This window comes from Alosa pseudoharengus, unplaced genomic scaffold (genome assembly GCF_046254945.1).
Source record: "Alosa pseudoharengus isolate Yale_2024_CS ecotype anadromous, Long Island Sound unplaced genomic scaffold, YU_APseudo_1.1 YU_APseudo_1.1_scf_8, whole genome shotgun sequence".
NCBI lineage: Eukaryota > Metazoa > Chordata > Actinopteri > Clupeiformes > Clupeidae > Alosa > Alosa pseudoharengus.
Window position 1 is genome coordinate 15,604,996 of NW_027468870.1, and position 71,081 is coordinate 15,676,076.

Here is a 71,081-nt window from a genome sequence, read left to right on the forward strand (position 1 = left end):
GTCCTCCACTTAATCAGCCATTTGTTTGTGTGCCCGGCTCTCAAGTCTTTCCTTCCATTTATGGTTCTTCAGATGCACCGAAGCATGTAGTGAATGCAGCCTGAGCCACACACACACACACACACACACACACACACACACTCCTCCTGGAAGACTGTTGGCTCGCTCAAGAGGCTATTACTGCCTTTCATAAGCCACTCAGGCAGTAGGTTTGCACTTTCGTAGCTTAGCATTGGGTTTATAAAAGGGGGAAGGAGGGCGTATGTAAGTGGAGAGGAAGGTCCTTATTTGTAAACCAGAGAGAGCAAACTTGTGTGTGTGTGTGTGTGTGTGGGGGGGGGGGTTAAAAATGAAGAGATAGGGAGGTGTTGTGACCCTCCTTCTTTCCCTCCTCTTAGTCATTCTCTGTGCCTGGGTGTTCACACACACACACACACACTCACGGTCACACACAGCAGGTTGCGGTCACTCGGGACAGCGTTTGGCGCCAGTGCCCCGATCACCTCCAGTCACCATGTGGGACTCGCTCCTCTGCCTCCTGCCCTCTCTGCTGCTGCTCCTCGTCGCTGCTCTCCTGCGCTGGTCACCGGCGTCCAGCTTGCTTGAGCGCGGCTCGAGAAGGGCCACCTGGATCCTGTGGAGGGGGGTCTGCTGGGTTCTAGAACTGCCAATACCGGCACGTGGCGAGCGGACCGATGGACGCTCGGACACAGCCGACGCAGAGCCCAGTCTGGTGTGCAAGCCCACGGCGCTGGCCCACCACCTCCTCCTCCACTGCCGCACTCTCCTGCGCCCCTCGCTGGCTGCCTGGCCTCAGGGCGACCCTCACCTGCAAACCCTCTCTAGCCTACTGTGGCCACTAGATGGCGCTGCTGGTGGTAAGGTGCGCTTCACCCGTGACCACCTGCTCCTGAACGACGGGGGAACCGTGGCCCTGGACTGGGCTGTGGGGCTGAGGGGGGAGCCGATGCTGGCCGCTAAATGCGAGCAGCAGCCTGGGGCGTGCAGGAGTCCAGGCTGCCGTAGTGGCAGCAGCGGTAGCCCCCCGATCCTCCTCCTCCTCATCCCCAACTCCCTGGGCGCGGTGACCCCCCATCTCCTGCGCCTCTGCTCCCTGGCGCTGTGCCGGGGCTACTACCCGGTTGTCTTCCACCGGCGTGGCCAGGGCGGTTGCCCGCTGACGACGCCCCGCTACCAGGAGTTCGGGGACCCCCGGGACCTGGTTCAGGCCGTGGCTTACCTGCGCGCCCGGCACCGCTCCGCCATGCTCCTGGCCGTCAGCGAGGGCTCTGGCTCAGGATTGCTGCTCTCGTACCTGGGCGAGTGCGGATCATCGTCCTACCTGACGGCAGCAGCTTGCATCTCACCCGTGCTGCACGGGCGGCTTTGGTTCGAAACGCCAGTTCCATCCCTCTACCACTGGGGTGCACTGTTTTACCGCAAGCTGCAGATCAGCAGGTAACTGGGTCAAACACCAGGCTATCACTACAGAGGTGAACCCCAGAGGTTTTATCACACACTGCTCATAATAGCTTTCAGTACTTACTCATTATAATTACGTATACCTTGTTAAAACATTAAAAGGTGGACGACCATTTTTCAAGTACAGTTGAACAATCTCTGGCTGTTCTTGGGTTTTCAGCAATATCAACCAAATTTCCCTCATAGCTGAAGCAGATTTCATATCAAATACTTAGTACTATGTATCTTTTATATCTGATGCTGTCTGCAGGTATGCCAGTGCTCTGAGCTCTCTAATGGACGTAGGGCAGCTCCTGAGGTGCAGGTCTCTTAAAGACATGGAGGAGCTGATGTTCTGCGGCACCCCCAAGCCCACAGCGGTCAGTGCAGAGGGACAGAGCCCAGCGGCCGGCGCTAAGGGCTGGGAGGCCTACTGGGAGCGCAACGAGCCCCTGCGGGATGCAGACGAGGTGGCGGTGCCCGTGCTCTGCCTGTGCAGCGCCGACGACCCCCTCCTGCCCCCGGCCTCCACCCTCCCCACCTCCCTCTTCCACAACAGCCCCTACTTCCTGCTGGCGCTCACCGCCTGTGGCGGGCACTGCGGCTTCTTCGCCCAGGCGGGCACCGGGGACGGAGGCGGTGGTGGCAGCGGCAGTGGCGGCACGGGCACTGTGGCGTCCTGGAGCCATGAGGCCGTGCTGGAGTACTTCCGGGTGGCGAGCGACTTCCTGAAGGGGGAGGAGAAGAGGAGGAGCAGGTTGGCCCAGGAGCAGGACGTGGGGGGTCAGGTCCAAGGATGGAGGCGCAGGAGCAGCACCGTGCTGGCCCGGCGGAGGAAGCCAGTGCTGCCGGTGCGCAGGGAGAGGCACCTGACCCATCAGCCTGCCCAGACCGCGCTCGCAGAGGACCTGTTCACCTGGAACAGGTCGTACACACGCTGACCCTGAGCACACAGCTGTAGTAGTATTTAGAGACAGAAGAGACTGTCTGTTGAACTAACTGGAAGGGAATAGTTCCTGGGACCTTGTACCAGAGCCAGGTAAAGACACAACTCCAGAAGTCCAAAATTGGTAAGGTTCAAGAGAAAACGTTTTATGACTGGTCATATCGTAGAGTTGTATTACACAGACAACTTCCTGCCTATTGATAAAGTTATCCTGCTCAGCTGGAGGCCAGTACACACAGGACAAAACAACCGTTTAATGCGAATGGTCAGCCCACCTGCATGGCAACTACCAAACTTCCTTAACATTCCATAGAATCAACTTCAGATTTACCACACTGACTGTTTTGTTCCTAGACTCTCAAACACGAGAAGTATTGCTGTAATTATAAGCTAGACACTGTAGTTCACATTTATAAGTCGCTGAGATCAAATGTGACCAAAACACAAACTGACCTTTAACCGTGTTTAAATATTGTGAGCAAGAAACAACATTCCAAATAGGTCACTGCAACCCTTATTTGGAAGATGTGCCATTAACTTCCACCTCCTCTCTCTGTAATACATGGACTCAAATATATTACTATACCACCAGCCCATGTAAAAGATTTGTTACAGCTGTTTCAACACACCTGTGACTGTACTAGCCCAGGCTGTCTTTTTAATAACTGGCTAAGGACAACACATGAGCACACACAGTCAATGCTGGCTTTATTACAGCATTCAGTCTGTCAATTAATGAGCATTTGCCCTATCAAATAAACAAATAAATAAAATAAAATAAAGCACAAAATGACAAACATAGCGATAACATTACCTTATGAAACAGCCATGTGAAAGAATAATGAGACGGGAGATGTACTAAAATTACTTTATTACATTTGATTCTTTGTCCAGTAGCCCTCTGCCCACAAATGGAGTAATTACAAACAAAACATTACATTTGACCCCTAAAGTTTTTTTTCTGAATCTTTACTTTTTTACATTTATTCTCTGTTGTTTGTTATGAATATTTGTACATTGTTTTGTAATCTCACAAACATTCAGCTTTTCACAATCTATACATTTAATACAGGTTATATGTGGATTGTTATGGTAATGTTGCATCATTGAGACAAAAAAAAAAAGAAAGATCACCATAAGTTTCAGGAATACTGGCGAAACACTCTCTGCAGATGTGACTGCCTCTTTTGAGACGGTGTTTAAGCAATTTGCATGCTTTGGAAAACTGTCCTCAGAACAGAGATGGACACCACACAGCACAAATGCCCCGCAGTACCGCATTCATCCACTAGATGGCGAGCATACACAAATCATTCACAGTTTTCCACTCCCTCTCTACTGATCATGTAAAAAGTGATTTCAGACAGGGTTTGTTATTTCCTTTCACAGATCTGTGTGCCGACTCTTTAACACTGCAATTGGTGTGGTCTAAACTGTATACTATGACTGCAATACATTTATGATGGGACTAAGTTAGCCAATTGGTATTATATTGTCTACAAGACGGCATCATTGGTTATAATGAAGACGTACTGCGTAGACTTGAACAGGTTTGGAGGCATTGATTTCTGAGAAGACCTTGTGCCTTGACCCCCCCCCCCTCTCCTCTAGCACCGGTCCCGCAAGACGCGCTGAACGTTGGTCTAAAAACGGGTTCAGCTTGTTTGTCTTGTCGTGTCGCAACATGTCAGAAGGTGCCACCCATATTTATTAGGCCAGCGAGATAGACATGTTGTGCTCAGGACACTCACAAGTCCTGGAGGACGAGGGGTTTCCTCACTGAACTGCTCGAGGTCGACCCCACAATGGGCCAAAGGTAACAGAGCAGGAACTGGGTACTGTGGTGTAGTGTGGTGGCAGTCACGGGAATAAAAATGGAAGTCACTGTTAATGCTCCAAAATGTGGTTTCTGGCAAACAGAAAAAACTATTTTAATTGTGGTGGAGGTCAATACACCTTTAGGCACTAATAAGACAGGGATGTGCAACGGTTTGCCCCAGATACAGCCTATTTGAACAGAGATTTTAAAACCAAACTAAAGTATACTTGAACAGAGATTTTAAAACCAAACTAAATTATACTTGAACATGCACAAGAATGTGATGTGTAACAGAAAGAAACCACCGTCCACCCTTAGCAACATTCCCGTCCACCCTTAGCAACATTCCCCTTGCCTGGCCCAAATATGTATGGAAGGAAGAACTAACATGGCGAAGGGGGTTCCTAAAGAAATGCTCATAGAGTTCACTGTGACGTTTGAAATAAACCACTGAAATGAAAGGATAGAGAGATGTAACAGAAGATAGCAGACATCACAGGGTGAATACATGGCGTGTTCCACTTCCTACAATTTGGCTTTTTGTTTGTTTTTGTTATTCCCTCACACCTCTTGGACCTCTCCTTTGTACGTTGTTAATTCTTTTTTGAATATTCTTGTTAGAAACCAAGTTGATTCTTTTTTGTCTTTACATACAAGCAATTCAATTTAGTCTTTTTTTATACTTAGATTTGTTTTAGGTATTCCATAAATTCTAAATATACAGTATAAACAAACTTTTCCTATACATCCCATTTTTTATACTGTCTCATGAAGACTATATCTGAGCCATGTCACCCTTGATATTAGTAACAATTTCCAAGCTTTTTCATTTAGACATTGATTTATTTTTGTACAAACTCTCTTAACTGATCTGTAAAACACTCCTGTGACCCATGGGGAGGATGGTCAGTTGGAGGAGTAGGGGGGCAATTGGGCAGTCTGACTCCTGGCTGGGAGAGGCAGGAGGGCAGTCGAGAGGGATGCCTGGAACGATGGGAGTTTCGCAAGGGCAACAGCAGCGGCACCCGAGCCGCCTGTGACGAGACATTCATTAGTCGCAAAGCCAACCCATCCCCCCCCTCCCTCCCTCCCCAACCTACATCTCATCAACAACACCATTCACAGCCTCCTGACACCAACATTGGGGAGTGTGGAGGCACAGGGCTAATGGGGGGGGGGGAGGGAGAGAGAGAGAGAGAGAGAGAGAGAGATAGAGAGAGATAGATAGAGAGAGAAGGAGAAGGGATAAAGGGATAAAGGGGAAGGCAGAGGACACGGGGTCGAGTCATTTAGGAAAAGCAGCATGATCTGGTAGTAGTGGTGGCACAATTGGTTTGGGTGTTAAATGCATGTTTATGTTGAGAGGCTCATGGGACTGTATAAAGACGGGGGGGGGGGGGGGCAAAGCAAATCACCACAGCGAATGGCCAGAATAATACAAATACACCGTCACCACTTTTGGCAAATGTGCGTATGGGGTAACAGACTGAATTGACTGTTCGGTTGTTAATTGCTCTTGTGTTAGTTTTGGATGCGGTGCTCTTTTGCATAGACACAGCGATGACAGCAGTTGGCTTTGGCATCGAGAGGTCTGAATGATAAAGAGGCCAAAGGTTCTGGTTTTAGTGTGTCCACCCTCCACGCCACTCATCTGTGTTAAATCTCTTGACCTCGCCCTGCTCTGAACCAACATTCCACGTCTACAACCCCACTCGACACATACCCTCAGTATCCTCAGAAGACTTTGCCTGGGCCGACCGACGCGCCCTGACATACCAGATCATCTCACAGTAGGATACTAGTCTCAGTGGCCCAGGCTGTGGACACGGAGAGGATGCTACTGCTCTCTGCACCAGCAGTCACCCAAGACCAGTGCTAAGGTGCATTCAAAACCCTCTGCAATCAGTCAACCAAAGACCATCTCAATTCCTGAGTCCCGACTGCATATACACAAACACATTCCAAAATAAGCCATGAAAGACTTCACTAGATAGTCCACCCTGACCCACCACAACTTATTACGTCCAAGTCTGACCAAACACCTTTCTTTTGTCTTCCTTTGAGCCACCCTTCGGATTTAGAATTCCCCAATCAGATAATGGTATATTGATCTTGTAGCTTCAGTTCAATCATAATTCCTTGATATTTCCTGTTTTGGCACCATTGCCCGAGTCAAATGGCAAACTGGACGGGTCTTTCAAAGACTTCATCATGAACACATGGGGATGGGAGTGGGATTATACCAGATTCCTGCTGAGGTAAAAATACAGTCTCACCATGACTGGGAATAAAGGGAGGCGGACTACAGCACTACGATCAGATAAAACTTTAATTTAAAAACGATTAAAATCATATTAAAATATACTTTACATATAAAATGTGTACTCCACTGAACAGATTTGCCCAGTGAAGTGATGCAATTTCTTTGACACTAATTGCCCTCAATATTTAACTGCAATAAATCAGTCCACAGAGTGATCTCCCATTCTAGCTGGTAGTTGGCACTAATCATTTGTTTCTGTTCACTACAAACCCTACATACGCTGGAAATAAATGTACCTCTCCTTTATTCAGAGTGTATCCATGGCAAAGAAGTGTATGGCAAAGGGGGTAAAGCATAGATCTAGAAAGGTTTCTATATGTATAAGGGGAAACCATCAATATGCCAAAACAGTGACACAAACTACACTCCTACAGAGTATGGCTTTCATAGTATTTGGGCCTAAAACTATTTGAGGAAATAACCATTTTGTAAACAGTGTCAGATAAAAGTAATGGTTACACGTGCCACCTATTAGTAAACATTCACCCTGTCTGAATCATAACCTGAAAGTCCCTTAGCACCATAGCATAGCTTATTCTGAGCGCTTCAGTGCACCACTGACATTCAATATGTACATTTCCACAGTAATGTCCACATCACAACAACCTGAATTGAGGATGCGGGGGAGGATTAGCAACCAGAACGTGACCCCTTAACCCTTCAGAACAGACCATGTGTAGTAGGACTTGCTTCCATATGGAAGAAAGAACCGAAGCAAGAAACATGTGATGAGGGAGGGAACGGCCAAAACATAAAAACAAGTGCGTGGGATAGAAGAGACAGAAAAAGAGAAAGGGGGAAAAGTAGAAAGGAGGGAGGAGGGAGGGAGGGAGGAGGGGGGGAGGGAGGGGGGAGGGGAGGAGGGAGGGAGGGAGGGGGTTGGTGTTAGTCCATTCTTGTGCCATTTCTCCATCCCCAGTAACCTCCCCACACTCCTCCTTTCTCATCACCACACCGAGCCTCCCACTGACACGAGGGCGAGTGGCTGAGCGTGCCTCTGGTAAGAGGTGGAGGGGAGAGAGAGGGTGGCATGGTGGGTTTGTTGTTGGTGTGAGGGAGGCCTTACGTGAAGGACAAATGCGACCCGTTGGAGATCTGCGAGGCGATGCTGGCGCTCCTGCTCATCCCCTGCTCGCTCCGGCTCCCGGAGGAGGTCCTACGCACCGCCTGCGGGCTGTTCCGCACCCCTCCGATGCCCCCGCTGCCCCCACCGCTCGACCGCTGGCTCCCTCCCGAGCTGTGGTGGTGGTGGTGGCCCCAGGGAGGCGGCCCGCCCGCCGGAAGCCCGTGCGCCCAGGCCTGCTGCTGTGGCGGGAGACCTCCGGTGCTCCCCTGGTGGTGGTGGTGCTGGCTCCCGCCATGGTGCCCGCTGCCACCTCCGCCACCGCCGCTGCCTCCCCAGGGCGGCCCCTGGGAGCTGGAGCTTCCGCCGCCGCTGCTGCTACCGCTGCCGTGGTGGGCGTTCCAGACCCCGGGGGCCCCTGGGAAGCTATGGCTGTGGACGTCGGAGGTCAGGTTGGACAGGACCATGTTGCTGAAGCCCAGGCGCATGCTCTCCGAGTCGAAGGCCTCGATCTCGCGCGCCTGCCGCTCCAAAAGTGAGCGGATGCGTTCGGAGCGCTCGTTCTGCAGGGCCAGCATCTCCTCCTCAATCTGAAGGACAAACACACATCATCAGAGGGATTCTCCAAAAGCTGTCCACACACACCTCCCATAGCTATAGGGATATCTATAATGTTGATTCACGTTTATTTGAATACATACGCAGTTTTAACATGCTTCTGGAATATACACTAACACACACTAATACGGGTGGGTCTCAAAAAATTTGAATATCGTGAAAAAGTTCATTCTCCCCCCTAATTTAGTTCAAAAACTGGATCTTTCATATATATTCTAGATTCATTAGATATAAAGTGAAATATTTCAAATATCTTGATTACGGCTTACAGGTCATGAAAACCAAAAATGAGTATCTCAAAATATTACCATAAGGAGGTTATAATACAGAAATGTCGACCATATTTCACTTTATATCTAATGAATATGGATTATATGAAAGATCCACTTTTTGAACTAAATTAGGGGGTAAAAATGAACTTTTCCACGATATTCTAATTTTTTGAGACCCACCTGAATACACAAAGTCTTCTTCATCCCTCCCAACAGGTGTCATCCTTTGACACATCTGTCAAATAAAGCTTTACAGAATGACATTTCTTTTCACTTCCCCTGTTGACTTGATAGTTTTGACATCTGAAAGTTATGAGATTTAATCTCTCTGCAAATACAGACATACTGTATTACAGCTACACCAAATCTCTTTGGTGTCCAGCAGCCAACACACTAGGGTTGTGGTGGTAGTGGGATCTCTCTCGCTCACACACACACACATACACACACCTTCTGTTCGAGCAGGGCCCTCCGGAGCGACACTCTCTGCTCGAGCTCCTTCCTCTCGCGGTCGTGCTGCGCGTCCGTCTGCATCTTGATCTTGCTCTGGTAGGCGTTGAGCAGCTCCAGCTCCTGCTGCAGCTGCATCTTCAGCACCTGGCACTCGGCCTCCTGCGCCTCGTCCAGACGCAGCTGCGGGGCGCACACACACACACACACACACACACACACACACACACACACACACACAGAGAGAGTGAGAAAGCTGTGACCCCGTGGGGGTTGCTAATGAGGGCGAGAGGAATGAATGGGCACACTCACTCCACTCAGGGCCCATTCATAAGAGAATGGTGACAGAGGGAGTATTGATGCTCCTCTCCATCTACCTTTCCCCGTGTAAAGGAGGACTCCATGACATGGTGCACACATGAGTCAGAACTTAATGTAGAACCACCACCAAAGAACTTGCACAACCTTAACATATTTCTCTCCAGGGTTCTAAATGAACACCCGCCAAATGTGGGTTAAAATTCATTTTGGCGGGTGTTTATAAAAACTTACTAGCCAGTTTGGCCGGTGATGCATGTGACATTACATGCATGATACATAAGGCTCTGTTCTCGGTCATATATCCCCACTGGCAGTACTTCCTACATTTCCCATGACCACTGGGCCGTAATGCTACGTGATGATTCAGTGACACTCATCTCATAAACTCATAATTCTCTTTATTTTCACCGGAAAAAATTCGGCTAGTAGAAATTCTGATTGGCTAGTAACTTTAGAAAGTTACCAGCCACATTGGCTGGTGATCAAAAAAGTTAAATTTAAACCCTGTTTCTCTCCCCTGCCTGTTTCTACATCTTCTTTCACTTTTCATTGACTCTCTCCCTCTCTTCTGTCTTTTCCATTTATTCAGTCGCAGACGCTTTTATCCAAACAACTTACTGCATTTTCTCTCTCTCTCTCTCTCTCTCTCTCTGCGACTCACCGCTTGCGTGGAGAGCATGTCGTTGATGGAGTGGTCGTACTGCTCGGCCAGGATGGCCAGCTTGCGCGTCTGCTCCTCCTTGAGCCGCTTCAGCACGGCCTTGTGTTCAGACTTGGGCGTGGTCTCCAGCAGGTGGTTCCGCAGGGCCTTGTACTGGCGCGTCTGGATCTTACACGTGTCCTGGAACTGCTTCTTGATCTGGAGCTCCTTGGACTAACGGAACGGACAGAGAGACGGACAACGACAAGAGAGGGGGAGAGAGAGGGGAAACACAAGGGAAACATGGGGAGCAAGAGAGAGGGAGGGAGAGGGAGAGGGAGAGAGAGAGAGGAGGAAAAGACCAGACAGACACAAAGTAGCACAGAAGAAGAGATCTTTCTTTTAAAATGGGCGTGCCATAGATTGCTCTCAGACTTTCATTTAATACCTGCAAGATGTGAAGCCCAATTTCTCCTCAAGAAGATTGGAGAAAAACAAACAAGCAAGCATACACACAAACTCACATATATCAAGCATGAATGTTCATTGAACATGCACATATAAACCCCTCCCCTTGTCTCTACTTATAATATATATAAGTAAGTTTTGATTACTTAGCATTACTTTGCTACTTAATGAGCTTAACTCACTCATGGGTCATTCCACGCCAACTCAGCCACCCATGTACATGACACCTCTCCGATTTTGCTGAAAAGCGGTGAAAATATGCCTTATGTTACCAAACAAAGGAATCTAAAGTTTCAGGTCAATATCTCAAACGGTTTGCCTGTGGCGTCCATTTGAATTTCGGGTGCCACTGCTCTAATTAACACATTGGAATTTCACATTTCATCTTTTGCCATTTTTGGAAGCCCATAACGTCTTTAGCACCACAATTAATGATCATATTTATTCTAAACAGGATTATTTGTTATATGTGGGAATCTTGCTCTTGCCAAAATTTATTTGAAGGCATGGGCGGACTGGCCATCTGGCATACCGGGCATTTTCCCGGTGGGCCGACGCACCTTTTGGGCCGATAGAATTGGCTATATATTAGGGATCGACCGATATATCGGCCGGCCGATATATCGGGCCGATATTTACGTTTTTTACGTGTATCGGCATCGGCCGATAAGCGGCTGCGTTCGCCAATAGTTTTCCCCCCCGCATTATTTACATACAGGCGTCCACAGGCAGCTCTGTGTTGCTGGAGAAGCTGCAATTCATGTGCAGACTGCCCCTCCCCCACAAGTGCTGAAAGCCTGCTCTTCAAGACAACAGTAAAATTTAAACTTTCAAGGCATCTTTTAACTGTTTGACTTAGCTAAATATTGCCATACACTTTGAAGGTGGAAGCAAGTTTGTGGGTCCAAATGGAAAACACGAATGATAGATAGATAGGTACTTTATTTAATGCTTAATGCCTCGTTTATAGAACTGCTTGCCATTGTATTTAGGGAGCTGCAAATAGCTAAGTTGTAGGCTAGGCTAGCGGTAGCTGTTACAAACACTGGTCATTAAGTAATGCCAACGTTGTTCCGTGGTATTTGTGGGAGTTTTATTCAGCGACCACCTGGCTGAGTTTTGGACACGTGTGGTGTGTGTGTGTGTGTGTGTGTGTCTCCCTCCCTGAATGCCTCTTCTATAAAACTGCTTGCCATTGTATTTAGGGAGCTGTAAATAGCTAAGTTGTAGGCTATCCGTATGGTAGCGGTAGCTGTTACGAACACTGGTCAATCATATGATTAAGTAATGCCGACGTTGTTCCGTGATATTTGTGGTAGTTTTATTCAGCGACCACCTGGCTGAGTTTTGGACGCGTGTGGTGTGTGCGTCTCCCTCCCCTTCTCCCTTCGAGCTGGGCGGAGTTGCCATCACAGTGATAAAAGCTTTAATAATGAGAGACGTGTTATATGTAGTTAACCATTAATTCGTGTTAACGTTTACCATGTACCAGACATACCGTGTATGCCTTACTTGTTTAGAGCCGTTTGCTAACGTTATCATTATCAATCCAGTTCAATAGTTGTTCGTCAGCTACCAAACAGACGTTTGTGTGTGCATCTTTGAGACACACGCATCACAGCAATATGAGAGTGCTGCGCTACCGGAAAAAGAGATTTTAAAACTTTGAGAGATATGTTTTATACCTTTTGACGTTGATGCCGTTTAGAACAGAAACATCTGACACCACGTTATTTTCTTCGGCTGATTTATGTTCTGTGATTGACAAATCTTGCCGCTTTTTTTAGAAAAATATAGACATAGAAAAAATGAAACCATGCAGTCTTAAATTACAAATCAAGCACTTTATTTCAATAGCTTTTCAGGCTTATTGTTTTCTTAAAGTATTTAAATGTGTTGACAAAGGACATTTTGTGATGACCTGAATTATGTCTTATAGTCAGCAAGCAATGCATCATCAAGGCTGTAAGATGTTGATGAAAGCATTTTGCACAGTTAACCATATCCAGTGCACCCATCCATAAGTTCAATAAATGTTCCTTTTTTAAATTGAGACTTATAACATTTGTTATCATAATTTGTGTAATTATGTGTCATTTTTATGATGTAAATTGAGGGAGCAAAATAAAAGCAGTATCGGCTCCAAATATCGGCTCAAGAAAATCGGCAGCCTGTATCGGTCATCGGCTAAGGCTGAGGGAAAAAAATCGGTATCGGTATCGGCACTAAAAAATCCATATCGGTCGAACCCTACTATATATATATAATTTAATTATTTTGGCCAACGATCTACCCAAACGAAGGACAATCAGCGGCCCATTGGTTACATTTCAATATTGACACTGGACTGATCCAATAACAGCTCACGTCAGGCCCCACCCCTCCCATTTTGGCTCAGAGCCAGGATTCTGTGAGCGCATCAAAAGTTAATCGAAGTTGCCTACACGATATTGCGGCGGGTGCCGGTAGTGACAGTTGTGCAAAATGAACACCAATGTAGAAGCTTCAATACAATATGGCAAGTAGGCTAGCATATGTCAGCAACATGTTGAAGTTCGTTGAGTTTGAACGAGGATATACAGAGCAAGGGACAGTGAGCAGGTGGTGGAGAGTGCGAGCCTAGTTGAGGCTACATGATAAGAACTCAGTGGTGGAGCAGGTAGGCTGTGACATGCCATGCTGACTATGATGATTATGATGACTTATTAATGTAACTTATGTTATGATATGGTTGCCTAATGATAACATAGTAAAGCCGTGCTGTGATTATGATAACAAATAGCGCAACTTAAATTTTCTAAATGAATGATTTGCAAACCCGGACAGCAAAATAGTGTCAAATCGACGTTAATTGTTGGTCAGATTGATCAGTTTCCGTCAGACGCCCAAAATTCAACATCGATGGCATGAGTGGTGGTTCTATCTTGGGAGGGTTATCATGGTAAAGAAGGGATAAAAGACTGTAGACTGACGGAAACGTAGGTTACAAAACGTCACGTCATGCACAAGCCAACTAAGCTACAGTATAACCTATAGGCCTAGGCTACTGTCAGACACTAAAGACAATTAGTTCATGTAGCTGTACTGTTCCAAAATGTACCAGCAATGTAGGTAGGAAGTATATACTGGTATAAATCACATTAATGTCTAAGACAATCTGGGTAATTTAACTCTTTACACATAGGCTTCAGTAATTTTTGGTGCTGCTGTCAATTGTAGCCCATTGAATAATTTAAAATGATACTTTGAATTCAAGCAGAAACTCTTCTTTAATAATTGCTTGTTAGTCTACTTGAATATAGAGATCATATGCTCCATGCCTACCTCTGATCAGTCAGAGAGATAACCAATGAGGCCTATATCACTTTCAGTGCTCCATGACAGTTGAAAAGATATGCATATTTAAGGGTAATGCAAAGATTTTGTATTTAATTAGGTGTGCCCGACCGATTTGAGGGCCGCTTGGGCCAAATATGCCAGGGCCGATTTTTGGTGCCAGTCCGCCCCTGTTTGAAGGGTATGGTACCACTGGTGGGGGTTTCATGGGGGTCCATAAACCCTCTCCGGCAGAAGTGACTCTTGGAACCCCATATTTGGTTTTTCAGCAAAATCTGAGAGGTGCCATGTACATGATACCCCGATATTGGCTGTTTTCACATGGAATGACCCTCCTACCCTTCTAACTTCAGTTCCTATCGGTTTCTTTCTTTGTTATTTAGAATGGCTGACAACGTTGGCCTTAAACTCTCCATTGTTTGTGACATGCAAATAGCTCACAGCTGCTACTTAAAGGGTCTTTGCTGTTCTCTGCCTCCACCTCTCACTATTGCCATTTAAGTATCTGGTCAGTCAGGTGGTCATCTCTCAACCCATGCAAGTGCTTGAATCCTGCCCATCTGAACGTGTGTGTGTGTGTGTGTGTGTGTGTGTGTGTGTGTGTGTGTGTGTGTCTCTTCTGCACCTTGAGGCTCTTGGGCTGCTGGCGGACCTCCATGACGTGCTTGCGGCGGAGCTCGCGTTCGCGCCGCTTGTTGTACTCCAGCTGGTTGGTGAGCTCGGTCTGGTGCTGCAGGCGGATGAGCTCGGCGCGCATCTTCTGGATGGTGCCCAGCTGCCGCACCTCCAGCTCCTGCATGGACTCGTGGTGGCGCAGCAGCATGGCGTGCTCCAGGTCCTTCTGCGTCTGGCGCTTGTTCAGCTCCTGGCCGACCGCAAAGCCAGGATGGGGGAGGAGGAGGAGAGAGAGAGAAAGAGAGAGAGAGAGAGAGAGAGAGAGAGAGAGAGAGAGAGGGAGAGAGAAAGGGAGAGAGATGGAAGAAGGGTGAGGAGGGAACAAGAGAATTAAAAAAATGAAAAAACACAAAACCTTAAGTTGACAAAGAAACACCTGCTCCACCAACACAAATAGCAGTTTACTGAAAACATGTTGCATTAGAAAACATGCAGTTGCAAGACTGGGAACTAAGTAATCAAAACAAATCATAACCACCAGGCCACCGTACCTCTCGGGCCAGGTCCTGCTCCACATTGTGACGGGCGATGAGGATTCGCCTCTTGAAGCGGCGACACTCCAGCTCCAGGTACTGCCTCTGGCGGCGCAGCAGGTTGGCCTCCTCCTCCGCCTGGAAGTGCTGGATGTTCTCCTTCTGCTTGGACAGCCACTCCTGCTTCTCCTTCTTGGGCGTCGACTGGTTCTCATTCAGCTCCTGATGCATGAGAAGGGAAAATTAATCATCTGTGTGTGTGTGTGTATTGCTTTGAAGTGAAGAACTACAAGGTGCGACGTCTACTCCAGTATGTCAAATTTAGCTGGTATCAGCTGGCACTGAAGTTAGTGGTGCAGAACACATACTGTATTTATGTAAAATATGACAAGAGTGGGAACTTGTTTTTTTTTCTACTACTGTTTACAACACCCTTCAAATGACAGAGCCATTTCTGAAAGGTAACCAAAAACAGTATTTTAACAGGTGCATTACTGAAACAATGTCAGCATTTAAATGCATTAGCCGATATTACCGGTGCAATACGTGGCAATTGTTTTTTACGCACACAGAACATATTTGGTTGACGAGGTGTAGGCTACTTAACAGGCTGGTGTTGTCATCCCTGGCTTAACCTAGATCCTGATCCTACATAACAGTTCTTAAGCAGCTAGCCATCAAATCTTTCTCTTGGCATGGGTAAAGGAAGTGAGAGTGTTTGTTATGCAAGGAGAAGCAGTGATGCAATGCATGTCACACACTTGGAGTCACCAATTGAAACTTCAATTAATGATGTTACTTGAGTGGCTAAAATCTTATTAGTTACATACATAACAAATGTCTTACATGCTTTACAAATGCCTTCAGAGGATGAAGAGGCACTTCCAAATCAACTCAGTGTGCTTTACACTAATTTATGATCGGCCTTCATTTATTGTTGACCAAAGTCGGCAGTGAAATGAGGATGCCTCACCCGCCAGTGGACAATGGCAAGACTGATGGCATGTCTAGAAGGTGCAATTATCCTATTAATCATGAAATCTTTCAGCTTCCCCCCCCATTTCACACAACATAAACTTTAATGATTGATTGTTAGAAGTCACACCCTTTTCTCGTCCAATATCACCAGATCTGCTTTTGTTTGCTTTGCATGTATTGGCGTGCACAGTGATGCAGAGACTGTTGACGACTGTGTGTGAACAGCGGACTGCCTGTGTGTGTGTGTGTGTGTGTGTGTGTGTGTGTGTGTGTGTGTGTGTGTGTGTATGTATATATATATATATATATATATATATATATATATATATATATATATATCTATGTATATGTGTGTGTGTGTGTGTGTATATATATATATATATATATATGTATATGTGTGTGTGTGTGTGTGTATATATATATATATATATATATATATATATATATATATATATATATATATATATATATATATATATATATATATATATATGTGTGTGTGTGTGTGTGTGTGTGTGTGTGTGTGTGTGTGTGTGTGTGTGTACCTCTTTCAGCTGCTCCTTGCGTAGCTTGTACTCTCGTTTCTGGGACTCGAGGAAGCTGCTCAGCTCTTTTTTCTGCTGAACCTGAATGTGCTGCTGGAACTTCTTCTCATCATTGGCAAAAGTCTTCGCCTGCAACATAAAACATGAAAAGTAAATATAAAGTTGTGGAACAGTGTGTGTACCCACACACACACACACATTCTGTGAGGGGTAGTGCCTGTAGCGGCGGAGATGTTTTAATTCACACACATGGAGCTGCCCCCCCCCCCTTCTACATGCATACCGATGCCATGGGCCGGCCCATGAAAGACTGGACTGTTAGGATGACGGGAGAGCAAAGACAGAGCTCCGATGGTGTGAGTGAGAGCCACACTGCTTGCTTTCTTTGAACAGCTCCGCCGGAATGCCTACGTTTGACCTAATTTCGGAGCATCATGTGGTGAGGTTACAGGTCTTGTTCTTACAGAGGACTGCGAAAATGAGCTACCTCAAGAATGTCGAGAATGCACTTGTTGTTAAGCATGGCAAAATTATATCTGGTTTGTTTTGTTTTGATTTCAGGAGCCGAAAGATGACACACCTTCATATTCCAATTCTGGCTTCATTACTCTCAAACATGTTCCCTTCAAGATTAACCAAGCTCTCTCACAACCTTGGACTGGTAAGTAACTACTCCATGCAGTGCTAGTGAAAGTTTTCATTAATAGACGTTTTAAACAGGCAGGATCTAAAAATGGCAAAAGAAAAAGAACCGATTCATGTCATTCTTGTTCACTTCCAGGGTAGAGATAATAATCTTAAAGAGTTCAGTAGCACCCCTGAAATCACTCTTTATTTGACTGTTTAAATAACTCAATCTAGGAGCAGCTGAGATTTACAGCTACAGTGGTGCATGTCTATGATTACTCACGCATACCACATATACAAGCTTTGCACCATCACATTTATAATGGCTTTTCCTCACCCCTTAAATAATACCTAGAACTCTATAGTTCTCATGTCCATTTTAATTTCAGAGAGAAGACTGCGACATTAAACGGGTCATCTCATTGGCCTCCTTACGTCTTTCTCCATGGACGCCTGGTGCTTTTTGACGAGCTTCTCCATCTCGGAGGCGAAGCTGTTGCGCTGCGTCTCCAGCTCCTTGTCCAGGCGCAGCCGGTGCTCGTCCATCTCGGCCTTGAGCTTGTTCTCCAGGGCCATGAGGTGCTTCTGGTGCTGCCGCCGCATGCGCTTGTAGCCAGACATCTGCTCGCGCAGCTCAGAGTCCTGCTCGTGCTCCTGCATCTGCCTCGTCACCTGAGGGAGAAAGAGGGTTCAAAATTAACCTCGCTTTGATTAAACAGCGATCACACTTTTCTCACAGAGTTCCATCTGTATGACCCCCACCAAATGAACAGAAACACTCAAGTCACAAGGATTACATGAATGGAAGAAAAACTCGCTTTTATCTCAAATAAACTCGTTTATATATATACACACACAACAATTACACACTCACATTTACATCTTTATGACCCCCAAACGAACAGAAACACATGAAAGAAAGAAAAAGAGAGAGAGAGAGAGAGAGAGATGCGATGATTGAGCATTGTAAAGGAAGATACAGGACTAGAGAGAGACAAGGCAACGAAAAGGAGTGAATGTAGAAAGATAGAAAGACAGAAGAAAGACACAGACAAGTGAAGAAGAAGTAGACTGAAACTGATTACTAGACTACTCAGCATTCAGCAGGAGGCGAGGAGCCGGCCAGAGTGTGTGTGTGTGTGTGTGTGTGTGTGTGTGTGTGTGTGTGTGTGTGTGTGTGTGGGGGGGCTCACCAGTGAGGCGGTGCGGATGGTGGCAAAGTGCTCGCGGTTTCTGTGCTTGTGCCGCACGGGCTGTGCAGGTGCAGCCTGAGCCTCCGGGGGCCGGCTGCGGGGTTCGGGCTCTTGGCGGTAGCCCTCCTCTTCTCCCTGCCATTGGCAAACCACACCACCACTTAGACACACACTGGGGCTGTGCATGGGCAAGAACTTGTCAATACGACATGCATATTAGTCATACAGGGGGCTACTATTCAATAGACTGAACTATATTGTGATACTGCAAGACAGCAGTGATTTCTTAATTAATTAAATTAAAGTGATTTTGAGAATCAATAGTCTCACAAACATATCACAATACTGAAGTAGCCTACATTGGTATTTCTTTGCAGCCTTAGCACACACACACAAAACATCTATCTAGATGAACAAATCAAGAATTTTGAAAATGCCCTATTTTTTTTATCTCATGGTAGGGTGGGAATATAACACGATAGAGCCTAATGCCAATTATCCTACCACTACCAAAGTGTCTGGGACCCTTCACCAGTTCACGAGAGTGCTCCCTGCCCCTGGTGGTGTGGGATACTCACTGGTTTGAGGTGGATGACGGAGCTGTTGGACATGACCGTGTGGTCGCCCTCCATCATGTCCAACTCGCTCTTGTCGTCCGCAGCATCGGGCAGGCTGTTGACCGAGCTGCTCTGGGAGCTGGCGCTGATGGACATGCTGGGGATGGACTGGTTGCTGCCCACGCTGTTCACCGTGCCCGTCCGACCCACGCCGCCATGCTCAGGCTCCTGGAGGAGAGACGAACGAGAGAAGGAAATGATTTACTGCAGGGCAGAGTGAAGAGACTGGCATGATGGGACGGACGCCTACCGAGAGGTAGTAGGGACCAGCTGACTTATAAATGCAAAGGATAGTTGCGGCTGGAGAGAGTGACATCCCAATCTCAAATCATTAAACACACTGATCCGTCAATACAACGGCTGACGGTGATGTGAACAGGTTTGTTTTTGCCTTCACTGTGACACTAATGATTCAGAACGGATGATTATATACGGTCTGCAGAGGGTATGGCGTTTCACAATCCTCTGGAAACACCGATGTTGTGTGCTGTACTGTAATAGCAGTGCGCTCCTGCAATGTCTTTTGTTGTCCGAATTTGTGACGTGATTCTGTGGTGTACTGTTATCTGAATAGGCACGTGTTGTCAATTTGACAATGCCTTTTTTTCTTTAATTTACGTGTTTCTATATATTTGCATGTGTTTTGTTAAGTTGCAGTGCCACCATAAGATGAGGAATATGGGGCAACCAGATGAGCTCCATGGGATCATGGGATAGTGTCAGAAAGTGGGGGTCATATCTTATGGTTATTGTTTTTCTGTTAAATGTTATTCAGTATTTGACTTTAAACTGCTAATTTTAACGTTAATGTGATACTTATTGATGTCATTGTAAGTGGCTTTGCACAAAAGCACCGGCTAAGAACCCATAATCATAAACATCTGCGGAGGAAGAGGACTGGAGTGGGACTGACCTCCTCCCCATCCTGAGCCTCGACTGCAGGGCCGTTGTGCGCCTCCTGGAACAAGATCTTCTTCATCTTGCGGTACTGCAGATTGTCCAGCTCCCGGACCGCCTCCTTTGTCCGCAGGATGAGGTCCATCAGGACTGTGTCTGGTCTCGTCCTCGCGACAAAGGCGTGCTGGGGAGAGGGAGAGAGATAGAGATAGAGAGAGAGGCAGGAGGAGTAGACAAGTGGGGAAGCAGGGGAGAGGGAGAAGAGAATCCAGAATGAAGGGACATGAAGTAAAGGCACCTTCCACATCACAGCAAGTCTAACCAAAGGCCAAGTTTGACCAGTGCCTCTAGCGCTGCTCAATGGGTGTCGATGTGTTACAAGAATCACAAGATTAGAGGATCAAGGCTGAAGGCTTACAGCGGTCACCCAGGGGTCAGAAAGTTACAGTGCTTGGACACCGCTGGGATGCTTTCTAGGTCAACTGGGTTTTTAGCAGTGCTACAAAGGCACAGTATCAGACACAGTGTCAGGGCAATAAGGATGGAGTGATCAGTGTTGCTTTCTATACATTTGACAGTCACCTTACCATCATGACTTGGGTGAATGGGTGATGTTTGGAGATAGTTGCTCTTCACTGATGTTGACAATAATGTGTGTGTGTGTGTGTGTGTGTGTGTGTGTGTGTGTGTGTGTGTCTGCTCTTACTTTCAGTAGGTCCTCAGAGTTCGGCCTGTCCTGGGGGATTTTCTGAAGGCATGAATCAACAAAGTTTCTAAAATAATCCGTCCTATGGGAAGAGAGAGAGACCAACACAAATGAATCACAAAACAAGTGCTTTACCATTATTAGTATAAGGAGCTTGATGCATCATCAGCTCAACTCAACACACACTCACCATTCACTTGACTGTAGTGTGGGGCTCTCATTCTGCGCTATGTGGTATAAGGCACTCATGGCATTCATGTTGAACAGAGGGGGCTTCCTCTCCGCTACAAAGAAAGATAAACAGATTAAAATGCAGGCTTTTACATGCTCACGTTTTACCTTTACCTACATTTCTTTAGAACTTAAAAAAAAAAAAAAAAAAAATAAAAAAAAAATATATATATACATATATATATATATATATATATATATATACATATATATATATAATATATATATATATATATATATATACATATATATATATACATATACATACATATATATATATACATATACATATATATATATATATATATATATATATATATATATATATATATATATATATATATATATATATACACATATATATATATATATATATATATATATATATATATATATATATATATATATATACACACACATACACACACACGCTATACACACACATATATACTGTACACACACACACAGTATATATGCAGGATATCCGCCTGTAAGAGCACACTCCAATCCCAATAATAGTTCCACTTCTCCATAACCTTCACTTAAGTCTAACCTTCAAGCCTAGCTTTCTTTGTCAGAAGTAGTGTGCTACTGCCAAACAAACGCAATTGATATGAGCTACACCCTGGAAAACAAATTTACAAGTACCACAGGAATGAGTCCATGACTGTTTCAAACTTCCAACACACGTGCACATACGCATCCCACACATTTAGATACACATTTTGTGAATCTAAAATGTAAACTCATTGGCGTTCATCGAAGAACAGAAAGCTGCTCCAGAAATGAGTATTCATCCCCTTCGCCTTCTAATAGATGATTAAGTAATGGTTGTTTTCTACTACACCCCTGAACTGCACTGAATTTAAGAAATAAAAAAAATAATTAAAACACATCACATGCATCACCTATGTATTCCATGTTGGCTCTGGAAAATCCCGGCAAGCATAACATCGGCAAACTCTAAAATATACAGCCCAGCTGGACATTCCAGGTTCAGTCAGAGGAAGTCTTTTCTGGCATTCCATGTGAATCATCGAGATGTGCTAATCAGCAGAATTCCAGAGCCAGGGAGGTAGAAGCAATGAGGGGGAAGATCAGCTGACTCAGGATAGGTGCTGATTGGCCCCTTCACTTCAGTGTTACCCACTGCTGGACTAGGAAAAAATTTCCCAGCGCTACAGATTCCCAGATCGATATAGAAATCAGATGGTATGGCATGGAATGCTATGAGGAACATAATCACTCCATCTCCCTTATCTTAAATCTTATTCTCATCTCTCTCTAACAATTCTGCAAGGCTGGCAGACGCGGGGAAACACATCACTTGATTGTTAACTCTTTGCACTAGTGTCTGAAGTATTTTTTATTTTATTTTAGTCCTCAAGGTGAGTCATGATAACAACATGGTGTGCCAACATGGTGGCCATTGATGAACAGAACATGACTGGGCATGTTCATAACGATACTTTAAAAACAATACTTTGTGCAGTCTTGCTTTTGATTCCACACAAGCCATTGGTTATATGCAGTAGGCATCCTCACCTAATTCTACACAGGTGATCCCAAGGGACCAGACATCCACCTTGCCGTCATACTGCCCCTCATCCATAGCCAGAATCACCTCTGGGGCCATCCTAGCAAGAGACCAGAAGTTGAATATTAGATAAATCAGTAATACTAATAATAAAGATGTTTTCCGTTTTCAGAATTCCATCAGATAGATTTATAGCATCTTTTAAAAACAAGGTTAGAACTATACTGGAGACTGCTAATATGCAATTTCAGGAAGGGGGGGGGGGGGGGGGGCTAGTTTGCAACCCCCATTTAGCAACCCCAACCCCAATTTAGCAGCATGTAGATAGCAGCCCTGCTTACCAATATGGCGTGCCCACAAAGGAGTTTGCAGGACAGGCGATGGAGGCTGAGCCAAAGTCGGCCAGTTTGACCTGTCCAGGCTCTGTCAGCAGAATGTTCCCAGCTTTAATATCTCTGAAAGGGAAAAAGGCAGGACAGCACAATGCACATCAAGCTGAATCATGATAATGACAAAGACTCACATAATACTATTGAGGGCGAAAAAAGCTTGGACCGCTGAAATTGTATTGTATTAATTCTTCTTCCCAATCTTAATGGAAAGGAACAAGGGGAAAAGCAATATGGGAACAGAGAAGCATTGAAACAAGTGACCACACTGAACAGCTGCTTTCAGTGAGTCTGTGAGTTTCTGTGAGTCATACTGGTCTTTACGCAAAAGGTGACCAATGACACACCATGCATTGGCTGAGGAAGCCCATAGAAGGCCTTAATCATAGTTGGGCAATCATGAAGTTAATCACTAGAAGAGCATTTTACCACCATATGAAAGAGCAAATACACCCTACTAATCACATGACAAAAAACTGAACAGAATCGCATTCGGCTAAAAACCCAGTTTAGCCCGGATCTGCCGATCTGCAACGCAGATGCCACTTCTAAAAATACCGGCGACTGATGAGGGACCAGTAGTGCTCTTCTTGTGTGTGAGTCACCCTCAGAAAAACAGAACGGAGCCGTCAGCGCTTGCTCACGCACGCACACACTCACCTGTGAATCATGTTGTGGGAATGAAGGTAGGCCAGGCCCTCCAGAGCACCGTGAGTTATTGCAGCAATCTCCATTTCCTGAAGAGGCTTCTTATGAACTGGAGGTGGTAAACAAAGAAAGGGACGTCAAGATCACACAGACACTCACTCACCTGGGGGAGGTAGGGGTGGGGGGGTGTAGGTGTTAAGAATGACTGATTGATGTTGAGTGTTTGACAGCACATGAGAATAGAGTGGGTTTTCATCATAGCTGCGGCAGATGTGGCTGAACAGCTACAGAGGATGTATGAGTGGTTGCTTACCCTCAAGGAGGTCTGAGGCTGACCCTAAGCAGTACTCCATGACCAGCTGCAGAGAAAAGTAGTTTCTTTTTAGGGATCAGACCGCCCGACAAAACATACTTTGTGCAAAGGGATGTGTACAGAAATACACAACACTTGAAGGCCAAGTTAAGCCCTCAAAAGTTTTTTAGCACTTGGGCATAATACTGAAATCAAAACAGCCAATCATACTGTGCCATATCATGTCCAGTGTTTCCCATACATTGAGTTATTTGTGGCGGCCCACCACAATATCAACACTGACCACCACACAATGATTTTCCAGTTTGTACTAAATTGTGCTTAAATCTGGTTAGCATCCTAACCACGCTGCGTTAATTTGTTAAAAACTGTTGCATTCAAGTTAATTTTGCAAACCTACCACCACAAATAGAATTCAATTCTGTGGGAAACACTGATGTCTATACCATTGAGAGGGGGAGAGAGACTCTTACCCATGCTGTGTGTTCCCGCAGATAGCAACCTTTGTACTCTATGCTGTTGGGGTGCTGTATTCTTTGAAGGAACTTGACCTCTTTGATGATATCCTGCCATTTCTGCAAGTCAGAGGGAGTGCTTTTTATCTTTCACAACAAGACAATCTCAACCTTTGACACAAATTGCCCCATAAAACAGAGAGAAAATTCCTGAGTTACGACCAAGAAGGTGTTTAAGTTTTTTCATATGCCTGTGTGCTAAATAACATATTCAGAACACATTCAAAGTCAGGTTAACCACATTTGATCCAAAATAGCAAAGCCATGAAATAAGACAAAAAACCTCCAAAACTTTACATGGAGTGTGACGAGAACACTGACAGTAATGACCCAAAGGAATGAATGGGCCCTTCAATTATTCATCAGTGTAAAGGAGAATAAAATGAACAAGAGAGTAAAAAATAGTGGCAAGTGTCTTCCACCCTGCTAAAACATTCATGTCATCTTCCTCATATGTCTTATGCCAATGATAGGGGGCTTCCTGATTCCTCAAGATTCCTTGAGAAAGATTCTCAAGAAACTTTGTCTCAGTTTCACCTTATGCCAAGAGGCACTAATATTAATCCCTGTTAGGTCAGGAACAAGTATCTATTTCCTTGTAATAATCTCCGAACAACTTCCAGTCGGACCACCAGGGTTAATCTGTGTTTAACTGTTAAACGCTCACCCAAGTTAACCCGGAGCTCACTGACAAACACACATTTGGAGATACAGGACCAAAGGTGGCCTCAAATTCGTAAACACTCTGGGCTGAATGGCGCGACAGCTTCCTAGCTTTTAAAGACCTCTTAGCACAGAGAGATTATGCCTAATCTGATTAGCGCTAATCGGAAATTACAAGGAAAAGCACTATGACCAGCGACCTTGCTGTACCTTCGCTGCTACGCAGGGTCATCCTGAGACCTTCAGGAGACACTAGAGTGATGACTTTCATTCTAAAAATAGGTAAAGTGTGAGTTGAATGTGAACATCTACAAAGTTACCTGGCAACATTGTTGCCTAAGAGAGGGAGTGTTCCACGTCAGACTATCAACAGAATTTTTTTGTGGTTTCAAGATCTCCCTGCTAGATAAGGATAAGTGTTATATAGATATTTTTCCTCCTTTAATTCCTGTATTGCTGCATGACCTGTCTTCAAGGCACCCAGGGCAGGCTGTTAGGTAATTTGCCCTCATTTACAGGACCAGCGTCAACAGGAGTGGGTGATGTGTAGGAAGCTCCATGATAATAATTATATGACTACAGATTACAGTTCAGACAAGACTTTCAGGAATTCTGATGCCATCTCAAAAAAGGAATGTTTAAATGAGATCCTGAGTTTTTTTTGTCAGTTGTTACCGGCTTATCCGTCAATGTGAAAGCAGACACACACTTCAGAAGATTCATACGTCTAGCTCAAGTCACCGGGCACACCGGCACCCTCATACTGACTCCCAAGATCGACAGATAGCCAGACACATGTGCCTCTTCTTTAGAAGCCACAGCTGACATGTGCCAAGAAATACCACAGGTTCCTCGGAGTTTGGCTGACAGCGTAGACCCACTGCCTGGCCATTAAAACAGAAATGTGCCTTCTTGCGTCATCTGCTGTGTGTGTGTGTGTGTGTGTGTGTGTGTGTGTGTGTGACTGGGGTCACCCACCTCATTAGACTGCTTCCCGCTGTAGGACATCTTCTTGATGGCCACCACCTCAGACGTCCGCACATCCCGTGCCTGGGGGGGCCAAGAGGCAGACAGAGGTGAGACCCCGGATAAAAATAGCTCTCAAGACTGGCATGCTTTAGAGTGCAGGCTGAACCGTAAAGAAAGTTGATATAACAAGCTGATAGAACTTATATAAAGAGATACCAATTCATACTGGCCCTTTTTAGTAGTGGGTACAGTAATGGTCTTGAGCTGAATCCAGAAATTGGCTCAGAATTATTGGGCAACTGCTAAATTTGTCACATTTTGGCTGTTTCACTGAAATTAAATATTTATTAGCAAGTCTCCCTCTGCAAGATTTAAAATTAGGGTTGTCAGCCAAATGCTACTGCTACTTTTCACTATAAACGTCAGATATAGGACCTTCAATGCAACCCTACAAATGTGAGATCCAAGAGATACAGCAATACATGAAATTCACTCAAATTAATGAACAATCAATGATCAGTTTTAACGTACAAAGTAGACTGCGCCAAAACTGCCATGGCCGATCTCGCGGAGGTCGGAGAAGAGCTTCTCGGGGTCCTCCTTGAAGAAGAGCTCGGAAATCTCGGGGTCTTTCAGGCTCCCTGCCCGGCTGGTGGAGGGCATGCTGGGAGCCCGACGCAGCCGCGCTCGCCGGGGACTATCTGGGCGTGCGACTGCGACTGCGCTGCGTCAGCCCCCACCGATGACTCATCTGCGAGAGGGAGGAAGTATTTGCATGGGCTCCTGTAACGACACAACGGCAAAAAAAAAGAAAATGCCATATGGCATAAGTGCAGGGAATATGAACTGGAAATGTAGCTTTCACTGAACAACACGCACAGAGAAAGCATCTTCACTAGTCTGTACATACTGAGGAGAACGAGTATGCTAATTTCATCAGGCCTGGGGTTCTTGCCGTCTCTGGTGAGCTTATCAATAGGCCTAGACAACACTAAAATGCAAAACTCCACACTTAAGTTCTCAACAATCACACTGACAACATGTGTACTTAATTACTTCCTATACTTGTTTCATGTGACTTTTTACTCAACCTTTCCTTTTATAATCTTTTTAGCAAATAAGCTCATCAACACACACACACTACACACACACACACACACACACACACACACTCGCTGACTTGCTAAGGGATAGTATGTGAAAGGGGATGGTTAAAACAGGCCATCCACCTGATATGGCTTAATTATGCTGCTCCTACGCCACGCTCCACTAACACCAATATCACTGATGCGGCAGTCAGCAGTAGCAGAGCCCCCCAGGGACCAGGGGACACCTCCAGCTACTTACACAGCAAACTCAAGACTAGCATTTGTTTGAACCTGTTTCTGACAGCCTCTTCGGCTGCCCTGCTAGGCAAATGTTTACAGTGTGACAACGCCAAAGGCAAAGTAACCAGAATCTTTGATATGATGTATAGAGATGCACCGATATGGAATTTTAGGGCCGATAACGATAACCGATATTTATTGGTTTATTGTGGCCGATACCGATACGATAAACGATAATATTACTCTTGAAAAAAAATTGTGAAAAGTGATTTGGGGAAAGCATTTAATAAGCAGAATTTTATTGCAGTAATTTTACCTACCACCAAATGATAGACAGAACTCATAATAGTCCTCAATAGTACAGCAGTCAACATAACAGTAGCCTAGCCCTACAGTATGTGTGGCTCCTTTAAGTGAACCTGACACCAGTGAATTGCGAGTGAGTGGCTAGAGAGTATGAATCGTTTTCATTTAGGACTAAACACTCATAAACGGCTCAGCTGGGAATAAGCTACAGTATAGCGACCAAATCAGTTTGTGAGGGAAACTTAGGTTTAGTTTCAACTGCGGGTAACTGAATAAAGCTGCAACTCCTCAGACTGTATCTTATGTCCGCACAACCTGCTGCAGCAGAAATGAAAGGGGTTAGCCCCGAAGGTTTTAATAACTTATGATGACCTGTCTGGAACTGAAGCAGGAATGGTTAGCATATTTCTAGGTAATAATACAAAACCCAAGCTAAAGTAATGCAAATATAATATTAAAACACAACTTAGAACTAGGCCTACTTAGCCTATGTACTCGTCCCACTAACGAGTTTGTTTATTTGTTTTCCCGACCAGCGCGGTAAAGTGCAAACACATCAGCACAAGACGACTCTAGATAGGGCTGAGCTCCGCTCTGGTAAGGTTAAATGGCGGATCATTCATGAGAGGATTTTGAGATGCAGATTCCCAAATGAACGCATATCCACAGATTTTGTTAGAGTGGTGAAATACATTCACACCGCTGACATTATAATTAACGAACAAATTATCGGCCAGCATTCTGTTATCGGACCGATAATAATATTTTCATTTTTTCACTTATCTGCCAATAATATATCGGCCGCCGATATATCGTGCACCCCTAATGATGTATAGTCGGCATACTTTTAACCTGTGTGGGAACAGATAAAAAATATTTTGTCATGAACTCCAGAGATGTCAGTAACTGTTTCTTTAAATTTTTTCCCCAAGTTCCAAGTAGAAATATCTCATGGTTGTCACTCAGATTGGGGAAGTAGCCTTCCCTGAGACTTCTCCTAACAGTATCTGTGACTAAATTTCCCTGTTCCGTAATTATGTTAAATTATACTCCCTATGATCCACACACACAAACACACAGACTGCCCCAGTGCCTCCCATGCTATGGAGTGGTAAAACACTTTGTTTGTCATCACTTGGAACAGGTTAGAATTATGTTCCATTGACTTGTGCTAGTGGTAGCCTAATAGGCTAGTTGTACACAGGACACCCCTGGTCGCATGCAACACACACTAAAGAATGTGGTTGGACGAGATAGGGCAACAGTAAGGAGAGGAGTCACTGGAGATAGAGCAGTGATATACAGCGTCAGAACAGGAACACGGATGTAGAACGGTCAGCCTCAGAAGAGGTTTGGCCCAAAGACAATTCCAACATGGATAAAGAGTCAGATAGATCTAAATATGGTCACATGTAAACAGTCCCTGTTTAGAAAGAAAGGAGATACCACGCACCAGCTACATGGATTGTAACCTGAAAGATAGCAAAACATTTTTCATCTTCAGTTATGCATGAGTCCTTTTTAGACTTTAATTTTAAATAGTGAATTTATCATCATCACTATGGGAAGAAAAATTATGACTGTCGCATCACCCAACGTGTCCTCTTATAATGCCTCAGAAAGGCAACGATGCCGGCTATCTAAGAGCATTTTAAAGTACTGGACAGGAATAAATAAACCCACTGCATAATGCATACTATGACACTGACCGATTATAAAGATCCCATACATTTTACCATCTAAAATGTCTAATCTTAGTATTTAGCCCTAGTCTGATATTTAGGTCTGACATTCCTTGATAAAGACGGCTGAAAATGAATAATGACCACTGCCACTGACAACAGGCTTTGTGCTCAAGACTCTAAATCTAAGGTGGGGTGAGGGGGGGTCACGAAGTTCAACCTAATTATTCTGGGGTGGTCGCGGTTCAAAAAAGGTTGAGAACCACTCTTTTATCACTCCGCAAGTAGTCCATTCACTTAGTAATGGATATTTATTGTAACTTTGAACTCAACACCTACAACACCTGAAAATTTAGTGCTATTTGCAAAAAAAACTAGACTATTCTTTCTCAACAGAGATCAGAAAACAGCAGCAAAATTTTTAATTAAAAAAATGTGAAAAAATGTCATACTATTTAAAAAAAAGACCAGCAGGCTATAGCCAACACATAGCTTCAGGACTATAGCCTACATATAGGCCTAGCTCTAGGAAAACATATCGCTTCAGGACATTTTTCATGGTTCTCAAGGCAAGTCTAGTCAAGGCAAGTCATGTTTACAGCTCTCTGTACCAATAACATGCAAATACTCAAAGTGTTTGATAACTAGGCCATCATGTTACAACATCTAGGACATCCAGCATAACAGGCTTCACACTGAACTCTAGTAACACAATGACCTGATGTTTACAATAATATGCTGTCAACCAGCCTATGTTGCAATGAGACTCACAAAATGGACACTGTTATGGTGACTGATAGTGCTCGTCTCTCCCTGGACCCATATCAGTTCTCTTACAATTACAGAATTGTGCACATGTGAATGAATGAACGGACTGCATTAGTTGGAGTGATGAAATACCCGTGCGAAGGTTATGTATTCCACAGAAGAAAAGAAGACACAAAAAAAATATAGTGACAGAGGACTTCCAAGAGTCACAATATCTGTGTCAAAGTGCTGGTCATTCTAACCCTGAACTTCTGGGCTTGAACTCTGCCCTCTTCTCTGATTGAACGGGATTATGTGCATTTGGTCCAGGGAAGGGAATTCCCTCACAGTCACGCAGAAAAGGGGATGTGCTGTATTCTAATCTTACATAAGCAGCATAGGCTTTAATTTTAGATTTGTGGGGTCGTAACCTCTGCAAAGCATTCACACCACGGCTAAATCACGTTCTCTCCACTCATCATGACTCTTGGCATTTGCTGAAACTAGGCTAGAATATCACTGCTGTGGCCAGTGCACTGCATCTCTCGGTGCGGATTCAGACCAGAACCAGAGGTTGAGCTCTGGATCAACGGAACACCGATATCTCATCTCCAACAGGCATACTGCCTACCATAGCCTATTACCGTACATTCATTTGATGATCCCCAATTTTACCAAGTTCAAATGCCACAACTCAATGCTCAATGAAAAACTCTATTCAATGACAAGACCTACAACTTCTCAGTGCTATGTAATCCGTCCTGTCATGCAGAGTGACAAACTATCTACACACAAACAGTAAAAAAAAACCTGGAAAACTACCATTCATTGTGGACTATTCATTGATTGCTTCATTTATTGTGATGTAAGCTGCCTTTTTTGGATTACTTTCATTATGACCGGAATATTACCACACAACTGTGAGTCATGCAGACAGCGCTTGTTTACTCGGCTTTCACAAACTGATACAAGCACCTGAAGGCCTTGTGACATCACTAGACAGGTAGGAATACAAACTTTTGCACAAAGGTTGGCCTTGGCTATGTGTATCCTATAGGTAGTTAAAGGTGGGGTAGGTTGATAATTATGCATTCAGCACTGAGCTGCTATACAGCCCACAGAAACATCTCAGACATCTGCGGTATGCCATTCTGATCGCACACATACATGAACGATTCTTTTACAAGGAAGCTCTTTGTTCAGTTGCAGGCTCTTTCACCTACCTCAATAATGGATGGTATGGAATGCCATTGGATGAGGTGGTATGACATTCAAACATAAAAGTTAAATTCACCTTTTGTTAGGATCTACCATGTGGATAATACATGTGGCCTTCCAACAGCCAAACAGAAAACATGAAAGCCAATGTTTTGATGAAGTTATATGGGGCGTAATTGTCTTCCTTCTGAAGGAAAATTAAGACTAAAGCCGGGTTGACGTTGTACGCAGCATGCGCTGCGCTCGTCGCTAGGTTGCTCTTGTTTAAGGTAATGTCCCAAAGATTTTTGTTTGTGCTTGCCGCCGGGCTCAGCGCAAAATACTTACGATTTACAGCAAAACTTCATCCGCGGCACGTGCAAGAGCGGCAAAGCGGCCGGCAGGGCAGTTCTTGCACGCACAAGCCATTGAAAATAATGGGTTTCATATTGCAGCGCTGCCGCTTGCGCGTACAATGTGAACCCGGCTTTACTGTTGGTAAAAATGCTAAAATATGACCCAAACCTACTGCCAGGTGGAACAATCTCATGGCATTTAATAGCCTCTTAACTCTTGATATAATAGAGGCACTTCCTCATTAGCCCAAGAGACAGCAAGATGTGGCTTCACAACAGCACAAAGGCCCATACACAGTGCATTGATGCTCATTTGCATAATTCTATGGAATGTTCTGAATATCTGAAACTTCTGGCTCATGGGATAACCACTAGGCTGAGAGTGACAAGTATTTACATCAACAAGATCAAGATCAAATGACCTCAACTCTTGTGCCATGAGCATTTCAGTACACCGTTCAGGAAGCATGGTGATTTGGGAGGCCAAATCAGACCTTCATAGCGGAACTTTGTAGCGAGATGTCCAGAATCACTTTATAGCCATAGGGTGCCCCACCCTTCAGAGCATGTTTTCCGACTGCAACCAGCCTGACTGTTTGTACAATAAGCCTACATCCTAAAGTGGGTCGAAAAACTTCATGAACATAACTGTTTTTAATAGGTCCAGTATTACCACAAATATAGGCTATGTTTTCATGTGTTGGCCCAATATCACAGAGAAATATTGGCACAGGCAAGGTGTCACATGTCAGATGATGTCACACAGAGAATGCATAAGGACATTAGAAAACACTGCATCAAAGAAGTGGGCAATACATTGGTCCCATTTAAGGCTGACCATGGGCTATGACAGTATTCCGAATTAACGCTTATAATTATACTAGCCTACACGCTGATTCTTAAAACTTAACTGTAACAGGATTTAATTACCAACTCTCCAACGATGAATTAGCTAAACAGGTAATAATAATAATATGCTTGATAGTTGCACATTGCAAATAGCACTATAAGATGATGTAGGGTTGCTCTTTGCGAAGCTGTTATGTCAAAAGGTAATGTGCGTATACATGAATGTTTAGCCTACTTGAACTAATGATTACGCAGTATAGTTTGCAGTCTTATGCAGCTCTAGGGTTAGTTGAACATGGAGGGTCGGTCAAATTACGCACACATAAGAAAACTAATTCACGCCAATAAACTCCCAAAATACACCTTTTATTGACACATCAGGACGTGATTTACCAAGCACCCAGGTCGCCCTGTGAACACTGAGACGATGGGAGGCTCACAGAGAGGCTTGCTGACTAGTGAGTTACGCAATGTCAACATAGAATGAGGAATGCGGCGCACGTCAGAACGTTAACGTTACCAGCAGCAAGGACTGAATGCAGTTCACGAGCGAGGAGTACCCAAAACAAAGTAGAATGACAGAATACTTAGTTATGCCATCTTCTTTGCTTACATGGCTCATGATTGCGCTTATCAGTTGACGTGAACGCCCTGTTTTCAACAGTAGTAGGCTGTATTACATGTCTTTTTCTTCACAAGAACAGCACGAGTTACCACCGCCAGCGAGGCTGCGCTGGGGAGAAAATAGGGAGGGTCATGCCAAAATGAAATGGCTAAGCGAGACAGAGGAGCATAATATCAAGTTAAATACTTCAAGAAAACAATCCGATACCATACATTATTGTACACTATTCCAATCGTTAGGCTAGTTATTTACGCCGACACTGACGATCAAGGTGGCCGTTGTTATTTCCAAGTGACAGCTAGAGTTCTATGGATGCTTGCAAATACGTTGCATTTGGTTAACGCAACTGTATTCCCAATCAAGTTTCCAAAAGCAATGGAGAGAAATCATTTAGTTTCTTTCTGTGAATGTTAGTGATTCCTAATGCATTAACGTTACATTTATCATTACAGAAAAACACGGTGAGCTACGCCACTGCACCAAAACAAGCTAGCTAAGCTAAAGGGGTTGGTTAGCCAACTGGAGTACAATGTTAGATGGCTAGAAACATAATGACAAGTACAGTAAGTTACATCTGCTAACGTCCCTTTGACTCAAATTGTTAGGCCATGACACTAAGACAAACTAACGTTGACGGACACACGGACAAAAGTAAACTTAGTGCAAATGACGCTGACTGCCAGTCACAACACAAGTTGCTCGCTAGTTGGATTTGGATAAGGAGTTGGTTGACCAACGTTAGCTCGGTAACTACCTCCGGTACTTCATAGACAGATAAATATAACGCTTGCTATGTATCGCTTGGGTGGTTCTCAACATTTATTCCACAGAGACAATTTCCTAACCACATAGGTACTTCACGAGCTAGCTAGATCCAGAAAGCCACTACCCTTTTGCTAGCTAGACAGGAGCTAAGTTGGGTATCTATCTATCGCTAGCAAGCAAACAACCATCGTTTCGACAGAAAGTGAAAACAAGTCAGCAATCCTTACATGATGCAATGGCTAGGATAGAATATACACATGGCTATGTGACCTCTGCAGGTATTAGTGTATGCAATAAGACAGTTGTGTAAGAATGTCAAACTTACTTACCCGTCCAAAAGGCCAGGTTTGTGACGAGATTCAATGCGCACGAACTAGCTAGCAAATAGTTAGCCAAGGCTAGTGAGTTAGCTAGCGGAGGTTAAGTCATCCAAAAGAACGGGGCGCAGTCAGTTCGTCTGGATAGAGTATCGTTGGAACAGAGATTTGAATCCAGTGGCCTTATTTACAACGAAGGTTGCCTTTCTGGTCGTGCTACCTTCTACTAGTGCTGGGTCTTCCCAATACAAAAATGTTTTTGTTGACGGTAGATGGCAAAAACCGCAAAGAATTCCAAGCCGAGTTCAGTCCTATCGCTGCCCTGAGAACTAACCTAGCTGACTTGCTAGCTAGAATCCCACTCAAAAAGATGGCGACGAATAGGAATCACCTCCTCCCCTCCGTGACAAACACGAGTGAAATTATGTAGCCAGCATTGGACATGGCAAGCAACACCCCGAGAACTTTCTAAAACTAATACGTGACAACGCCCTACGAACAGACTCTAAACTCTGGTCAGCCGCAAAAGTTTTTCCTGAGACGTGACTAATCTCTGATGTCTGATACTTCAACACAAACTTCTGACCATCAAGGTAGCGCAACCGTGTGTCCAATTGGTACTATGCAAACCTTGCGGGGAGGTGAAACCAAGTCCGTCAGGGCGGGGAGTTTACAAGGTGCCATAAAAGACAATTAGCCTACATGCAGTGATTGACAGATTGCTCATAGCAGGAATGTCAACGTGCATACTTATCTTCAAAGCCAGTATGGAGATGAGCAAGTTGGGTCTTACAGTTTCCAGTTTGCAGTCTAATGAAAGCAGTCAAGTGGGCCTAGCATACGCGCGCGCGCGCCACACACATCCATTTTAATGCTCATAAATAATGATAATAGTTAGGATATAATTCCTTTAACTTTGAAAGGGTAGTCCAATGTGCTATTGTGACGTCTTACATCAGAGTTTGATTTACAGTCTTCATTCTATAAAAAAGTCAGGAGGCTAGCCATTATCTTAGTCTAAGTTAGGCCTATTTATTAGTGACATTCATATCATGCACTCATACCCTCATATTGTGAAATTAAATGTAAGCCACAGTAGCCTACTCTGTTGCCCTGTGCCATAAACAGTGGCTGAGATTTGTATGGATGTGAATGAGCTGTGCTTTAGTAGTGCTGAGCTGTTTAGCTGCTTAAGAGTTCTCAGTCTTGGCTACAAATAGCTCACATCACCTTCACTTGCCCACTCTGTTTTTGACCGATATATCAAGACATTTGAGAATGAAAATTGTACACCAACTCTTGAAAAAAAAAATTCAGTGTGTATCACAACAGAGTCAAATAATTGGTATATCATGAACAACCACAAATCATAAGGGTTTCAATCATTCCTGAGCTTCTTCTTCTTAAAAAAAATACTGAATATGGTGAATTCATATGATCCGTTAACCTGAGCTTTTTTATCTTTACATGCACGTGCCAGGATATGGCTGGGTTACATCAACACTGTATCTGGTGCAACTCTATTTTCAGCATATATCTTACATAAACACTTGTATCCATACTGAGGTCACCATGACAGGAGGCTTAAGACATCATCATGGGGAATAAACAGTGGTAATCTTCATTTAAAAAGATGTTCAGTGTCTGCACTAATATGCCTCACACTGTCATCACTGGACTACAAATCACTGGGAGACACGAGAGTTAAGCTTTTGCTGCTTTGCATTTGCCATGCTGTAATTTCTTCTTATAAAATCGTTGTACAACTTGGACAAAGATTTTGGAAAGGGTTGTCAGTCTTTAAAGTTGTTCAGAATGCAGGATACACAAAATACCAACGACAAAAGGGAGTGAATTTAGAGCCAGTGAACCTTCAGTTTGTAATGTTGAAATGTGGTTGGATGTTCCAGATAAATCAACTTGAATGAAAGAAAAGGTGCCAGGTAATTGAGCCCCCAATGTGCGTAGTGTCATGAATGACTTGACAAGTAAAACAGGTTTCCCCTGACCTACCTTTTCAAATGCACAGAAATGATAGAAACCTTGAGCTGATATTTAGGCTACATAACAGATCACACAATGTAAACATTTTTAATTTGGCTATAGTAGTGGAGGAATCCTTTTCATTGTATATGAAATTTAGAAAATAATTTTGCATTTTTATTTTTAGAATTGAATTACAATCCTAGTAAGGTCAAGGGAAGCAGAAGAGGGTGCTAGATTACGTATATCCAGTTTTTAAACCTGCTGGTGAAAAAATACTTTCATTCAGCTCTTGGTAAGTGACAGAAGATCTATCAAGCTCAATTGATTTTTCTTTTGTAGGTTGCTGTGGATAAAAAGCATCTGCAAAATTAAAAAAATAACATGAAGATTGTGTTAACAAATCAAACAAAGTCATATTTTCTGTAGGGTAAATGAAGAGTACAAACAGTACAGAAGTTGAGATCTTAAAGTGGGCAGCCAAATGACTATTCCAGTGCAAATTATTGTTATGTGTATCCTGTGTGCCTCCAAATGAATAATAATATACCAGTTCCAGAGTGTACTATCAGTCAAGGAACAACAGTGCCATCTAGTGCACTATAGCGGTATACCCTAATTTTCTCCTTCCAATACAGCAGGGCTATTCAACTTCATTACCAAGTGGGCCAGAGAGGACAACTGCTGGGTTTTCAAGGATACAAGGATACAAGAAAGTTTATTGTCACATGCATATAGTTACTGGATGTAAGAAATGCAGTGAAATTATGTCTGGTGTCAGCCTATTTGTGCATTTATGGGGGGGGGGGGGGGGTAGTGAAGTAGTGTACTGCAAGTATGGTGAAGGGACTTACTATTGGGACTTACTATTGGGTTTTCGCAGGCCACTCAAAATATGGCGTTGCTAAAATTACTATTGTGGCTATAAAGAGACATGCGTTCATAAGTATCCAGTTCATTAAAGATATTCACAAACACTGGATGTTGTGGACATTCCTTTTGAGATGGCTCTCAAAACTAACAGACATAAGCTGCTTATAGAGCAGGTCCAGATTATTTGTGAAATAAACAGTAAAACTGTCATGGGATGGAATTATATATGATAATAGCATATTTAAAGGCAGTTTGTGGGCGGGCCATAGGTCTGAACAGTTAAATAGGTGGATAGTTTAAAAGGTTAAATTATTTGCTAGGTAAATGAGGTTTTATATAGTTGTAATGACTGAACAGTTAAATAGGTGGATAGTTTAAAAGGTTAAATTATTTGCTAGGTAAATGAGGTTTTATATAGTTGTAATGACTGAACAGTTAAATAGGTGGATAGTTTAAAAGGTTAAATTATTTGCTAGGTAAAGGAGGTTTTATATAGTTGTAATGACTGAACAGTTAAATAGGTGGATAGTTTAAATGGTTAAATGATTTGCTAGGTAGATGAGGTTTAATAATACAGTTGGAATGACTGAACAGTTAAATAGGTGGATAGTTTAAATGGTTAAATTATTTGTGAGGTAGATGAGGTTTAATATAGTTGGAATGACAAAAACAGTTGTGGGCAGAAGAAACAGTCAAACAGGATATATTAAGAGAGCCAGTTTGTATGCTTAAAGCCTGAGACAGAGTATATAGTTTAAAAGTTAAATGTAGATAGTGTGATGGATGTTGATAGACAGAAAGTTGAATGGATGTAGATAGGCAGATTGTTTAATGGATGTTGATGGATAGTTTAATGGGTGGATGAGTGAATGGTTTGAAGAGGATGAATGGATAGAAAGTTGGATGGAATGTGCCTTATATCCTTGTAGAATGGAGAGACAGAGAGAGTTGGCCTAATACAGCAGAAGTTACAGAGTTTAACTGGCTCTTTGATGGGGCCTAGTTGAGCAGCTGGAAGTTGATACAGGTGCAAATCAAGTTAATTAGCCCATTGTGATGTCATCAGCCCAATGTTAAGTCTATGGGGAAATTTTGAGTAGTTTTTAATTAATAGTTTAAAAAGTATAAAAGTTAAAGATGAAAAATACAAAGCCCAGATGTCCTAAGTTAGCCTGGCGAGCCAGACCCACATTAAAATGTAGGGTCTGGGCACTCACCGTTCGCAGTGCTCAGTCCGAGGGACGGGATAATCAGTTGTCTTTCAAATTCCCTCTGCACGCAATAGGACGCAATAGGATATTTGTTTTCAAGTAGCAGGGAATTCAAGCCAAACCGTTGCAACTCTGCCATCAATCATTATGTTAAGCCCAACAAACGACTCTATACACGATTTCAATGCCTGATTAAGTTTCGATTTCTGGAGCTCACAAGTCAACGGAGAGTTGCTAGACTAGCCCTGGCAGCAAATGTAATTTGCTGCCACTAGGGGCGCGTCTAGATTTCTAGGCTAGTCCTAAGTAAGACCTACGTAACATAGTTTAACGTAACAACGTTAAACGGTTGAAGGTGCATTAACTGCGTTAGAAGAAGAAGAACAACAAGAAGCCTAGGAAGAACAGTACAGTGCATTTTCATGCACTGTAATAATATTGTGGTTATATAATTACAACAACATTGAATCCGATTTACTTGACAAGAATATGGCAGTTTGACAACAAGTGAAGGCAGAATGTATCCTTCTCAGTTTTCACTTGGTGAAATTGCTGAATACATGACATTGTTCTCCCCACACACACACACCTTGCTTGATCATTCAAGATTCAAGAGAGATTCAAGATGAATCATTACATCTCATTATTAATAAAACAAAAAAAAATTATTATCTCATTATTTAGTGGTAAGCTATTACAATAACATTCTTTGGTCAACTCTGCATCAGTGATGTGAAGTTTTTGCGTATTTATGTGTGTTCGTTTATGCGTTTATGCGCCTTGCCAGACGGCAGCAGTTGAATCAGTCTGTGGTTGGGGTGACTCGGGTCTTTGGTAATCCTGCGGGCTTTACTGACACACTGAGTGTTGTATAAATCCTGTATAGCCTGGGCGGGGGGCACATCCACTGATGCACTCGTCGGCACAACCCCCTGCAATGTAACTGAGGGCATGCGCAGCTCCCATACCACTCTCCATTTCTATGTTACAGTCTCTGAATGCGAACACATGGCCTTTTTTATCAAAGCCTTACTAAAAGTGCAGTCAGTGATTGTACGCGTTTTCAAGCCCATAACATTTTTTGTCACGTTCAGCAACCATCTCCTCACGATCTGCTAGGTGGCCATTCCATCAGTAGGCCTACATTGTAAAAAATAAAAAAAAGGTCTCTGTAGGCAGCGCAGGCCGCGAAAACTGGAAACAAATAAAGTGGGGGCAGCCTGTCCCCCAAACAAAACCCTGTGTGGATTTTCTCTGGGAATACTGAAGGGAGGGGTGAGATAGGCCTACGTCTCTGGTGTGTTTTGTTTTCGTCCTTATATAACGTAGGTTGTTTTGGACAAAAGCATCTGCTAATAATTTTAAATATGCGACTTCCTGCGCAATCACTGACTGCGCCTTTAAGCTGATTCACCCAAAGGTTGTTGCACTGCCACTGCAAGGCCAGTGGGGGTGCAAAGGGACTAAACACACTGCTCTACGTTGTACATACCTCTGCAGGGGGCCCATAGGATCCAGGACCCCAAGGCAAACGCCTTAAGTCAGCTGAGACATAGATATTAGAAAGCTAGATACCGCATTGGGCTCGAGTTCTATTAGGTGGCATACGTAAACGTGGCCACCATATTGCTGGGGGCAACACGTTTACTGTATGGCCTCCAGTTATTGTTGCTTTCTAATATCTATACATCTTAGACACGTTGCTGGGCCTTTTTCACCACATGGTTGTGCCTGTCCAAAATTAGGTTATCTGGCACTGTGGAGTGTTACTATGTAGTTGAGGCGGTTCTGAGGCGGATAACCTGACTCTCGCCAGATGAATTTCGTTCCGCTTAGCTCCGCCTAGCTTCACTCACATCCATCTGGGACCTCTTCCATTGAGAGTGATTTCTGCACCCGATTTTATGGTACAGCCAATCAGGACACAGGGCGGGAGTTTCATAGATGTGACATAGCGTAGAAGCGACTGTGAGGGTGCATTCAGAGCACCTCGGAATGACAAGGACCGCCCCCATGGCTACTTTGTTTTTCCAACAGCAAGTGTTCAAGTGCTTTGCCATCGAATGTGTGACAAACACGGATGCCACAACAAAGGTTAAAACATACACTCACTAATCCTAAACAAACAACTGTATTTGCTTAAAATATAGTGTAAGATGCTCGTGAAAGAAAGATATGCAGCTTTTCAAGTGATAAAAAGGGCAAATTCCCAAGTTCACATTAAAACTATTGGACATGAAAGGCCACATGGACTACAAACGAACTACAACGTGACGACAAAAGTGATGACGAGCCCCTAACTGGGCAACTCTGTTAGCAAAATCTAGCCCCAGTTTCCGACCTCTGACTCACACATTAAGTGACGTGAATGACGCGGAATGATGATGTTTTCACTCGGAGAAAGGTTTTTCCGAAGCCCATGAACGCTAGGTTAGACTGTTATCAGCGTCACGGGTTGGCTTCGATGTGAGTGGTTGAAGTAGCCTGGTTGAAGTAGGCCTGGTTGAAGTAGCACGTCAATAGATGACGGACAAGTGGCTTATTCAATCATATGCAATTTTGATTAGGCCCAACCTTCTGAAGCAACACTCCAATGGATTGGTCCCAGATGGATGAGTGGAGCTAGGCGGAACGAAATTCATCTGGCGAGAGTCAGGTTAGTTCTGAGATACATTAAATGTAAAATGCATGACAATTAAATAAATATTAATCAAGTCCAGCATTCCAGGCACAAATATGCAACTAGACAGGATATCATATGGACAAAAGCAGTAACTGAGTGTGACAAACACATCAACATTGTCACATCATTTTGCTAGCTCATAAAATCTGCAAGATCATGAGATAATAAAAAGAGCATAGAATGCACTAAATGATGTGTTTCACTGAAATGTCTTTTTAGTTTTAGGCCTAATTTAATCAATGCTGTTAAACAATCCAATCCAGGTCACTGAAATAAGCTAGGCCACCCCCAATTCATATCAGGTATTATGTTAACATTGCAGTTGAGGACAACAAAACTCAGATATCCGATTCCAGGGCTAATTGCATGCACACTGAATGAATTTGGACTTTGTATCATTGATTTTGAAGTGAATTGAAAGCCTCTGCTATTGCCATGGTGACGTTTCCATGTGATTTCATCGTAGGTCAATGATTGAAGACTTGGTGAGGTGGAAAGCAATTAACAAGTTAATCTAGCTAGGCTGCTTTATTTTGCCAGCTAGATAACTAGACAGGATATAACTAATTATAGGTTAATTAACTAATTGGTCAAGTCACGTCAGTTTACCGCACAGCAGTAGCTTATCAAATCAGTCCTTAAGTTTAGTAGATCGGTAACGTTAAGCCTTGTTAAATACCAGTCCACTGTCCTCAAATGTTTATCGCTATCTAGCCTAGAAGCTACTATATATTTAGCTGATAACGTTACATTACAAATTTAATTTGATAACGTTAGCTATTTGGTTGAGAGACTTTGGAAAACTGTTGACTCATGAAGACTGAAACTAAGTTTGCTTAACGGTGTGCGAAAACTTGGATTTGTTTTTAATAATTCTAACCAACCAGGATTACAAGATCCAATACTAGCTAGCCAGTTAGCTAGCTACTATCCTCTTGCTAGTTGACGTGAATGTCCAGCGGTCCTTCAAAGGAGTAAGTAAACACAACTGCAACTTGGCCTATTTTTCTTTAACACAACTGAAATGTACGGTCGCTTGTATTTGCTGACTTTCATTCACCCGACGTTAGTAACCTAGCCTATGATCACAATTATTTTTTCCATCCCTTACGATTTTAAGTCGGCTGTTCAATTTTGCTGTAATATAGTCAGTTCCAAGTTCAACATTGCAGTCCATGCCCCTGCAAGATATCTATGTATAGGTTGATAATTGATACTGTAACGTTAGCCACCAACTCTGGTGCTATGGTATCTTCAACTCGCAGTAGGTAGGTTAGCCCAAAGTTGCAATCCTTTGTTTCGTCCATCACAGATACACACAGAAGATGGCCTCATCTAAAAGTGCACAGATCGGTATTGTGTCTGCATTATGGCAGACGCCTTTTTCCAAAGCGACTTACAAATAAAACAATAGGCCTACAATAGTTAAATTAACAGTGAACAGCTTTAAAAAAGTTGCTAAGATTACATATAGATAGATAGATACTTTATTGATCCCCAGGGGAATTTTAAGAAATTAAGGAGAATAATAATGCCAATGCAATCAATGGCCTATGTGAAAATAAACAAATACTATACAAACCATAACTCGTAAGAAACGCTAAATCAACTGAGTGCATGCTGAACAGATCTATGCCTTTAGACCCCTCTTGAAAGACTCAAAACTATCACAGGAATGGAGAGCACTGGGCAACTCATTCCACCAACAAGGAACCACTGAGGAAAAGAGTATTTGACCTATAGTGTGCTCCAAATGCAAGAAATTTTTTTTTAAAATGGAGTATGGCAGTACAGTTAAATTCTGTGAATTTTTTGGGCCAAATGTTGCACCTTTTAACTTTGGCAATATGTTGGATTTTAATTAACAACACTGATTTATGTTCTGCTTTTCAGGCCATGAATTTCACTAGCCATGCTACTCTTGGAAGCCAAGAAAACGCCCTTGGTGCAAGAGAAATGGATGGCTCACGAATGCCGAGAACGAAGCAGAGAACTGTGCTTGGGGTTCTGAGTGAAAATGAGCAGCAGAAGAGAGCCTTTTCTCTGGTATTCTATTTTGTTTCAATTGCTGCGTCTTTTGTTTAATTGTGAACTTGATATTAACGGTGTAATCTTCCCATACTGAAGGGAGCCCCAAAACCCAAACCCTTGGATGAGGATTCTAGCTATGGAATTATTACCCAAGCATCCATGTCTAACTTCAGCTATGACGTAGACCTGGACGATCCAAGTGAGATTGTTCTCACATCCACGGGTTCAGCTGGTTCTGAGAGAACGTTGTATGAGGATGTTGCCTTGCAGCATGAAGACTTCCAGTTGGTCTTGGACCAGAGTGGAGGTAAAATGGTTATTTTATGGTAACAAATTATGTTAATTTAATTACCTCATTTGTTATAACCACTACTTTCATTTTATTTCACATTATTGGTGCAGGGTCATGCATGGAGACCTCTATGCAAGACCTAATAGAATATGAGCCATTGTCCTCACAAGAAGCTCATGCAGTTGCTGAATATGCTGAAGAAATTCATCATCATTTGCGACAGAATGAGGTCTGTATCTCTTGTAATGTCCTCAAATAATAATGCATAGAGGACAATTTGATTGGTTGCTTTTTGCTTCTCTTTCCCAGTTGAAATTCAGACCAAAGCCTGGTTACATGAGTAAGCAGCCAGATATTACAAATTGGATGCGTATCATTTTGGTGGACTGGTTGGTTGAAGTTGGTGAGGAGTACAAATTGAATGCGGAGACCATCTTCTTGGCTGTCAACTACATGGATCGATTCCTTTCCAGCATGTCTGTTCTAAGAGGGAAGCTGCAACTTGTTGGAACTGCAGCAATTCTACTAGCTGCGTATGTACTCTTTAAGAATTGGATGGGGGTCCATGGGAGTGGTCTTGTTTCTTGATTCTTGAATAGAATGTGCTTCTTTTCCCTCCAGAAAATATGAGGAGGTGTATCCACCAGAAGTGGATGAGTTTGTTTACATCACGGATGACACCTATTCAAAGAAGCAGCTGCTCCGAATGGAGCATCTTCTTTTGAAAGTCCTTGGTTTTGACCTGACCGTGCCAACAACACATCAGTTTTTGATGCTGTATATTACTTTTGAACCTCTCGGTACCAAGACTGCACACCTTGCCCTGGTATGTCATGGCACCCTGTTAATTCTAGTATTGGCTTGGGTATGCCCTTAAACCTGTTTTCAATTGTACCCTCTTCCAGTTTCTTGCAGAGCTGAGCTTGCTGGAAGTTGATCCATTTCTACAACATGTTCCTTCTAAAGTTGCAGCTGCTTCTTACTGTCTTGCTAATTATACACTCAACAGAACCTTCTGGGTAGGATTTGCAGGGACTAATTTGCTTTATTTAGAAATATTTATTAGCTGTAATGCTTGTTAATTGTTGTTTCTTATCTGGCAGCCTGATCCTCTGCATTCGTTCACTGGGTACACATTGACTGAAATTGCCCCTTGCTTAAGAGATCTCCATAAACTCCATCAGAGTGCTGCAAACCGGCCACAGCAGGCAATTGGAGAGAAGTACAAGACCCTCAGGTATGCTGTTTGAAATTGCTCTCCTTTGAGTCACCCGTGACCAAGAATTTGTCCACATAATTTTATTTTTTTCAGGAATGGTGCCGTTTCACTCATCACTCCACTGGATTGCCTGCCATTCCAGTAACATGTCGGTCCTCAAAGGCATCCAAACTCAGCTCTTATTTTTAATGACGACTGGTGATAAAGTGGTCAATGTATATATTTTAATGAACTTTTAAGTCTGTAAATGGTTTTAATTTTATTTCTTAACTTTTTAGGCAGATCCAGAAGGTAGCCATCACGTAATTTTAAAGAAAGTAGGCTTAACTTGTATTCTGTGATGTGTAAAGCCGCCCCCCCCCCCCCCTCCCCCTCGCTGCATTTATCCTTTTCTGTGTCTGTATTGACTTTTTTTATGTAAACAAGTGGTAGTCTAGTCACATTGTTTTCACTTTCAAGTTGTACAGCTTTACTTTTACAATCATGGAAATGTGAAACTTCATTATGTGAAATAAATGAAGTAAACTGCCTCATAATGTTTTGCCTGTTCCTCCTGATGAGTTTTAAAATTATTCTGTACATCTCAATGGATATTTCACATCACATGCATACCTTTGTATTGGAGTCAGAATTGCTGAAGAAATTTATAGTAGGCCTACTACTCGTTTTGATCAGATACAAAGAAATGTCTTTGTTTTTTCCGCCCCTCAACATGTGAGCGTCTGTATTTTTCCCTTCGAGGTTGCCATAGTTTTACTGTGAATGATGGGCGACAGGGAGGTTCCAGTGAACGCAAATTGGAAATCGTGCTGCCCAGCGGTAGCCAAGTTCACAGTATGCGACCAGGGATAAACTTTTCAATAAATGCGGTAAGACTACTGCGTGCATTAGTTTGCACTTCTAACCGACACGTTTACACTTTCAGAATATTTTCTCTGAGATCAATCAGTTGTATTTGAGAAATGAGTTCAGTATCGTAATGGAAATTCGCACTAGGCACAACCCTCGGAAATAATTTTATAAAAACGTGTAGGCCTATGTTATCTACAGTACATATACGTATAAATCATGTCTGATGGAACTGATGAAATAGGCTACAACTTGACGTGGGTCGTGTTTACAAAACGAAAGACCATCAAAAACCTGTAATTTGGTCTTTAACGTAATGTCCAATAATGTTGATAGGCTTTGTCTATTATGGCGATGGAGAAGCGAATTTATTGTATATTTTTAATGTGTCCGTTTCTATAATCATGACTAAGTATGTTAGGCTAGGCCAGTGGTTTTCAAAGTGGGAGCCGGGGGCCGCGAGGGGGTGCCAGGGGGGCCTCCAAGTTGGAAGGAAAAATAAAAGAAACCAATAAATACACTGTATAACACTCATAGTAATATAATGTCATTATAATAATGTGTCGCATATCTGGACATTATATTTTCCATGATAATGACTGGGAATAATAGTAAAGTGATAGCTCTTATATAGCAGAAAGCCCCAAATGCAATTTTTACACACTATATGCTCCATCGCGAAGTGCTTGTGGCTAAAGTAATTATTAGGATTAGCTTAATGTATTTTTACATTTGCTGTAGTATTGTCGATGGGTTTAATAACACATCAAGGGGGTCCTTGGCCAGAACCTAGTGGTATTTGGGGGACCCTGTTGTGGAAAAGTTTGGGAACCCCTGGCTATAGGCTACTTGTGTTAATGTGCTATTGTGGTTTAGTCTGGAATGTGAGAGCCTGGTGTTTCGGTCAAACCGGTAGAACCAGCTACATCGAGTATAGGCCTTGTGGTCTATTCTATGGTATGTCAAGTCAGATTAATAATCAAGTTTCTTAACTCTTTCAATAGATAACTTGAATCTTCATTGTCATGGACACAGCTGAGGTTAACCTGCAGGTTATAAACACGCATTATCAGAGGGCTTTCGACTGCCTCAACACAGGACTCTCAGAGGATGAGGCAGGACGCAAGACCACTGCGTTGATGTTCTATAGGCTGGGCCGCCAGCACCTCCTTCAAGGGCTTGAAGTCTCCACCCATGGAGAGACATGTGTTGGTGCTGCCTGGGAGTCAGCGAGGCAGATGCAGCTGAAGATGAATGAGACTCTGAGCACCATCACAACACGCTTGGCCATATTAGAGACGACACCCACACAGGAGAATGCCGGAGCCCAAACCCAGCACCTTTACCCAGCCTTGCCTATCTTACAGACAGACTCCACGCGCAGTGCAACAGCAGTCCCTGTCCGGAGCCTGTATCCAAACCTGCCTCGGATAGAGGAGCCGGCATCTCTGGGAGCAGTCCTGTCAGACAACCTGCTGGGTGCAGGTGAAGTTTCTTCTTTGCCCGTCTCTCCTGTGATGGCGCTGGGGGTACCTGGAGATCAGCCCCCTGCCTACACTCCCCAACCCTCTGATGGTCACCTCTCCCTCTCCCATGGCACAGACAAGGAGGTGATGTCTGCACAGGATGACTGGGAGCTAGTGGACAGACCACAAGTCACGCAGAGTCAAGAGATCAACGGCGAGGAGCTCTTTTACTTGGCCCAGGGAGTACAAATTTTCTTTGTTGCAGCAGATGGCCAAGTCAGTGCGCCTTCCTATCCGGGTTTTTTGCGCATAATTGTATGTACCAGGAACCAGCATACAGACCCCTCTCTGGGCCACCCCCCTGCATACTTACAGGTAAACAAATACTCATCTCACCTGAACTGATTCTAAACTAGTTTAGATAACTGAGTCAGTATTTCATAGTAGTAATAGAAATAGTGTTGTGTAATACTGGTGATTATATTGTGCATATTGTTGCTATGCATCACACTCTTTGACCTTTATATGTTTGGAGTTGCATAACATTTTATGGCCATGTTGGCTGTTCTGAGTTTTTCCATTTCTTTAATGGCACTCTTAAACAGTGATCCCATGAAATCTGACTTATACAATGTCATTGTCCAAGTTTTTTCACATTGGACTGTTTAGTTGGGCCACTGTGAGGAGTTGTCATAGAGGCTGGGCCAACCCTGTAATTGCATTACTAAATGAGAGGCCAACGCTCAGACATTAGGCTCTCTGCCTCTCAAAAGGCCAAAAAAACAGATACCCATGTGAGCTGCATTTTTCAGTACGAGGCCACTTTAGAAAATCTGTGACTGTCTCTTGGAAAAAATGGACAAATACTTCACAGGAGCTTTTACAAAAATATGGTTGACAAAATTGTCATCAATTCCTAGTGTCTTCAAGTGACTGGAAATTATTTTTTGATCATTAAAATGATCTGCTTGAATTGACAGCCTCACTGAGCGTCTGAGAACTGAGAGATTCTCACAGTTATGTGGAATTTGAAGTGTCTGACACTTGATTTAGACATAATTGGAATGAGGAAACTTCCTGCCAACGCAACATTGTTTTCAAGCCTTCCCAGAACCGTATTTAACCTGATGTTAGAGAGATCATCTTTTGACATGCCATTGAATTAGGCTTTTCATGAGTTGGTATGCACAGCATTTTGTAGCATGGGGATCACACTTTGTCAATTTGGCAGATTGTGCTCGGCATTGTTGGCACGGTTCCACATGTGAAGGCCAGCTCTCAACTGCAGTCACAGTCCAGCTGCCTGATCCTGGCCATGTGCTTGTGGAACACAGCACACGTCTACAGTCTGACCGCCTTTGTCTCATTGTTGTCCCCTGGAACAATGAAATAGTTGCCATTTGCTGCGCTGCTGAGCCGTGCCAAACCAGGCAAAATGTCCACATGCGTGCCTCTTTGGGTTTTGTAGTGCAATGTTGCGTATCCGACTAGAACCAACCATGTCTATCTGCATTTCACATTTTATCTGCTTTCTATACTGTTAACCCATCAACCATAATTTGTTAAAAGTGGATCTTATATCACTGTTACATTAAGTACAATGGTTATTAGTCAGGGCTTAAATACATATGGTCAGTGCCCTTTTCTAGTAACATAATTAAATTATATCTCAATCGAGTATATTTTTTGCTTAATGAGTCACAGACAATGAAATACATTCAGAGATGTAAAGTTAACACCCAACAACAAACAGACAGAAATAGAAACAAACATAGATAATGTTGTAGTGTTTGTAGGTATGGGTGATTGTTTTTACACGTATCACTGTTGTGATGACAGGTATGCAATTGGCTCTACCCACTGTACTCCGACTTGCCTGTCCTGCTGAGTAACACAGGCGTGTTCACATTCCCCGACACCACCGCCAGCACACCTGGTTCCTATGTGGGCGTGGTGCTCTCATCTGGGCTGCCTGCATCAGATCGAGCTCGCTTTCACCAACATTTGTCCCAGCTTACTCTTCTCAGGGTTCAGGTAGGAGAAAACACATTATGTGCATGGTTGAAGTTGTTTCAAAAAAGTGTTCACTTGAACAGACTTTGGTTAATGTTCATGCAATGGCTTTGTAGGCTGTTGTTTTTGGCATTATTGTATTTATTAGATAATTACCAATGTATTGTAACTAATAAGGGCTATTACTTTTGTGCATTTATTTATTTATTATTTTTAGTATATTCTACTAAACTCCACATCAACGAAAAATTGCCTTTTTCCCCTTTTCATGACCCCTTATGCAGACTGCAGATGAGAATGCTGCTGTGGAGGCCATTGACCTGGGTGAGAAGATTCCCATAGGACATGCCGCAGAGGGGAAGACTCTACCTGAGTGGAGTGATAAGTTGGCTCAGAACATTCTTGCAGGTCTGTGCCTTCTTAGTTTACATGAGCAGCTCAAGGATGACTGCCAACATAGTACACCTTCAATAATTATAATATTGTTTGAATTATGATTCTCACTATCCTGATTATAGCAGATTCTGTATAAGAGCCATAAGCCACTGCCAATCCTAACATTGAGCATATTTACAATTATGATCAGTGTTAGCATTGGGCCTAGCTTCTGCTACTATGACTATGAATGGTAGAAATTAATTTGAATTAGCCAAATGAACATTACATATATTTTAATACTTTTATCTGCTTCATGAAATATTTCAAGGATATGCTTTTGTTTACATACATTCCCAAAGTAATACATTTGCCCAACAGGTGGCAGCATTGTCTTGTAGAGGAGAGTGTAGATAGCCACAGTGCTAACACAGTTCCACAATATGTCCCTACAGGGGCATCTTGGCTGAGCCGTGGGCTGGTGAAGGGAGGAAACTATGCCGGGAAGGCGATCCAGAAAGGAGCATCCTCGCTGCGCGACCACATGACCCCACGGGAGGTACCTGCTGAGGTCAGCCCCAAAGTCAGCAAGGGCCTCAACGCTACTAAGGAGGCCACTGGCGGAGCTGTCAAAGTCAGCCAGTTTATTGGTGAGGCTCTTATTCCCATGGCTGTCAATTGGTGTGCCAAAAAATAGATTGATTTTCACTCAGTGGAAAAAAAAATGTTGAAGAATAACATAGATCAGTGGTTTTCAAAGTGGGGGCCGGGGCCGCGAAGGGGTGCCAGGGGGGCCTCAGCAAGTTGGAAGGAAAAATAAAAGCAACAAATAAATACATTTGAAAAAATCTAAATATACCTATTACTATGAGGGTTGTTTATACAATGCCATTATAATAATTTGTCGCATATCTGAACATTATATTTTCCATCAATAGTAGAGTGATAGCTCTCATATAGCAGAAAGCCCCAAAATGCAATTTTTACACACTGTATGCTCCATCACGAAGTGCTTGTGGCTAAAATAATTATTAGGATTAGCTTTATGTATTTTTAAATTTGCCGTAGTATTGTCGATGGGTTTAATAACACATCAAGAACATTGTATTTGGCCAGAACCTTGTGGTATTTGGGGGGCCTTGTCGTGGAAAAGTTTGGGAACCCCTGACATAGATGGTGGTGTCAATGCTACCTTCCTAACAGGCATTGTCAGATGAATGTAATAAAACATGATTATGATTTGTTTATGTATGCTGTTCAATGAGATGTTCCATTCCTCTGTTATAGTGGATAGTATAGCTACTGTGGCTGATAAGGTTGGGAAGGAGTTGGCACCACATGTGAAGAAGCATGGCAGTAAGCTGATTCCAGAATCACTGAAGAAGAACAAAGATGGCCACTCAAATATAGACGGAGCACTAATGGTTGCCTCAAGTAGCTTACAAGGTAGTTTGAGCCCTGTTTTTCATGAGCTGGCATTTTTTTAAAAATAGACCACTTATTTATATAAGTTGGACACAACCATTATCATAGTTTTGGAACAGATTAATACAAATAATGACTGTTTTCCATAAACAACAAGGATGGGAATGGTTTACAAAAACCTTTCGGACCTATTCGCATGGAAACAAATGAAGACAGAACAAATCAACGAAAGTGTCTTATTATAGATATACTTTCTTGCTCCATTTAAGGACTTTCAACTGTGTGGACGAGTATGGAGACAGCAGCAAAAAACATTGGGAAAAGTCTAGCTTCAGAGACTGTCCAAACTGTCAGACACAAGTAAGTATTTTTAATCATTACCCATTTGCACATTATAAGTATTTCACTAACTGCATCCGTCGGGCTCCGACTTACACCTGTCATTCTTGGGGGTCTAATAAATCACTGCTCTCTCTCGCTGTACTTCTGGTTGCTTGGTGATATGGGGATGTTTTCTGTCTTTACTGGGTTCTTTCTGTCTGCTCTGTTTTCAGATTTAGAGGTCTAGAACTCATCTGGGATCGTCCTAAGAACATGTAACAGACCTGAATAGACTAGTGAAGACATTTTGACTGAATATTGATTTGCAGTTCTACTAATTTTGTCTGACTTTCTCGGTATCTTCAGTGCCTTACTTTGGGAATAATGGTATATAAAGGTGGCCTTATATTTACTATTAAAAATTTGCAATGGGATATTGATCTCTGTGTGCATTCATTTCTTCCTTGTCAGTAATGTTTTAATCTCTGCGTAAAATAGGCTTTGAGATGCAAATTGTTTTTACGGAGCTGTCGTCTTTTACACTAACTTTGTTTCACCCATTAAGGTGCTATCTAGAACTTTTCAGAGGATTACCATCTCGGGAAAAAAAAGACTGATTGATAGAGGGATCTAGATAGCGCCTTAAAATAAAATAAAAGTGATCTCTGATGCCCTACACAACCAGTTAATGCCAACGGCTCTCCGCTAAACAAGTCACATTTGCACTTGCGCTGCATCTGTAGACATCCCTCTAACTCTTCCACTGTCCATAAAAGGTATGGGGATGATGCAGGAAAGGCAGCAGACACCACTGTCAAGTCTGTTGTCAACTTGGGCATCGCTGCATACAACATTGACAACATTGGTATCAAGGCTGCACTGAAAACTACTGGAAAGCAGACAGCAAAGGCCGTGGTAAAGAAGGAGGAAGTTGGTGAGAAGCAAACGGAGGATGAATATAATAAGGCAAATAGTCAGGGAAAATAATAGGCTACCCACTGTAATGCACATACTCAACAATCATCGATTTTCTGTGGACATTTGGGAATTCTGTGTTTATGTCTTTGACATTACATTATTGACACTCCTAATTTCGGTCGACTCAAACAACCCCAAGAGTACTAAGCCTGCATTGAAATTAATTTTTACTTTATGCATAGCCTAATTTATCTGTACATTTCGCTGCTAAACTAATAAACAATATCTGAACATTTGTATCACTTCACTCCACTGGGATTTGTTCGTTTTTAATACAATAAAGATATGTAAAACAAGAAGTGTCCATCATGTCCTCATATCTGAAAACAGCAAGTAGATGTCCCTATGGTGCTTGCACTGGTCTGAAATATAGAATTAGGAATTACTAGTTTTTCAGACCTGGAAAGGTATGGGTGAAAGAAATTTGGGATAAACAAAAAAAACAAAAACAGAAAAAGTCAATGTGCAAATCATCAAGGTCAAGGGACAAATTTCCAACTAAATTACAAAATTAGAGGTAGTTTATTTCAGAAAAACAATCTGTTCGTAAAGGCTCTGGAATTTTTATTTAGGAATAGCAGGGCAAGGACCCTGTGTAAAAGGTCCTATAAAGGTATTATGTGTTTGCTGCAAATGTAGCATACAGCAAGTGGTGAAGGGACTTGCATGCGCTGCCCGCCAGTCGTCAGGAAGACGCTTACCGGATATGAATGTCGCCAATGGAGACGGAGACACAACTCAACAAAGTTTTCGTAGGTCCTCTGAAATGGAAGACCCAGATTTAGGGAAGTTTGACTTGGCTCGCTTGCAAGCAGAGCTTGATCAGGAGATGGAAATGAAGTAAGTAAACAATGTAATATTGGGCACCATGTGTCACATTTAGACGCTTAGAAAAAAAGAGAAAATTATATTAGGCCCTGGGAATTTATTTCAGTCGGTCTGCTGTTACACATCCTCAGTGCAATCCTTTGTTTAAACTTTTATATTTCTATAACTTTGAAAATGTGAACTTTATTTACAATTATTTCGTGTCCTTTCCTTTCGGAGGGAGTTGTTGGAGGAATCGGTCTCAGATCTCAGGAACACCATGGCTGATTTGGAGGATAGACTCCACAGTGTAGAAGGTGAAGGTGTGTGTGATATTGCCAGTATCGCATATTTTGTGTTTGTTTATTAGGCATTTGCATAATAAAAGGAGTGCACGAGCTACGTCTGAAGAGGAATGTCTTTCCCATAACATTTGCTTACATTAGGAAACGAATGGAAGACCAGATATGAGACCCAGCTGGACCTCAACGGGCAGCTAGAGCGGCAAATTGCATTTGTGCACGGGAGACTAGAGGATCTCCGTGGTAACCCCATGGGTAAGGAGCTGTTTTATGTAAACGTCGTAGGGAGGCGCCAAAAAGTTTAACTTTAACTCCAATAGCTGCTACTGGGAATAGCCTACTTATTTCATTTTTGTTTTATTTTCATGCATTTTTGGTTTAGCCTATTGTTTCAATTTTGTCTTCGTAGTGCTGCCTCTGTTATATGCGTGAAATATAGGCCTAACACATTGTATGACCATTGTTTATGATGTGCCATATAAATAAATTTGAACTTGAAATTGAACTTAAAGCAACACCAAAGAGTTTTTTGTACCTTAAAATAATGTTTCCAAAATCGTTTCAGTGGTTCATCAACTTGTAACAGGGTGAACAGCACTTCTGCATTCGCTTCGCAGCCCTCTATCGGCTATAACCGCACTATGTAAGTTTGCCAGATCGGGTAGCGCATCTGTAGTTCAATGGAATGAGACATAAGAAACTACACATTTGACTCTGCGTTTGATGTCGCAATACATCGTACTTTCATAAATCATGCAACATTATTCTACCTTGTCTGTGGACATTGTTAATTGCAAAGCCGGTGCTGGATAAACAAATAGTGTGCGTGCGACAGAGGGAAAGTTCTTTGGTGTTGCTTTAAGAAAAAATATAGCTAAGCGTCTGTGTGAACACCACATCAGTTTATAAAATTAAAAGTAGGCTTAGTACAGGTATAAGGTTGTCTCTATAATTATGAAAGTATAGCCTACATCTACATAAGTTGCATATTGTCTAACTTTGATATTTAGCTTACATTGATTATGTTCTTATTCTCAATATCGGTATCTTTATTTATAGATAGACTTGCATCAATAAGGTCCTATGATGCTATGTCAGAGGTAAGATACACACACACACACACACACACACACACACACACATAGAGAGTGTGAACGAGATTCTCTACTTCTGACATGCTATGTCAGAGGTAAGTTACACACACACACACACACACAAACTTATTTAAGATTTGTCGATCACTTTTCACAGGAAGCTTTGAAATACCACCTCAAACTCCTTACCACTGAGAAGTCCAATCTTCACAGTCAGCTTCTGGATCTCCATACAAGGATTCAGCAGGAAGGCAAGGTCTGTGTATGCATCAGAATCTGTTCATTTTTAACATCCATATACAAAAACTACAATTTCCTTCAGGTGGAGTTTTCCTTCGAAAACTATGCTGGAAAAACATATTTGCATGTTTGTATGTTGAACATACGAAGGCCAATATGGCTGTAACACGTAGGCCCATGTGCTTTTAACCAGTTCTTGCCATGATAAATGAAAGGCTTTTTATACTTTTTCAACCTCAGAGTGCCTCTGCAAACTCTTTTCTCTTTGGATTCTCACTTCACCCGTCACAGAAGAGCACCTGAGCAAGGAATTATCTGAAGTCTCCTGAGCGCCCTAAGCCCCTTTGTGTCTTCTCACATGCATAGCATGTTTAAATCAAATTAAATTGAATTGAAATTGAAATGTAAGGCTTCTAAAATGTATTCCTAGGCTTTGTGAGTGCCTTAGATATTTGCTACATTACAGAACTATTATTTGGATCCCCAAATTGAAGAGCACCAGAGGGACACCCTGTTTCCTACCCTAGCAGCACTCCTTGCAGACATGATTGCAGTTTTTTTGAAACAGCAAGGCTTAATCATGTCTTGCATTCGAAAAGAGAATGCTCTGTCTTATGAGAGCCATTACCATGTGATATATCAGCATTGCCTTTTTTAACAACATGAAAATAGCTTTAGGGGATACAGGAGATTAACCGAGATATAAAGGCAACACTGGTTAATAATCCAAGAGTAGATTTGCATTCTTTGCATTCTGTCTCAAGCATTGTGTTGGTAATGAAAATGAGGTGGTTGCTGTAATAACACATCATGCCATTGCTGTAATAACATCATGCAAAAATGCAGTCACTTTGCTTGTTTTAACCAGGCTTATCAAAAAACAAATGAAGAGAGACGCGCTTATATAGCAGAGATTGCAAAGGTTGGTCATGAATAAGTTTTGTATGAAATACTTCTTTAATTATGAAATGTTTTCTCTTATTTTATTCATATGGTGGCAGTAAGATGGGTCATTAAAACAGTTTTGCTACAGTGCCCAATTTGTTGTCTAGTTTTGCATATGGGTCGGGGGTTGAGATTGTTGTTCCTGCATGTTTGGAGTTTCTAAGTAGTGTTGACGAGATGTATCAGATCCACCTACATCCATACCTTTTCCATCTTATATTTAGTGAATGGTGAAGATTTTCCAGGTGTGGTTATTTGATATGCCTATTCTCTAGATGTGTATTTGGTGATTGTAAAAAACTACTTTTTCTACTGACTCATGTCATAATCATAATTATCACATAATAATGCTCTTTTAGGTGTCATCAACTCTGGACATGAGCAGAAAGACACAGCTTCATCAACCACGAGAAAATGGCAGAAAACCTGTGAGAAGGTGCAGTATTTTCTTTTTACAAAAACATTGAAACACAAATACCGGCAAATAATTCCTAATCTCCCATCTGATCAGTGAAACAACTATGGTAATGTGCTGCACACAGAGGCAACCATGCTGTGAGGGACAGAGGCGACCACCCCACGTTTGGGGAGGTGCGCCACTGGATAAGGTGGTGCTGAGGGAAGGAGATTGGCAGGAGACGACAGTTCCGTACAAAAATATAATTTATTTTATTGTCCACAAACCAGGAGGAAACACAGCAGGAATCCAGACATAAAAATCCAGGGATCTTCAGTATGTATCTTCAAGTGAACATTTGAACTCGCCATTAAACTAGGCAACAATTCCACAGACTTTCTAGGCTCCCGGTCCAAACAAGGCGACCTTGCATAACTCTGACCATACTTTCACTTGAATTTAATTTTAAACTCTAAACTTCCCTGAGTCCCTGGATCTCCAGCTCTTCCCTCTGTCTTCCATTGTCTCCAGTCTATTGTGTGTCTCCCTGTGTGAAATAAGCCTTCCATTAAATAGGCTAGGCAATTACCCAATTAGGTCTGGGCTAAACCATTATAGGAAATGTGGGGGTGGTGGTGGTCTGTACCATTATCCCAAACACAGTTAAAATCAACACCTTAATACAGACATAAACCTATACACAGCCATAAACCTGGAACTGAGTGCAGGTGAGTGTGTTTAGCTGCAGGCCTTGCAGGTGGCACAAGGCAGTTTTTCAAAAGTTTGTCGTATAGTAGGGGAAAAGGAGAGGACTCCTTTTTCACACATGGGTAATATTTATTTGTTTGTGTTTATGTTTACAGCGGCCTGGACAATTTGCCCCACAGGAAGCACAACCCAAAAGGGAAGACAGCGGGTGCCACGGGAGCATCCAATGGGAGCCGATTACCCCGACTGAAGCGCTGAGTCATCAGGGACATTGAAAATCTCAAATGCATTGGCGATATGGATCAATAATGTTTGCCTCATATATCCTCCACTGAGGGCGAGCAGTACCAACCCTCTATCAGGAAAAGGTTTTGCAGTTACCGGTATATGAGTTACAATTGACGTAGGCCTAACTGTAAGTGCTTATGAAAATATCTGTAAAATGTCTGAACGATAATGCTTTAGAGATATTGTGTTGTTTTAGAATTACTATACTACATTCTACACTCTGCATTCAGTAGAACATTGTGTAGCAACACTGAAACATTGTTTTCATTTTTATCTTTCTAAATAGATTCAAGCCCAGATTAATGCCCAATGGTGCCTTTTTGACACACCCTCATTCCCACATACCTACACAATATGTGCTTCATAAAACCACATAATATATCAGCCCTATTTAATGATAGATTGACAGCAACGTATATCCATAAAGATGCTGGTGCTTCTGCATAGATGGATTGGTTGATCCAAACAAATGAGTAGCAGTGCTGTTTTTCATAACTGGTTTGTCTCTACATAACAATGTTTGTAACACAGAAGACCATTGCAAACAAGAAACTATCTTTACGATGTTGAAAAAGGTTTGTCTCATCGACCCCTGAGCCTTTCTGGAACAGGCAGTGAAATTGTTAATGTATGACGCAATGCTACCACCATGAATTTTACCATAACAGGTAAAGAATGAATATCTGCAAATGACATTGTCATAAGAAAATCACAAAAGGTAGACACAAACCTTCACAATAAACCTTCACACAAACCTTATGAAGTGTGTGGCCTACTTAAAATGTTCTTAAACAATATTGTAGAATGTATTGTCTTTAAATAAAAAAATAATACTAAATAAATAAATAAGTATAGCTTGTATGAATTTATCAATCTGAAGCTTAAAGGTAAGAGATGACCTATTTCTTATTCTCTATTCTCTCCATATCTATAGCCCAATAACTATGTAGACACACGAGGCAAGCTTCCTCAGCCACTACACCATAACCATTTCGGGTTTAATGTCCTATCTTGATATCAGCCGAAAAAAGAGTTATCATGGTTTGTTCATTTCCCATACCCTTGGTCTTATAGTCAATGAGAGAAGCTTAGTGTGCATTTCTTCATGTGAACAAAATTAGGTAGTTATGACGTCAAGACCACCTTTTACTAGTCGTGCACGTTGGGAGGCGTGTAGCGGTTGTGGCAGTTCTGCGGTGGGACGCTGCATTAATGAGTGACTAGCTAGCCCATGTAAATCACGACACGACAGCGAGAGGAGAGGACAGCAACTGCAGCGCAGCCGCTGCGTACTCTGGCAGGCTTATTGCTCAGTTTATTCGAAGCTTTGGCTATTGGGTCAACAAAGGCAGCGTAAATCTACTTTGCTGTCATTTATCATTACCTAACCAGAAAACGGAGTATTCACATCTGAAAAGATTAGCTGGACTAGGCTACGGAAATTAAGAAGGTAAGCGACAACAATTTTGCTTATTACTAGGACAGCGACAGTCGTGTTAAAGATGACTAAAGCCTGTAACATTGTTTTGAAATCGCCGTCTCCTAAGAAGCCACGCAGCCTACTGTTACCACTAACTTCGACGTTTAGCTCAAGGTGTCATTCATCCGTCGACTTTGTAGGCTATTTCATTGGTGTCTTTCTTTCTGCGTTTATTTGTGTACCTCCTGTGTAAAATTATTATTTTAATGATGTGTAGGCTACTTAGGCTAGAGTTTATTTGACTGCCTTAATTGATTTAAAATCTGACGTCAGGTGCAAAATTGTGCATGTGGCTACCTCCTTTACATTAGGCTACTATACGGTTTGTCGAAGTTGAGAATATAGCCATTATTTCCAAATTAAAGCAGTTAACCTGGTGAAATGAGAAGGCGTGTGTAGCCTACAAAAAAAAAAAAAAACGCTGTCTGCGCAACGAGCCCAACAAGTCGTCTACTCTAGTCTGAGGCTTAGACAAAACACTGAAGAAGACCATTTAAGCCGTCATTAAAAGTTATTTTCGGACCAGGGAACACTACTTGGAGTAGACTGCTCGCTTTGCCATCAGCTAGACTATGGTCTAATGAAACACACTTTTTGCGGTCTGTTTTACTATAAATAAGATTTCCTTTGTCACAGAAAAGTATTTACTGTAGCCTACTTTGTGTTCTACAGAGATGGAGAGGGAGCATTTCGAAGAGCGGGACCCGGGTCAGAGGCACGGCTCTGGCGCACGAGCAAATGGGTTGCCAAGTCCGCCACACAGCGCACATAGCAGCTTGTTCCGAACGCGCACACTGAAGGCGCTGAGTGTGGAGAAGAGGGCAATGAAGGTCCGATTCTATCGGAATGGCGATCGGTACTTCGATGGCATTGTCTACGCCGTCTCTGGCGACAAATTTGGATCCTTTGGCGCACTACTGGCCGATCTAACTCGTTCCCTCTCTGACAACGTTAACTTACCGCAGGGTGTCCGGACCATCTATTCGGTTGATGGGTCAAAAAAGATTACATCTATTGATCAGCTTGTGGAAGGTAAGTATATGAGCAGTTGATAGTTTATCCATGACATAGGCTTTGACTTGACGCATAATTCTCAAGGCAAAATTCAGTTGAGTTACTGAGTTACTGTTTACACCCCTTGTATAAGGTAGGCTACTGTATCTTTTCAGAAGTTTTCAGGGAAGTACTATGGTCCATCAATAGGCTACAAACCAAGGAATCCACCAAAATTCTACAATTAAACCAACCTGTCAGGTCAATAATGGGCAGTTATATGTCAGAATAAACAGAGTTAGCTGTGATACATTCCCTAAACAAAGATGAACAATTCTTTGACATCATCTTCCTTTTATTTGTACATTTGCAGGGGAGAGTTATGTGTGTGCATCTATTGAAGCTTACAAAAAGATTGACTACACCAAGAATGTCAACCCTAACTGGTCGGTGAACGTGAAGGCCTCAGCCAACTGCAAGCCACCACCTTCCTTGGCAAGTACAAAACTAGGGTCCACCGAGGTGAAGATGTACAAGGACTTCATCCGGCCAAAGTTAGTGACCATCGTCCGTAATGGCATGAAGCCTCGCAAGGCTGTGCGCATCCTCCTGAACAAGAAGACAGCCCACTCGTTTGAGCAGGTCCTCACTGATATAACAGATGCCATCAAGCTTGACTCAGGTGTGGTCAAGAGGATCTACACTCTAGATGGCAATCAGGTAAGGGTCATTTTTTGTTGTTAAATTTGAAACATTTTCATAGCCTTGGTTTCAGTTTTCAACCTTTCCTAATATATCATGTACAAGTATGCTCACTGGATTATGAATGGTGTTGTTTATCTGATAGCTCATACACTGCCTGCTGTATATGGTTTGTGTCCCTTATTAAATCTGTAGTGAAACCTAACCTTGTTGCTTAGTCATTCCAAGAAGCTTTTACATTTTTGTTTAGTGTTTAGAAAAATGGACCATTGTCCATCTAATATAATGGAAAACATATCATAGCCTATCGTACAGCCATCATGATATGGTGATTCATTCTGATTATCATTAGTTGCAAGCATTTTGAATATACATTAAAGCAGTATGCTTATCACATTCACAACCTGAATATGAAAAAAGACATTTGCGGTGCTTCATGTCATGTACTTAGTAGATATCTATTTACATTGATAACATAGTAAACATAATTTATGACTACTGAATAAGGATACATGCAAGTCTTTGGATTCATCCCTGTAAATGCCATGTGCTTCTGTCATCCATGATCAGATCCTTGATCTAAATTGATATAGATGCTTAAGAAGAGGGTCACTGATTAGTGTTTTCATCAGGTAACCATAATTAGAGGACTTGCTTGTGCTTCATTTGAAATAAATGGTTTCGCTTTGTTAAACAAACAGAATCTTGCCCAAGTGACATGGTCTCTAAAACCAGTTGACTCTGGTTCAAATTTGGCACAGTTCCGTACCAGTTCGGGGCCAGTTGTGGCCCAGCCTGAGCTGAGGTGTGTGGGACTGGATCCCCAATGGAGACCTAATGAATGTCTCAGTGAATTTGGACAGCAAACTGAAGGGTCAAGAACACTCAATACTAAATGCTAAATGGGTTTCTCGGTCAAGGTTTGCATTGTGAATGTATCCATGAGTACCTGGAATGGTCCTTATGTCATGGCACAGAAATGTGCGCTCTGAACTTGCGTAGAGGGAAGCAAAGCGGGAGAGATATTATGAATGGGGTCTAAGAGTTCGCCCACTCTGTGGCTATATATGCTTGTCATTTAGAGAACTGCTGGAAATAGAATTCCCTCCTATATATTCCGCCCACATATCTGCTGCCTTCCTTCACATAACACACACACACACACACACACACACACATACACACACACACACACACACAACCTCATATCTGTGCAGGCAGGTAGCTGGGAAGAAAGATACCATCTGTCTGGAATTCATCAAAGACTAATTGCACTTGCAGGAGATGCTATTTTCTCTTTTCTGATGTCTGTGCCCATTGATCTCTCAGGAGAGAGCTCTGACAGTATCTCCAACACACCTTGTAATCCTTTGTGTTAGTTAAGAATTGGTCTGAATTGTTCTTTTATATTAACTTTTCATATCAAAATATAAGACATGAAAGAAGCCTGAATACTCTTACCAGAGGTAATGTTTCTGTTATATGCAAAAATTATATGTTTACCCACACATCATTTTAAACAATTTTAGATGACAAAATTCTTTCCTCTGCCTTTTTGTTTCATTAAAACACTTTAAGCCCTAGAGCATCCACTGTTGTTCCTTATTGATCAGATTAGCAAAATAGAGCATGCATATTAATGTTGTTTTTGGTCTAAAAACAGTTTTCTAGATCTGCCCAGAGTTGTCATTGCCACAAGCCCTGGGCCGTTTCCTCCCTGCGTGTGCTAATAAGTTCCCTGGCGATAAACTGAATAAATTACATTTCTGTAGCTCCTCTGTGTGTGTGTGTAATTCCCGTAAGCTGTGCCGGCACAACTCAGCCTCTGGCCTGCTGACATCTCTTAAAAAAACATTTCACCTCCCAAGCTAAAAAAGCACTCATTTGCACATTAATTTGCACGTCACTGGCCCAGCTTTCTTTTACACAGGCGATGCTGCATGCGCTTAGACATTACAAAATGGGGCACCATAGCCTGGCTCACCCCTCAAATGTGGTAAGAGCATTATGGGTAATTCTATTTATAGCGCAGGTGATTGATCAGGCCTTGAGGCGCCATGAACCATGACAGATGGGCCGGGCTTAGACCCCCCTCGCTGCAGTTCATGCCGTATGATTATGCAATTATGGACATGCGAAAGAAAGGAAAGCATGTGGTAGGAAAACGAGGAGGATGTCTGTGTGTGAAGAGGGGATGAAAGAGGGTATAGAGGCATGCAGTAGAAAGTAGAAGCATAGCTGAGAATCTGTCAGGAGACCACTTGTCATTTACGATTAAGGAGTGGAGGGGAAGGACAGATCGGCATGGGGATGAAAGAGACTAGCTGTGTGTCTGGCGGTGCTGTGAGGCTGGCTGTTTCTCTCTGTCTGGCCCTTTGGTCGAGTCGAGTGTTTGCAAACTCAAAATCTCCAAGCCCTCTCCACCAGCTCTGTGAGGGTATTAAAATTTCAGCAAGATTTTCAAAATGAATACAGAAATCTCTCAGTCAAATGTCATTATATGTTGTTCACAGAGAGAGAGAGAGAGAGAGAAAGAACAACAAACCTTTACCAGAATAAGATTCTTTTTTATCTGGATATATAAGCTTTCCCAGCTTAGTTTCTTTAATGAGCTGGAACTGCTATGAATTAGCCCATTTATCCCTTGTATTAGCATACAGTATTAAGGTGTCCAAAGGTTAGAGGAGGCTTGTAATCTGTACTTGACTGATATTTTTCATTATGCCTGCTTACCCAGCCTGCCCACTATGTCGGAGAGAGTGTTGCATTCACAGACTGATAGCCTTGTGCTGAATCGAGGCAATGTTAAGGCTGTCTCCAGCTGCACAGAAATTGTCAATCTGAGAATGAGGTTTCTGGGCCTTTCAGAGGACCTCCTTGTCTCATGGTATCCCCTTGTTAACCCATGTAATCAGGCCAGAGACTGTAGATCGTGGCCCGATTCTCATTCTCCCCTCGTTCACATATTCACTTGAGAGTCAGCTGGAAGGAAACAATTACATATCCACATATGCACCTCACAAGGCGAGTGCTGGCTCAGCTTTATGCAAGGGTTGTTGTTGTACAGTTGAATTCACATCACGTTATAGTAAATTAAATGAGATAGCCAAAAGTGCAGGTACTGTATATCCAAATAGTTTAGTGTCAACAAGGAAAGCAATCATGCTTCCAAACACCAAGCCTAAGCAATCATGAACACCATGTTAGATGCTGTTTGAAAGAACCGTGTTGAATCTTGCTGCCTTTATATTTTATAGCAAATAAAAACAATTGTATTATTCAGCATAGTGTGCTAAGATTGCCTTGGGGAAAGATCTGACAGACTCATACTGCAGCACTATTACAACTACACAATTAATAATAATAAAAAAAAAACAATGAGTAAGAAATTGGTATGGGACGTTAACCCCATTTGAGTTTTTTTTTAACCTAATAGTAGCTGATTGCAAAACCAACCAACATGAGCATGTTAGATAAAAAGGATCTATTTGATTTTCTACCCCTTCATGCCAGCATGACAGACCTAAATGACACTGAGCTAGGGCCCTGTCTGTCTGCACTTGTCTTTACTTGTTAGAAAATTAGACTGTGAACAAACAGCATTCGCCCAGCCTGTGCCATCTGCACAGTGCTACTCTGAACGTTCGGCTCGTCTTATGGCTTTCCCTGAGCCTCATCTCCAGGTCAACACAGGTCTCAGTTATCTTAACGTTTGTTTGTTTGTTAAGCTTGTTTGTCATGCTTGTCATAAATAATTAGCTTATTTTTTTTAAGCAGACTAGTGTTTAATTCATAGTTCTCCAGTTAAGTGTCAGTTTTCTCTGTTATTTTACAAAACAGTTTAATTTTTGTTATATTATGTGTCTAATTCACTCTGTTTCTCATCAGTATAGCATACCAGCACGTAGAAGTATTTTATCTTTTTAAAAGTAATTGACCAGCTGAGATGTTAGAAAAGTGTAGCAGGTTGCTGTATCAACCGGTTGGGTCTGAGAGCATGATGCATCAGCAGCAGCCTCTAAAAGGCTTCAGACATGTTTGAAATGTCAGCCTGAGATGTCTGGACTCTGTGAGTTCTGCTGAGTAATGTTCAGTCGGTCAGTCTACCTCAGTGGACATTCAGACCTCTGCTCTGTCTGAGAAACAAATGCAGTCAGCTGTAATGCCCAAGCATGTTGACAGTCTGGCTGGAAGCAGCTTCTCTCTCACAAGTTACATTTTATTTCACTAACTACCTTTTAGACTTACAAAAACAAACACACTTTTAGTGTGTTTCAGCACCTTCATTCAGCCCAGTCTCTGTGGAATCTCAGCTGAAGAGATGTAGATATAGACTATCTGAGCTAGTCTAGCTTCCATCTGCCCTCGATAGAAAAATGGGTTATGATGACATGGTAAACACATGCATTTACTTCATTCATTGGAAGCGTTCATTGTGTACTCTGTACTGATTTAGGCACAACACCCACACGTACAGTGACAGCTAGCGCGGTGGTGCTGTAATGCCTGTGGCTGTTGCTGTGTTGCAGGTTCACCCCTGTAATGAACAGTGGGAGGCTGTGGCTTACGCAGCATTTCCGCTTCTATTGGCGCCAGTGGGGGGGAAGAGCTGATGTCTGGAATGGATTAAATAATGAAAATGTCACATTGCAGGGAGCATATCAGGACCAATTAAACCAGCCTGCTGGAAAAGCCATGCTGGGTTGCTGCAGGCTTTCTATCTATCTCTCTGTCTCTCTCTGTTACTCTTTCTGTCTTTCTCTCTCTCACCCTCCCTCTTTCTCTTACTCAATACTGAACATTTCACAGACCAGACAGGCATATTTCACTTGCACAGGGGGAAAAATCTGTTAGAGACTAACAAGCTGCCCTGCCATATAACTTAGCACACTATTTCTTTTTTTAAACATTCGCAGGATTTGCTGGGGTTCTAATTTTAGTCTCAACCTGCCTCTTCCTCACAATCCCTGTCTCCAGAGACACTGATCTTTCCACGTATATGGTATCTATCACGACGTGATCTAGTTGCCTAGGAACGGCCCGGCCACTGTGATGTCATAAAGGGAGGTTGTTAGGGTGTGAGGAGATCTGCCAGTCTGATCATGGAGATAGACGATCCATAAGTGGCTTAGGCCACGGACACGGCTTGCCTATTATTACACGCTAAGCCTCTGTTTACACAGGTCCAGCACCATGAACCACTTGCACTGCTACTCAATCAAGCTACAGTGCTCTCACACCCCCACACACACACACAGATGTTTAACCACATTCAGAAACACACGCATATACACACAGACAATCTCATAAAGACATACACACACATATACTCTTAAAATGAATGTGCTGAAAACAACACAAGTTGCGTTGTTTTTAACACATCTCTGTGTCCAGATAGGGACTTTTTTTTAATTTGTTACACATATGTGTTGAAAAAAACACAACTTAATGAAAACAACACAACTTGTGTTGTTTTTTAAACACATCTCTATGTCCAGATAGGGATAACACATTCGTTTTAAGGGTGTACACATACTTGCACACACACACACACACACACACACACACACACATACAAAGACTCAGGAGCTCATACACTCACACACACACATGCACCTGGACCTCAATGGGCTATTTTTACTCATGTTACGCAGCAGGTTCTTTCAAGGTCACACTGATGGTCGGCACAAGTGAATCTTACTGTTTAGACTGAGATATAGGCTCAAAGGACAATAAATAGCCTGTCACAAGACTCCTTACACAAGTCTGTCTCTCGCTCTGCCATACTCTGTCAGTTGGGCATGGTTTTCATGACAAAGCACCAAATTAATTAGGGCTCAGTGTTCACCATGGCCCCCAGCCTCTAGAGTATCCAGACCTGCTGGCCCAAGCAATGTGGTTTGTCCTTATTAGCTGTTACACAAAGCCACAGTAGTCTCTCATTGATCACGTTGGCCCTACAAAGTCGCATTCTCACTTTAGGATACTGTAAGAGCATCTGAGTGAAAACTTGTCTTGTGTTCTTCAGTGCTTGGCTATCATAGCACACCATATTTTGTACTTTGAAAAATGGGATAGCTGTCCATTCTACCATGTAGCTCTTACCCCTATTTGTCATGCCAGTTAACAGACTTTGGTCCTGGAACAATGTCTCCTTACTTAGTTTCTTATTTCAAATGTGCCTAAATGCTTACTTGCTTACTGTTTAGTACTTGTGAAAGGCAAAATGTGATGTTTGCAGTCCCCTCACCACTGTCTTCCGGCTCCGTGGTTGTCTGTTTTTTTTTTTTTTCATGTCAGCCTGTTCTGGCACAGCCACTGAAGTGTAAGAGTGCAGGTAGCAGGGGACTGTCTGCGCTGGTTCAGAAACTCTTGGAGCCATGCCCGGGTCTCTCTCTCTCCCCTCGCAGCTTTTTTTGTTGAGTCACTGTGCCCAGCGAAGCGTGCCTCAGAGGCAGGTACGCTTCAAAAATTCTTATGAGCGACGCCAGCAGAGTGCGAGAGGAGAGAGAGAGAGAGAGCGAGCGACTCAGAATCTGTCAGCAGTGCGGAGTGTGTGCCGGGACACGACAATTAAGAGCCAACTGCCATCACAGAACACTTCCACAGTTCTGCTCGCCTCAGCCCATTGGAGGATTGTTTTTGCTGCCACACGTCAACCAAACACATCTGTCCACGCAGATGTCCCAAGGGGCCCTCAACACAAACAGTGGCTAGGTTTTTAAGTTTTCCTGCTTTACATGCTAATTAGTGAACTATCATGCAAGGCTTCTCATGTAATTATACTGTCATACTGTATGTGTTTATCCATCATCCCCAAACAAGCTCTGGGCTTCCTTGGTTCACATTGTGTGTTCTTGGATGTTATGTAGTGGATGTCATATGACTGTGAAAGGGATTTGACCTCAGTGCCAGGCTGGAGCGCGCTGAAATCTGGCCTTTTGAGACTGGTTGCCTTTACCAGCGTTCTCTTCCCGGTGTGTTACTGTAGAAGGGGTGAGAGTGGCACAGTGGTCTCTACTCCAGACCGGCCCACTACTTTCTGATTAAGAGCATAATGCTGAGGAGATGTTGGTTGGTTGTGAATACATTTGCAAGAAGAGTGAAAGATGAGAGGAGGGACGGACAGAATAGAAAGAAAGGATCTCACTGTCTTGCAGGGGAGTTAAAATCTGCAACTCCTCTCAGAGGACACACTCTCTCTCACACACACTCTCTCTCTCTTTCTCTCTCTCTCTCTCTATTCTCTCTCTCTCTCTTCCACCCTCCTTTTCCTCCTTCTCCCCTACTCTGCAGTTCCTCAATGACAAAAGAAACTTAAGCTTCGGCTCTGGCTTTGGCATGGCAGCCACCTTACATAATTAAGCTCTTATGTAACCGGCCCCTCATCCTCCAGCAGTCTGCGTGTCGCCGATCTGATTTATGATCTTAAAGACGGACGCTCGTTAATTTGACGCAGTGCTCATATTTGCAGCCATGCCACCATCCAGCCACCCCGTCTCCAGCACCATTCATCTTCCTCCTTTGGTGTTCTCATTCCCACTGATGAAATATTCGGCTCAGGCATGGAATTAGAAACAGGTCCTGTGACGATGAAGCTAATAGTGACTCGGGCTGGGGACAGTTTTCCCTAAACCGTCCTGCTGATGTACCGAGAGGCCTTGGAGGATGCTCTTTGTTTGATCCAGATTTGCCTCCATCTGTGTTTCTCCCAGAAGTCCTCAACCCAAAGGAATCTCACCCAAAGTTGTCGTTGTCGCTGGCCCGATTTGCAGTAGATGGAGGACCTGCAGTCTCTGCTGTTACACAACCACTTAACAATGCCATTTGTGCATGAAAGTAGGACACAAAAGATAACAGATGTCAATGCTGAACTCTATCCTCTTATAATCACGCAGTCTCCTCCTTTTTAGTTCTCCTTAAGGTTTTAATAGGCATATTTTGAAACTTGGCCTGGACGCTGTACAAATGCTACTCAGACGCACTGGCAGCTTGATGGGGGGGTGGACGGTGGGGAGGTGTCAGTTATTTCTTGGCTCTTACAACTCATTTTGTTTGCCAATCCACTCCCTGTCTAATGAAACATGTTTTGCCCATAGACAGATTCTTTCTTTCTTCTTCTTCTTCTTCTTCCGCCTCTCATCATATGGCCTGTTCTCTGCGGCCCCCATGTTTATGCAAGTGGTGGGCAGATTTATTTATGCCTGGGTGGTGGGCCCGACAGGCCAGTGCTCCATGGGTAGCCAGGCGGATCGTGCCAGGTGCAATCTCCCAGCGCGCGCCAACGCATCGCTCCTCCGTCCTGCACACAATGGGAGAGCTCATCACACACACACACACACACACACACACTCAGCAATCCCTCCCACCTCCCACTTTATCCCTCCCCCGACCCATGTATGTAATCTCACACAGTGTTTAACAGCCTTGTAAGTGGTTTAGAGCAGTGGCGAGATTATTCCAGGGTCTGTGAGTTCCTCTTAGGCGATCACATTTGGGATTAAGATTGGTTAGTCATTGAGGAGAGATAAAAAGTGGTCAAGGATGAGTCTGATATTTACTGTGACATTAATTTGCACATGGATATTTAAATTGTTCACGTACCATTTCTCGGGTACTTACCGGAGGTATAGTGACTTCTAAAAGTAACATACACACATTATTGAACCCATTTTCTTTTTCACCCATTTCATATGGACATTTATTGAGCCCATTTTGTATTGACATTTACTGTTTTAGGGCCATGTGAAATCCATTTGGTTAATTTGTTTCCTCTGTTGTTTTTTGTTTCTCATGAAATATGCCTTTATGTTATACCAAAGCAGTCATTAGGACATAAGCTACTATGCTTTTACTCCCACTCTCTATGTACCTATAGGTGATAAAACTATGGTATGTAAGGAGTAGCCTGTCTAGCCTGCCGACCGGAGACGTGCTTGCTTGTGACAGATGCTAGCTCTCATGGCTCTTAGCCTCCTTAGCACGTCCGTCCCACATGCCTGAGGGTTGAGAGTTTAAACTCCGGTGAGGCACTGTGCTTCTTCAGTCACGGCAAGTTACAGGTTGCGTGCGTGTAGGGTTGCAATGATTGTATGACATCTAAAAATATATAAATGAAGTCTCATATATTATAGCTTTTCATTGGATTGGGAAGAATGAAAAACATGTGCAATCATATCTGAACAGAGATTACCCCCAATTAGCCCAGTTAACCATATGTGTCATGATGCTAAGACATTGCTTAGATGGTTATTCTAAGATTATCCAGATACTTTCCCAATGGTCTGACTTTTTTGTTTTGTTCTGGTCAGGAAGCACGGGTTGCATTGGTTTGCTATGAGTATCCACCAAGTGTGCCCCACCAATTGATTTACCACTTGTTTAATTAACATGGGCTATATTCGTCTCTGGGATTACAGTAACCGATTTGACAGGCCCGTCTCACGTCGGACCAAAACAGCAGTCAGTTTACTTGTCTGGACCCGTTGTTTTAGCCAACAATCTTCATCAAATGTTTATTTCCGCGTTTAGCCTTTACTATGATGTTTATTGCTGAATTTAGCTTTTCTTTTACTTTCCCACATCGCAAAAGGAATTGGCAAGAGAAATATTGTCCCCATTCTCGTCAGTTGTTCTGAAGTTCTCTTTGACTTTGATAAATGCATGTTCAATGACAGCAAACAGAAAAACAACGGCTCAGTGCATGGTCGTGTGCCGCTAGTGTTTATTTATCGGCAATTGACAGTGTGAGATTCAACTGTGCAGGCTGTCCCACTTTATTGAGGTTTCAGCACCAAGGACAGCTCCATGCTGGGCAGAGTGGAATTCTTTGTTGCTATTCAACTGTGATTCAAGACTTGTATTCTCAGCTAAAGTACACTCTTAAAATGAATGTGTTGAAAACAACACAACTCGCGTTGTTTTAGCACATCTCTGTGTCCAGATAGGGACAACACATTCGTTTTAAGAGTGTAGCAATATAGCTGCTCGTACCCTGGATGATCTTTCTCTGCTGCTCTGTACATAGTAATGTGTGCGATTTTCAATCTTATCTTTGTATTGCTTTTGTTTTGTCTGAAGTAGAGAATCTTGTTCACACTTTCTATGTGTGTGTGTGTGTGTGTGTGTGTATGTGTGTGTGTGTGTGTGTGTGTGTGTGTCTGTGCGTGTGTGAGAGCGCACGTCCATGTGTATGCCTGCATCAAAGGCAGGATTAGCAGCCGGATGAGGTGACCCGTTCAGTAGCAGTGGGACGCTGGCTGGCTGTGTGATGTGTGAGGGAAAGCGGTGGCCGCGGGCCTGAACTCCATCAATACCGAGCAGCTCCACCACAGCTCATTATCAACCCGCAGACACCACCAGCACCACGGCTCTGCTCTGCTGTGCCAGTGTGGCTCAGGCCTGGGTGGGTGGTGCTTTCGTAGGGGGCAGCAGTACTGTGCTGTCATGGAAAACTCTGGCCTGAGCTGTCTGGCATACTGCTGGGAAAGTAACAAGAATACCTAAGGTCGCTCACCACACAGACACAATAGTGTGTATCTCACATATGCTGATATGTAGCTACCGGTGTGATGGATTGCAGTCTTCTAAGTAAAAGGGGCAAGGATTGGGCAGGAAAGATGTGTACTGTCACTGTATGTGTGTGTGTGTGTGTATGTGTGTGTGTGTGTGTAACTTGTAAATTGTGAGCTCTTGTGCAGTTTCGTGTAAATAAATGTTTGCCATATTTGACCCTTTTAGCTCAAACCCATCATTTCAACCAGCCAACAAAACCGAGTTCTGCATGTTTTGGCTCCACTACATGATTAATTATTCAACATTTGAAGCAGTCATTTTGGAGACAGCCCTGCTGAAAGGCCAGCAACTGTTTGAACAGACAGGAATAGCTGCACTTTGCATTCTGTCAGCTGTTCTCACATGCCCACGGGCAGCAAATGACCACTTGTTAAATATGATTTCAACATGCCTCTGTGACACCACAAAATGAATTAATAAAGAAACAGTGATATGAACTTGATGCTGTTTAATCTTTCATGTCGACACTAAACCAAAGTCACAACCTACCACACATGTCTATAGGCAAATGGCACAGACGAACCAGCTCTCCTCAGATGTGACTGGATGATGATGTCACTCCCATGTGTTTTATTTTTTTTGTTTTCTACTCACCTCATCACATGAGTCCTCTTCGTCATCCTCCTCCTCCTCTCCGTCTGTGAGTGGGTGGCGTGAGCTGGGAGCACCGGCTGAGTGCTGACGTGCTCTGGTCCGTGGGATGGTTTGGGTGAACTCACTGGCCTCCCTTATGACTCTGCCCTCATACATACAGTATGGTGCCTATACAGATCTTGAATTTCCCCTTGGGGATCAATAAAGTATCTATCTAGCTATCTATCTATCTATCTATCTATTTATCTATCTATCTATCTATCTATCTATCTATCTATCTATCTATTTATCTATCTATCTATCAGATGGAAAGAACATCAGCATGGATTGATTAATGCTTATTTCTTTGATATTATTTTTTGTCTTGCACTT

General features: G+C 42.9%; 6 protein-coding genes across 6 annotated transcripts in view; 5 read left to right on the forward strand and 1 right to left on the reverse strand.

Moving 5' to 3' along the window:
- The first annotated feature begins 514 nt into the window (after positions 1–514).
- On the forward strand, positions 515–2,402 carry LOC143112604 (protein ABHD15). The gene is made up of 2 exons (XM_076274888.1): positions 515–1,458; positions 1,733–2,402. Exons 1-2 carry the CDS (start codon positions 515–517, stop codon positions 2,400–2,402), a joined length of 1,614 nt encoding a protein of 537 aa, XP_076131003.1.
- A 5,007-nt stretch (positions 2,403–7,409) lies between these two features.
- taok1b (TAO kinase 1b) lies at positions 7,410–34,508 on the reverse strand. The gene is made up of 20 exons (XM_076275170.1): positions 33,878–34,508; positions 26,225–26,476; positions 25,703–25,774; positions 24,020–24,121; positions 23,547–23,592; positions 23,246–23,342; positions 22,538–22,651; positions 22,205–22,296; positions 20,619–20,712; positions 20,429–20,510; positions 19,739–19,906; positions 18,787–18,993; positions 18,209–18,343; positions 17,451–17,687; positions 16,389–16,517; positions 14,884–15,087; positions 14,343–14,582; positions 9,935–10,147; positions 8,953–9,135; positions 7,410–8,202 (listed from the first exon to the last, which is right to left on the reverse strand). The coding sequence occupies exons 2-20, from the start codon at positions 26,354–26,356 to the stop codon at positions 7,612–7,614; spliced, it is 3,138 nt and encodes a 1,045-aa protein (XP_076131285.1). The 5' UTR covers positions 26,357–26,476; positions 33,878–34,508; the 3' UTR covers positions 7,410–7,611.
- Positions 34,509–42,511: 8,003 nt separating this feature from the next.
- On the forward strand, positions 42,512–44,875 carry ccna1 (cyclin A1). The gene is made up of 8 exons (XM_076274889.1): positions 42,512–42,661; positions 42,743–42,953; positions 43,049–43,167; positions 43,248–43,471; positions 43,560–43,764; positions 43,844–43,957; positions 44,042–44,175; positions 44,833–44,875. The coding sequence occupies exons 1-8, from the start codon at positions 42,512–42,514 to the stop codon at positions 44,873–44,875; spliced, it is 1,200 nt and encodes a 399-aa protein (XP_076131004.1).
- A 57-nt stretch (positions 44,876–44,932) lies between these two features.
- sparta (spartin a) lies at positions 44,933–51,831 on the forward strand. The gene is made up of 8 exons (XM_076274572.1): positions 44,933–45,026; positions 46,011–46,847; positions 48,312–48,506; positions 48,770–48,893; positions 49,316–49,510; positions 50,148–50,306; positions 50,555–50,645; positions 51,383–51,831. Exons 2-8 carry the CDS (start codon positions 46,032–46,034, stop codon positions 51,591–51,593), a joined length of 1,791 nt encoding a protein of 596 aa, XP_076130687.1. The 5' UTR covers positions 44,933–45,026; positions 46,011–46,031; the 3' UTR covers positions 51,594–51,831.
- Positions 51,832–52,350: 519 nt separating this feature from the next.
- ccdc169 (coiled-coil domain containing 169) lies at positions 52,351–56,335 on the forward strand. Its single transcript, XM_076274890.1, has 8 exons — positions 52,351–52,424; positions 52,632–52,714; positions 52,838–52,948; positions 53,753–53,793; positions 53,945–54,043; positions 54,896–54,949; positions 55,332–55,408; positions 56,233–56,335. Exons 1-8 carry the CDS (start codon positions 52,351–52,353, stop codon positions 56,333–56,335), a joined length of 642 nt encoding a protein of 213 aa, XP_076131005.1.
- Positions 56,336–58,519: 2,184 nt separating this feature from the next.
- LOC143112607 (serine/threonine-protein kinase DCLK1-like) overlaps positions 58,520–71,081 on the forward strand; it is a 41,976-nt gene continuing 29,414 nt past the window's right edge. The window contains exons 1-2 of the mRNA XM_076274891.1: positions 58,520–58,877; positions 59,212–59,558. Of these exons, the coding sequence (XP_076131006.1) occupies positions 58,520–58,877; positions 59,212–59,558 (705 nt within the window). The remainder of the gene's footprint in view (positions 58,878–59,211; positions 59,559–71,081) is intronic.

What these genes read in the sequence shown, in the direction of transcription:
- ccdc169 (XM_076274890.1), top strand. Translation starts at nt 52,351, where the DNA reads ATGGAAGACCCAGATTTAGGGAAGTTTGACTTGGCTCGCTTGCAAGCA. An exon ending in CCTATGATGCTATGTCAGAG is followed by an intron (nt 53,794 to 53,944) that starts GTAAGATACACA and finishes CACTTTTCACAG; the next exon opens with GAAGCTTTGAAATACCACCT. An exon ending in GGATTCAGCAGGAAGGCAAG is followed by an intron (nt 54,044 to 54,895) that starts GTCTGTGTATGC and finishes TGTTTTAACCAG; the next exon opens with GCTTATCAAAAAACAAATGA.
- LOC143112604 (XM_076274888.1), top strand. Translation starts at nt 515, where the DNA reads ATGTGGGACTCGCTCCTCTGCCTCCTGCCCTCTCTGCTGCTGCTCCTC. An exon ending in CGCAAGCTGCAGATCAGCAG is followed by an intron (nt 1,459 to 1,732) that starts GTAACTGGGTCA and finishes TGCTGTCTGCAG; the next exon opens with GTATGCCAGTGCTCTGAGCT.
- taok1b (XM_076275170.1), bottom strand. Translation starts at nt 26,356, where the DNA reads ATGCCCTCCACCAGCCGGGCAGGGAGCCTGAAAGACCCCGAGATTTCC. An exon ending in TCCCACAACATGATTCACAG is followed by an intron (nt 22,652 to 23,245) that starts GTGAGTGTGTGC and finishes TTTCCCTTTCAG; the next exon opens with AGATATTAAAGCTGGGAACA. An exon ending in ACTCTGAGGACCTACTGAAA is followed by an intron (nt 19,907 to 20,428) that starts GTAAGAGCAGAC and finishes CCCTCTCCCCAG; the next exon opens with CACGCCTTTGTCGCGAGGAC.
- ccna1 (XM_076274889.1), top strand. Translation starts at nt 42,512, where the DNA reads ATGAATTTCACTAGCCATGCTACTCTTGGAAGCCAAGAAAACGCCCTT. An exon ending in AGACTGCACACCTTGCCCTG is followed by an intron (nt 43,765 to 43,843) that starts GTATGTCATGGC and finishes ACCCTCTTCCAG; the next exon opens with TTTCTTGCAGAGCTGAGCTT. An exon ending in GAGAAGTACAAGACCCTCAG is followed by an intron (nt 44,176 to 44,832) that starts GTATGCTGTTTG and finishes CGTTTTGATCAG; the next exon opens with ATACAAAGAAATGTCTTTGT.
- sparta (XM_076274572.1), top strand. Translation starts at nt 46,032, where the DNA reads ATGGACACAGCTGAGGTTAACCTGCAGGTTATAAACACGCATTATCAG. An exon ending in ACCCCCCTGCATACTTACAG is followed by an intron (nt 46,848 to 48,311) that starts GTAAACAAATAC and finishes TTGTGATGACAG; the next exon opens with GTATGCAATTGGCTCTACCC. An exon ending in TGCCTCAAGTAGCTTACAAG is followed by an intron (nt 50,307 to 50,554) that starts GTAGTTTGAGCC and finishes GCTCCATTTAAG; the next exon opens with GACTTTCAACTGTGTGGACG.